The sequence below is a fragment of the Lutra lutra genome, chromosome 4 (genome assembly GCF_902655055.1).
Source record: "Lutra lutra chromosome 4, mLutLut1.2, whole genome shotgun sequence".
Classification (NCBI taxonomy): Eukaryota; Metazoa; Chordata; class Mammalia; order Carnivora; family Mustelidae; genus Lutra; species Lutra lutra.
Genome location: NC_062281.1, coordinates 187,882,166 through 187,954,254, shown reverse-complemented (window position 1 = coordinate 187,954,254; position 72,089 = coordinate 187,882,166).

The window sequence follows — 72,089 nt, the reverse complement described above, 5'->3', positions numbered from 1 at the left end:
TTCTTATGAAGGTTGAATGCAGGAAGATGTATGTGAGACATTTTATAGTCACAAATGATATAAAATTTAAGATTGTATAATAATAAAGAAGAATTATAGAAGCCGGTCTCTTCCCACTCATGAGAGGTAGCCCCGGGAAGCAGAAAAAGCATGCTTACCCAAGTCAGACGGACTCGGGCGTGGGTCCCAGCTCTACGGCCTGGTGGCTGTGTGACCCACGGCAAATGGCTCACCCTGTCTGGACTTCTGTTTCCCTCCCCTGCAAGCTGGAGGAAGGACACCTCCCTTCTAGGACGTGTAAGGACGAAATGAGATGAGGCATCCAGTGCCGGGCACCTCGTAGACCCCCCAGAAGTACTTCCTGTTCAGCTACTAATGCAGAGACCCACGTGCTTTACTGAATTTCCTCCTGCTAGGCAAAAGTCACAGGTTCTAGGGGCCACTTTCCCACTGGGCAGAAGGCTCTGACGGGAGACTTTCCTAATCAGGGCTGGTCCTGAATGCACAATGGTGACTGTCCTGCAGGCCAGGGCAGAAAAAGCTGAACACAGCGTGAAAGGTGGTGGGTTGGCACAGGGGAGGAGAAAGGAGACTCCCACCAGAGGCTCCTGGGATTATCTCTGCAAAGGAATGCAGCAGGAGCTGCATTTGTGCGTGCGTGTGTGTGTGTGTGTGTGTGTGTGTGTGTGTGTGTGTGTGTGGTGGGGGGTGAGGGCCTGAGGGGGAAAGAGAGGGAGGGAGAGGGACATTGGTTGCCAGTATTTATAACGCTTTCTGAAATCTGAGAAACCAAGAGAGCAAGTTCACAAAAACTGGGAGATGGGAATGATTAACCCTGGAGAGGTGGGCAGAGCTGGACAAACAGGAACAACGGGCACCGACGATAATGTGCCCAGAGAGGCTTGTAGATGTGGGGGCTAAAGATAGTACAGTATTTTTTTTTTTTTTTAGATTTATTTATTTATTTATTTGACAGAGAGAGATCACAAGTAGACGGAGAGGCAGGCAGAGAGAGAGAGAGAGGGAAGCAGGCTTCTTGCTAAGCAGAGAGCCCGATGTGGGACTCGATCCCAGGACCCTGAGATCATGACCTGAGCCGAAGGCAGCGGCCCAACCCACCGAGCCACCCAGGCGCCCCAGTACAGTATTTTCTATTCGATCTTACTCATTTTATTATTTCATTTCGTTTCATTTTATCATATCATCTTATCTTCATCTGTTTATCTATTTTCTTATTTTGGCACACATTGGGAAAATAGAACAAAACGCTTCTGCTGGTTTCAGCAGGTCTCAGGCCACTGTCGCATCTCCAGTGACCTCACCCCTACCATTTGTGGGGCCCAAGGGCGATCCAGCTAGGCAACTGTTCAGTGCTGTGGGTTTCACCCTGCCTCGTGCATACACCTACATACCGACCTGGAGAGCCAAGTTCCGGTGCAGGATTTTGGAATCCTGTAAGGTCTGCATCGGCCAGTGGCTAAGCAGGGAATCCTGGCTTCTGGGCCCCAGCCCCCCAGCCCTCAGGCCTCTGCCCCCTTGCCCTGGCTCTGTTCTGCTCCCCCAGAAGCGTCCAGCACAGCATGTGGACATCCTAACCTACAGTGATGTGACCCTCTCCTGGGGCTGAACCGCCGAAGAGCCTTCTCCAGCCTTGGGAAGAAGTGTGGGGTCATCTGGAAAGCACTCTGTTGTACCAGGTCCTTGAGAGTCTGGACAGCTGGGGGCTGGGGACTCTGGGAGGGCACGTCCCCATAGCCCTGTGGACTCATGGCCTTCTGGGGAGGGAGGGCTCAGCTGGGGGAAGACCAGAGCAGGGCCCTCTACAGGGTGCAGTCCAGGGTGGGGCCCCTTTCTCCGAGGCCTAAAGCAGAACTGGAGGCTTTTAGGCATTAATGAGATGTCCAAGAGAACCCCAGCTGTATCTCCTCCCAGCAGTGGACCGAGACGTGGGGACTCGAGCTCCAGGCCAGCATCTGCTGGGACCTCTCTCCACGTCTTTGGACAACCTGCTTTTCTTTGAGTCTCCGTTTTCTCACTGATGAAGTGAAGGTTTCGAGCTAGGTTATCTGTGATCTGCTTTCCCACCCCCTGAAAAGAAACACATTTGCTCTCGTTAGCATGGACCATGATACACTTTGATTTTGTGCCTAAGTTAGGAGAGGAAGTAATTTTAAATTTGCTATCTTATTTCTTGAGATACTTGAGAACAGTTTCCTCCTGTTTTTTTGTGAGGAAAAAGTCGGGGTGGCAGGGGGAATGCCAAGAATGAAATATTTGGCTCCTTTTGCTAATTACTTGTACTAAGTGGTCCTGTCATGGGGGAATTTGAATATAAATCCGTCCCCTTTTTGGTCTAACGTTTAGCCATGTGAATAACAAAAGTCCTCAACCGCCATCAGAGTTCATTTAAATGTTAATTTTAATTTTTATTTACCACTTGGCCTCCCAGCTGAAATACACCTAAGTTAAAGCAAGTGGAACCCGGGTTCTTTCTGTAGCAGCTGGCGGAGCTCACTCTTGCTAATGGTTGTTTCCTGTGATTTATTTCTCCTGTGTATCACCTTTGTTGCCAGAGAAGAGAAAATGAATTTCTTTAGAAGTAGTATTAATCTGTCTCTGCACACATCAAGGTACAGAAAACAGAACGCCAGCAGCACTCGTTGAGAATTTCGAAGCAGTTACAGATAAGGGCCGGGAGTGGAACAGGAAGATGATAGAAGGAATTTTGCACTTAAAAAAATAAAAACTGACTTGGATAAACCTTTAAAAACAAACAAAAGAGCCCCAAAGCTTTTGGACACAGAGACGCTCAAAACAAAAACGGAATGTTCCTTTCCAGATGGTGGTTTTGCTCTTTCCCAGGGAGCAATCCTGTTGGAAGGTAACCTCGCCAAGACAGGTCCACACCAGGGAGTCTCAGCCGCGGTGAAACCGCCATCTGGGCTGACTGGTTCTTTGCCAAGGGGCTGCCTTGGCCGTCGTAGGATGCGTAACATGCCCCTGGCCTCCACACACGAGATATCAGTGGTTTCCTGTAATGGGTTGGGTTGTGCCCTCTCAAATGCATACATGAAAATCCTAACCCCTGGTGATGTAGGAAGATTTTAAGGTTTGAAGCCAACAGCCAAGAAGGAATTCTTGAGATGTCTTGGGTGCAAAAAGGTGGTTTTATTAAAACATGAGGACAGGACCCCTGGGCAGAAAGAAGAGCACTGGGGTCCTGAGGAGTGGCCCACTACATACTCTCAAGTTGGGAGGGGGTTAGGGATAGCGGGAGTCCCTAAGGAATTTTGGAAGCAAGGTTTCCAGGATCCTGAGGGGGCTAGCTGTTGTTGGGAAAAGGTCATTTATTACTGTCTGTAAACCCTCGGTCGTGAGACCCTTTGGATGTGTCTCGGTGGGTCAGATGCTTGGGGGATGATTACCAACATGTGTCTTGTGGGGTAGAGATAAAGGAATTCTCCAAAGGAATTTTTATAGGTTAAAGTAGACTTACAGGATCCTGGGGGTTGGGCTAAGATGGCCTTTTGCCCTTAGCAAAGTACTAACATCGGGGCAGCGGAGTTTCCTAGAGGAAAGTCACTCTGCCTGTTTCAAGGACTTGTCGGTGGGCTGGAGGTAGTAAGGAAATTTAACAGTTTTGCTTTTGCCTCTCTTTACCACATCACAAATACCTCCGAATATGACCTTACTTAGAAATAGGTTTGTGGCAGATGTGATTATGTACAATGAGGTCATCAGGGAGGGCCCCAATCCAGCCTAATGGGTGTCCTTATAAAAAGAGGAGATTTGGACCCAGACAAGCTCACAGGGAGAAACGTCCCATCCACAAAATGAAGGCAGAGGTGGGGGGATGCCTTAGAGTGAAGAAACACCAAAGATGCCCAGCAAAGCCCCTGAAGCTGGAAGACAGCTGTGGAACAGATGCTCCCTCCCAGCCCTCAGAAGGAATCGCCTTGGTGGCACCTTGATCTTGGACTTCCTGTCCCAGAACAAGCGACAGTACATTTCTGTGGCTTAAGCTACCCTGCTTGTGGTGCCTCGTTACACAGCCCTAGCAAACCAATACACACGGCCCTGGTTGGCATCAGCTCAAGATGTGTCCACAGGGTGCCAAATGTCTCCTGGCGGCAAATTGCCCTTGCTTGGGAAACCCTGGGGTAAGAACAATGGCCATGCCAGAACTGAGTAGTTGTGACAGAACCAATGTGGCCCCTAGACCCCCAAATATTTCCCATCTGTTCCTTTAGACCCCCAAATATTTCCCATCTGGTCCTTTAAAGAGAGAGTTGGCTGACCTTCACTTGGTGCTCACGGTCCTACAGCGTCCCTGTGGATTTGCCGTGGTGTCTGGAGGCACACGGCACTCAGCCTCAGCCTGGGGCTGCAGAATTGGTCCATGAGCCATAGAGGGTGGGAGTGGGGCACGGTGAGGATGCTGCTGTGGGGAGAAGGTTACCGGTAAGCCCTGGACGTGACTGGCTGCCCTGGCGTCACAGCCAGGGTCCCCACTTCTGTCCAGGTGTCCCCACTTCTCAGCTCTTACTTTACCTCCTGCTTTTCATGCTGCCATTCCGCTCCCTTACCCAGGGTGGACTTTGTTTGTTAGATTAGTTGCTTCCTCGTGTTCCAATTTGTGTTTGTTGGAAAGGTTCTGTTTCCCCAAGGTCAGGCTTTGTGTCCCCACGTGGACTTGGTTCTGTACAGTCTCATGGTCCCAGGGGCTTTGCCAGCTTGCTACCATGACCGTCCATAGTGAGCTGAAATGCTGATGGTGGGAACCCCCTTCCTAAAAATGCCTTCTGCAAGAAATGCCCGTGTGCCGTTCCCATCGCGAGTCATGAGAGAGGTTTTAGAGAGACCTGTGGCTTTGGGTAGGCAAAGAAGTCACCTTCGGTGCAGGTGCTGTGAAAAGATGCACATGTGAACTGAAAAGATCTTTTTTCGGTATCATTTCCTGTCTCTGTCTCTCTCTCTCTCTCTGGCCCTTAGCCCCCCTGGTTATAGTAGCAGCAATGTAGAACTATCCATCATTCCATGGGGGTTGGCTTGCTTTTAGGACATCGGTCAATCTTGTATTGCTTCCTTTAGGCTCTGATGTGATCCTGAAAACTTGGGGGGAAAAACCCAGAAAAGATGATATAGACAATTGTTTGGGGTTGAGTTGTGTCTCACCGCCCCTCCCCCCAAAAAGACGTGTTGAAGTTCTCAACTCCAGTACCTGGGGGAAGTAGAATTTTTCTGGAAGCACTCACAGCTCAGATGAAGTCATTAGGCCATACCCTGATCCTTACAAGGACTGGTGTCCTTGTAAGAAAAGGAAAAGAGACACAGACAGACACACAGAGCACAGACCATATGAAGATGGAGGCAGAGGCAGGAGTGATGAGTCAACAGGCCCAGGAACACCCAGGGTTGCTGTCGTCAGCTGCTAGCTCACTCCTAGGCATGGAACAGATTCGCCCTCTGAGTCCCTAAGAGGCAACCAGCCCCACAGAAATTTTGATTTTGGACTTTGAGCCCCTAGAGCTGTGAGAGAATAAATTTCCATTGTTTTAAGTCACCCTGTTGTGGTACTTTGTTACGGCAGTCCTAAAAAATGAATATGACAATTATTACAGAAACTGTATTTTTGCATCTTAAACTGTTCGACGCGGCTTAGCAGTACAGTGGCTCTGAGATCGGGACACACGGCCCTCAATTAGCAGCTCTTAGGTACGCTTGTGGCTCCTGCCGGTTTTTCTCACTAGCAGCAGACACGATTTGTGATGTCATTTTATTTGTTTAAAAGAATTACTTATTTAAGAGACAGAGCGCAGGAGCAGGGGGAGGGACAGAGCGGGAGGAAGAGGGAGAACTTCAAGCCAACTCCTCACTGAGTGTAGAGCCAGATGCAGGGCTCGATCTCAGGACGCTGAGATCATCACCTGAGCTGAAACCAAGAGTCGGCCGCTCAACCGACTGAGCCACGGGGGCACTCCTGCCATTTGTAACTTTGTATGTGTCTCGACAATCATTTGATAGTCTGCTTCCCCCACTGGAAGTGGGCTCCATCCACGACAAATGGGTATTCCATAAGTACTTGTTAAAAGACCTTGGGCAAGTCATTTGTAATTTTTGAAGCGCAGTGTTTCTATTTGGAAAAGAGAAATGTGAGTGGTACGTACTTCATGGGTCATTGTGAGCATGAAATGAGGGCTTGTTAGTGCGGCAGGGTTCAGAATGTGTTGTAAACGCTGGTATGAATATTTTTTATTTGACTCCTTTCCTGGATTCTTCTGTGGAAGCCTCAGTGACAGGGAGAGCTTTGCGCCCATGTACCTGCTCTGGATCTTGGCTCAGCACACAGCTAGCTTGTATTACCTGTTTGGACAACCCTAGGTAACGATTTGTCATTTAGAGCTACAGTTGAAGCTTGACCCCACCCCCCCGCCAGAGGAGTTTCCATGGTTTCTGAGACCTCATCACTAAACAGCCCTGAAGATACAGAAAGAACCTTCCTTAAAATTGCCATTAAGGCCATACTTGTCACCCTGGGAAAAGCTAATGGACAGAAACATATTGATGTGTTAACAGTTTGAGACCTTTCCCCTAAGAAAACCTTTTAGCTAGTGAGGGTTCATTCACCTTAATTAAAAATTATCCAATGGATACATCTCTCTATCACTCTGTGGGCATGCATTGAGGTTTTGGGTTTGTTTGTTTTTTTTTTAAGGACATTAAATTAAAAAACTTGTCCTCTTTCAAATAAATCCTTTGTTTGCTTTATTAAGCAGAAAGCCTGCTGACTATTAGTTGTCAATTAAATGTAGGTGTTAATTAAAATGGCCGTGTCCAAGCATTCCTAAGGATCAGTCTCCCATTTGGGGACCTACTGTGGAAGATGGCCCTGAATCATAATACATTGTTCACGACATGACCACTTGGTACCTCTCTGGGACACAAGAAAGAACACTTAAGATTGAGTTTGAGACGTAAATATTGCACAGCATTTTTTTTCCCCTAAATGATAAGATATATCCTTTAGGATGCTTTAAATTCGGGGTACAGGTCAAATCCTGTTCTCTGTTTTTGTATGATTCATGAGCCAAGAACAGTTTTACATTTTTAAATGGTTGAAAATAATGAAAAGAACAACTCTGTTTCATGCCATGTGGAATTTACACGCAATGTAAATTTTACTGTTCCCGAATAAAGTTTTATTGGTACCCAGCCACAACCATTCATTTATTTATCATCTATGGCCCACCCTGATTTAAATGATCTCTGGGACACTGAAGCTCAACTTGAGGTCACTTGCACACTCTGTCCCTTCACTGAGTGTCTCTCTGATAGGGCTGCCTGGGCACCAAACCTTCCATGGTATGGTTAGCCCTTGGCACGGTAAAGCAGTGTTATCAAGGAGGCAAACTCCTCTGTCTTCTCCTAAACGAGGGAGCTGTGGTCTTGCGAGAGTGAGCTTGAGACACTGAGCTGATACTCCAGGTGTGCCGAGAATCAACTTTTACCTTTCAGAGATGGGCTTTCATACTCTCTTCAATGGTGTCCTGGGGAGGAGAACACCAGCATCATCCCGTGGTGGTGCAGGAGCGGGGAGCGAGCATCAGGAGGTGCCGGCTGTGGGGAGAGGAGAGCGAACACCCCTCCTTGTTGTCTTATGAGAAGGGCCGGGTCTGGGTTAGATTTCCCGGGCTGCCTTCTTACACTGCTGTCCTGAGACCTAAGCCAACCCCTGACTGCGTTCTGCAGGGAGAATCCATGGTGTGAGTCTTCTAGGCATGTGCTAGGGGAGGGCTGCCCAGGGGGGATGTCAAAGGAGGAATGACATATGCTAGAGAGGGCTGCCCAGGGGTGATGGTGAAACTGCAGCTGGGGCCATAGTCACTGAATCTGAGGGCCAACTCCAACTCTGGGGAGGCAGGCAATGCATGTCTTTGCCAAACCTCCATACATCTCAGTTCACTCATCCTAAGTGTCCTGCGTCTCCTTCTTGGGCTTCCGTTGCCAGCTTGCAGTCTCCCTGCCACCCGTCCAGACATGGGAGGTCCAGGCTAATAACCCTCACCCTCCGCAGCCTCCTGCCACTCCAAAGCTGGCCAGACCCCTGTAGCTTAGTCTCTGTTCTTTTGTGCATGTAGCGTCTTCTCATGTCAATCCGACGTGACCGTGTGACGACAAATAACACCGATGGGTGGGATAGAAGACACTTTACGATAAAACAAGGGCGGAAAGCAATATATTTTAGCAATTAAGTGAGTGTGCTCTGGTCAAGTCCCGTAGTCAAGTCCTAGCTCTGTTACTTGGAGGCTGTACTTTGACAAGTTCGCTGATCTGTCTGAACTTCTGTTGCCTCTTCTTAAAAATGGGACGAGGAACAGCATTGGATAGAATAGCTTCGAGGTGGAAGGGATTTGTGTCGCTTCCTGGCACAGAGCCTGGCTCAGAGTAGTGGTCTGGAGGGGGAGCAGGTAATGGTGCCCGTGTACTCTCAGAAAACACAGCTTTTCTATCCATTCGTCCTGGAGCATGGCGCATCGGAGCAACGTAGGAAGGTTATTGGGGCCATCTCGGCCCTTCCCTGGGAGTATGTGCCCGTGCAAACACATGGATCGCTTGTTAGCTTCAAAGACCTTCCCATGAGCCCAGTGGGATTGAAATGGCAGGTGTCCCTTAGACCGCTGACTCACGGCACCGCTGGGGGCTGATCTTGGCCCCGATGTTTTCAACGGTTCCTGTTTTTTCTCTGTCTTCGTGAGATCATGCAGGTTTTGCACACTGTCGTCCACTCACTCAGTATGTGTTAAGCATTCATTGGGTGTTGGCCATCGTATTACGGTGGTCCAGTGGGAAGCAGACAGACGCTAATCAGATAACCAACGTTTTTTTTTTTTTTTAAGATTTTATTTATTTGACAGAGATCACAAGTAGGCAGAGAGGCAGGCAGAGAGAGAGAGAGAGGAGGAAGCAGGCTCCCTGCCGAGCAGAGAGCCTGATGCGGGACTCGATCCCAGGACCCTGAGATCATGACCTGAGCCGAAGGCAGAGGCTCAACCCACTGGGCCACCCAGGCGCCCCGATAACCAGCGTTTTTAAAGACCCACCTGGCTGCAGTGAGAAGGGATGGAAGGCAGTTGTGGAGGCAGGAGTACCCTGAGGAGGCTAACGCAGCCACCTCAAGGACAAGATGATGGTGAATCAGACAGGAGCTGTGTGGCAGGATAGACCAAAGTGGGTGTGTCAGGGAATGCTCAGAAGGAAACATCCAGAAGACCAGGTCACGGGGTGGGTGTGGAAATGGAGTTGGTCAGGAAGGACCCTCTGGTTTCTAGCTTATGCCCTTTGGGTGGGGGTTGGGGAAGAACTCCAGAAGAAGACCAGGTTGTGGGCAGAAGATAAGAGGGTAGTGTGGACATCCAGGTGGGGTACCAGTTAGATATTAGATATTCAGGGGCGCCTGGGTGGCTCAGTTGGTTAAGTGTCTGCTTTTGGCTCAGGTCATGAGCCCAGGGCCCTGGGATAGAGTCCCGCGTCATACTCTTTGCTCAGTGGGGAGCCTGCTTCTTCCTCTGCCTGCTGCTTCCCCTATTTGTGCCCCCCACCCCTGACAAATAAATAAATAAATCTTTAAAAAAATGTTAAGATATTTGGCACATTCAGTCTGACCATATATGATGAAAAAACGCCTCCCTAAATCTCCTGGCTCCCTGTGTGCTCATGTGCATGGGTTACACTCAGCCCTGGAATGAATCCTGCACTCGGTCCTGCATGAATCCTGCAGCAAAAGCAACCTTGACCTGCTCCATGGCAGCACCGGGTGAAGGGACTGTCTCTCGGGGAGCAAGGAAATTTGATCCCTATGAGAAAAGAGAGGTTTTCTGGGACCTCTGAGTTGATCTTTGGGTTCCTTCATTTAACAATTTCCAGGACCCCAATGACACAGTTCTTCAGTTCTTCCCTCGCGCCAGAGGTCACTCTCAGTGCTCTGGAGTTTGGCTTGTGTTAGAACAAAGCCATTCATCTCTGGGAATCACAGCGAAGGTATTTTGCTCTCACTGTAATTAGGTAATTCTTAGCAAATGGGACTGTGGTTTTGTTTTTTCTTTTATTTTTTGTTTTTGGGGTTTTGGGGGGACATTTTCTTTCTTTCTTTTTATTAACATATAATGTATTATTTGCTTCAGGGTTAGGGTTAGGGTACAAGTCTGTGAATCATCAGGCTTACACATTTCACAGCACTCACCATAGCACACACCCTCCGCAATGTCCATCACCCAGCCACCCATCCCTCCTCCCCCATCCCCCAGCAACCCTCAGTTTATTTCCTGAGATTAAGAGTCTCTTATGCTTTGTCTCCCTCCTGATTCCATCTTGCTTCATTTTTTCCTCTCCCTATCCCCCATGACCCCCTGCCCTGTCTCTCAAATTCCTCATATCAGAGGGATCATATGATAATTGTTTTTCTCTGATTGACTTATTTTGCTTAGCATAATACCCTCTAGTTCCATCCACATCATTGCAAATGGCAAGATTTCATTTCTTTTGATGGCTGCAGAGTATTCCGTTGTATAGATATACCACATCTTCTTTATCCATTTATCTGTTGATGGATATCTAGGTTCTTTCCATGGTTTGGCTATTGTGGACATTGCTGCTATAAACATTCGGGTGCACACTACATTTCGGATCACTGCATTTGTATCTTCGGGGTAAATACCCAGTAGTGCAATTGCTGGGTCATAGGGTAGCTCTATTTTCAGCTTTTGAGGAACCTCCATGCTGTTTTCCGGAATGGCTGCACCAGCTTGCATTCCCACCAACAGTGTAGGAGGGTTCCCCTTTCTCTGCATCCTCACCAGCATCTGTCATTTCCTGACTTATTAATTTTAGCCATTCTGACTGGTGTGAGGTGGTATCTCATTGTGGTTTTGATTTGTATTTCCCTGATGCCGACTGATGTGGAGCACTTTTTCATGTGTCTGTTGGCCATCTGGATGTCTTCTTTGCAGAAATGTCTGTTCCTGTCCTCTGCCCATTTCTTGATTGGATTATTTGTTCTTTGGGTGTTGAGTTTGATTAAGTTCTTTATAGATTTTGGATACTAGCCCTTTATCTGGTATGTCATTTGCAAATATCTTCTCCCATTCTGTCAGTTGTCTTTTGGTTTTGTTGGCTGTTTCCTTTGCTGTACAAAAGCTTTTGATCTTGATGAAGTCCCAATAGTTCATTTTTGCCCTTGCTTCCCTTGCTTTTGGTGATGTTTCTAGGATGAAGTTGCTGAGGCTGAGGTCGAAGAGGTTGCTGCCTGTGTTCTCCTCAAGGATTTTGATGGATTTCTGTCTCACATTGAGGTCTTTCATCCATTTTGAGTCTTTTTGTGTGTGGTGTAAGGAAATGGTCCAATTATATTCTTCTACGTGTGGCTGTCCAGTTTTCCCAACACCATTTGTTGAAGAGATTGTCTTTTTTCCATTGGACATTCTTTCCTGCTTTGTAGATTAGTTGACAATAGAGGACAATCGTTTTTTTAAAAGCATATTTTTTAAAGCATATTTTTGTCCTTTTTATTGAAGTACAATTAACATACCATAAATCAAATTCCACATACAATATAATGACCAGTATTTCTAGTCTGGGCACCACCACACTTGTGATCTAGAACATTCCATCACCCCAAAGAATTTTCTCATGCTCCTTTATAGTCAGTCGGTCTTACTACTCCTGATCACTGACAACTCTTGACCTGTTTTCTGTCACTATAGTTTGGCCTGTTCTAGAATTTTATGTAATTGAAATCACTCTGGATATAAACTTTTATGTCTGGCTTCTTTCACTCAGTGCAATGACCATGTTATTTGTACTGGTAGCCTGTTCCTTGCTGAGGAACATTCCGTTGCACGGTTATGTAATGATTCACAACTGATGGACGTCCAAGTTCTTTCCCATTTTAGGCAATGATGAGTTAAGCCACTATGGACATCCATATATAAGACTTTATGTGGAATTTCATTTCCCTTCGTGAGTACATGGGGTGGGATTAGTGGCTCATAGGGTAAGTGTGTGTGTGACTTTATTTTTATTTATTTTTTAATAAAGATTTTATTTATTTGACAGAGAGAGACAGTGAGAGAGGGAACACATGGAGGGGAAGTGGGAGAGGGAGAAGAAATTTTCCTGTTGAGCAGGGAGTCCAATGTGGGGCTCAATCCCAGGACCCTGGATCATGACTGAGCCAAAGACAGATGCTTAACAGGTGAGCCACCCAGGTGCCCCGTGTGTGTGTGACTTTATAAGAAACTATGAAACTGTGTTCCAGGTGGCTGTAATAATTTGCATTCTCCCTCAGCTTCGTAGAGGGATTTCAGTTTTTCCATATCCTCTTTAATACTCTTAAATTATGGCCATTCCATAGAGTGTGAAGTGATTTCTCAGAGTGGTTTTAATTTCTATTTTCCTAATGGCTATTGACATCGAGACTATTTTTCTATTCTTGTTTGCTATCTTACATATCCTTTGGTGAAGGGTCCGTTCAAATCTTTTGACCATTTAAAATTTTTATTTGTAACTCCATGTAATTGAATTTTTAGAGGTCTTCATTTATTTGGATACAAATCCTTTATGAAATAAGTTTTACAGGGGCACCTGGGTGGCTCAGTGGGTTAAATCCTCTGCCTTCAGCTCAGGTCATGGTCCCAGGGTCCTGGGATCGAGCCCCACGTCAGGCTCTCTGCTCAGCAGGGAGCTTGCTTCCCACCCCCCATGCCCCGCCTGCCTCTCTACCTACTTGTGATCTCTGTCTGTCAAATAAATAAATAAAATCTTAAAAAAAAAAAGAAATAAGTTTTACAGATATTTTCTCCCAGTCTGTGACTTGCCTTTTCACTTTCTTACCAGTATGTGTGTGTGTGTATATATATGTATGTATGTGAATATATATATATATATATATATATGTATATATATATATATATATATTTAAGTTTTTTAGGTTATGTTATGGTTCAGAATATGGTCTATCTTGATAAATATTCTGTGCATACTTCAAAGAATTTGTATCCTGCTGTTGTTGGGTGTAGTGATGTATAAATGCCATTTCAATTAAGTTGGTTGAGACTGTTCACGTCTTTCATCCTTATTGATTATCTGTATGCATTTTGTATCAGTTCTTGAAAGAAATATGTTGGAATCTTTAACTATAACTTTGGATTTGTCTGTTTCTTCTTTTAGTTCTACCATTTCTGGCTCTATCTACTTTGAGTTCTATTATTAGGTCCATACCATCTAGTATCTTTTTGTCCTTATGATGAATTGGCCTCTTTATCATTATGAAATGTCATTCTTTATCCCTGGTAATATTCCTTGTTCTGAGATTCACTTGGAGATTAATATCACCATTCCAGCTTTCTTTTGATTAGTGATTTTATTCTATATCATTGTCTATCCCTTTACTTTTCATTTTTCTGTCTTTATAGCTAAAATGTGATTTTAGCTGTTATAATATAGTTGGGTCTTCCTATTTTAGCCAGTCTAACAATCTCTGTCTTTTAATTGTGGTGTTTAAAACACGTTAATTTAATGTAAGAATTGATATGATTGTATTTAAATATACCATCCCTCTAGTCAAATCTGGTCTTCATTCATTGTATATTCTTTTCCTAATTTCTTTTAGATTGAATATTTCTTTATTGTTCCACTTTATCTTCGCTTTAATTTATTAGCTGTTCATTATTGTCCTATAATGTATAAAAATAATGTATTTTAAAAAGCATAAACATTGTTACTCCAGGGTTTTCAATATTTATCTTCAACTTATCACAGTATCCTGTCAAGTAATATTATGGCATAAGAATTTTGCAACAATATACTCGTATACAACAATATATTTCTTCCCATATATGACTTGTGCTATTTTTATCATTCATTTTACTTTACGTATGGTCTAAATTTCACAACACATTATTGTTACTTATGCCTTAAATAATTTTCTTTTTAAAAGATTTATAAAAGTGAGAAAATGCTTTCTATAGTTACCTCCATATTTGCTGTTTCTGATGCTCATTATCTTTATGTAGATCCAAATTTCCATATAGTCTTATTTTCTTTCTGGCTGAAGAATTTTCTAAATATTTCTCATTATTCTGTTATACTGGTGATAAATCTCTCAGCATTCTTTTCTTTCTTTCTTTCTTTCTTTCTTTTTTTTTTTTAAAGGCTTTCCCACCATTATTTTATAAAGATATTTTGGTTTTCTCTGGAATTCTTGGCTTAGAGGTATCTTTCTTTGTTTTAAAGATACCACTACATTGTCTTCTAGCTGGCATAGTTTATGATAAGAATTTTATTTTATTATTATCTTTGGTCCTCTATACATGTGTCTTTTTTCTCTGGCTGGTTTTACATTTTGTCTTTATCTCTAATTTTGTGTAATTTTGATATGTGCATTGTTGTATTGTTCTTGTCTTTTTTGGGGTTTGTTGAGATACTTGGATTTGTGGATTTAGAGTTTCCATCAGAATTGGACAAAGTGGCCATTATTTCTTTAAATATCTACCCAATCCTTCCTTTTCTGGGACTCCAATTGCATGCGTGATAGGCCACTAGATACTGTCTGATAACTCACGGAGGCACTGTCCACTGTTTTGTCCGTGTCTTTGCTTCTTTTCAGAGAGTTCCTCTTGCTATATCTTCAAGTTCACCAATCTTTTCTTTTGTGGTGTCTATTCTGCTTTTAGTACTCTGAGGTATATTTTTCATCTCTGATACTATATGTCTTATTTCTAAAAGTTTCATCTTTTTTGATAGCTTACATTTCTTTCTCATGTTTTCGTCTGCCTTTTTGGAAATATGGAATATATTTATAGTACGAATTTTAGTATCCTGTTTATTCCATTATCTCGGTCATTTTTGCTTCTGTTTAGATTAAGTTTTCTTCTGTTGTGGGTTGTTGTTTCCCCATTTCTTTTTAGTCCTCATGATTTATTATTGGATTCTGGGGTTGTCAATACCACATTATCGACTGCTAAGGTATTCTATTGTATTCTCTATTGCGGTTCTTTCATTCCCGTTGGGTATTGTCTTGGAACACATTCAAGTTACTGAAATCAGTTTGATTCTTTTGAGATTGGCTTTTAGCCCAAATTGTAGTTGATCCAGAGCAACCTTTAATTGAAGGCCAATTTGCCTCTACTGTTGAGGCAATACCTAGTCAAGAATTCTGTCTAATGCCCCATGTTTCCACACTGGCTGATGGAAACATGCATTCTTCTCAGCTCCATATAGACACAATGGTTTGTCTTATCTACTCTTACTATGCTTGTTCTGCCCTGTCTTCAAGTAGTTTCCACCCAAATGCACGCAGATCAATATTCAGCCAAAGAGTTGAGGGAAACCTCTACATAGTTTTAGAGTTCTCTGCTCATAGAGGTCCCTCCTCTTTGGTATTTTGTCAAGCAAATCCCAGGCAACTCGACCTTCCCAAGGAGGACCACTCCGTTTCTTCAACTCGGTAGGACCATGAGGCTCTTTTGGTTCCCTCTCACTGGACTGTGGTCTGGAAACTCTCTCCAGGAAGTAAGCTAATGAAATTGTAGGGCCCACCTTGTTTCTTTGTCTTCTTTTGAGGGTAATTTTCCTGCACTGCTTTTTGTCCAATGTCTGAAAATCATTAATATACATTCATTTATATATATATATATATATTTTTTTTTTTCCCAGTTTTTAGTCATCAGAGAGGAAGATCAATTTTGCTGTGGGTACTCCATCATAGCTTGGAGTAGAAGGCATGCCTATTACTTTATTTGCATGTATCTATATAGCTATAGGTAAAAGACATCAATTATATGTCCTGCGATAACGTTTAAAAAATGTCAAAACATTTTGTTAATGTCAACATTTTGTTAATGTCAGACTCACAGCTATTTTTCTATTTCAGCAGTTTTTTAACTTTTGGGGGGTTATGGATTCATTAAAGAATCTGTGGACCCTCCCTCTGAAAAATGCATGTGGTCACAAGTACACATTAGCATGCAAATTGAAAAATACAAAAATAATCCCTGATTCTCCCCTATGGAACTTGAAGGACTATCTAGGTTTGGTGAGAACTCTTACTCTAATTAATGTTGCTTTGTTTGTTACTTTGGTGATCAAAAAAATTATAATTTCTTCCCTGCCTTACCTTGTAGAGTTATTATGAAAGATCACACTGGCAATGTCAAAATACTTTACAAGAATTATAGAAACGTACTATATTTTTTGGTGATGATTATTGTTACTATGGTTACCATCATTATCATTTATAATAAAGGCCCTTAGGTGTTTTTTTAAAAATTGTAGTAGTTAATTCTTGGGCCTCCTGGGTAGCTCAGTGGGTTAGGCCTCTGCCTTCGGCTCGGGTCATGATCTCACGGTCCTGGGATTGAGCCCTGCATTGCGCTCTTTGCTCAGCAGGGAGCCTGCTTCTTCCTCTCTCTCTGCCTGCTTCTCTGCCTACTAGTGATCTCTCCTCTCTCTGTCAAATAAAATTAAAAAAAAATTTTTTTTAATTGTAGTAGTTAATTCTTATAATAGTTTAATTTTCCTAAGCTTTATAGTAAGCACACATACACACACATAAATGTACACATACACATATGCAAGAACACATATTTAAGATTTTTAATAGTATAACCATCTATTTACAGTGAAAACCTGGTTCTTTTTTTTCCTATTTTTTAAAAATTTAAATTCAATTAACCAAGGTATAGTATATCATTGGTTTTGATAGAGTATTCAATGATTCATCAGTTCAGTATAGCACCCAGTGCTCATCACACCCTGTGGTGGTTCTCGTTTTTGTCCTCTGTTTTCTTCCTTCAACTTTGTATCTCCTGGTTGAGCAGTTGTCCAACACATTTGTACAATTTTTGCATTGATTTACAAATAAGTGTTGTGTATTGTACTTTGTAAAACTCATTTTTCTGTGCTATTAAAATCAATGAAGATGCAATTTATGGGATAATCTTTTTCAGGTTATCTCTCTGAACTAGGCACGTTTTGTTATTCAATGTTGGCCCTGTGTGTTCTTTGATATGCAAGAACTTGCCTGCATTTCAGCCTGGCCCCTGCTTCCTTCCTTCCCTTCTCACCCTCTGTTAGCAGGATGGAAGCCATGATGGCATCTGTCCCCCAGCAGTGTGCCACATGCCTCTCCATGTGCCATCCCCCCTGACCTACTTCTCCGTCCTCTCCCTTGCCATTTGTTTCTGTGTCCCCATCCCATTCAGAATTCTCCTCTGGTGACTAAATCCCTCCCACCTTTCAGACGCATTTCAGGGGACACCTTCTTTAGGAAAGCTTCATGGCCAGATGGACTCATGGCATCTCCCCATTTCAGAGGTCCTGAACTGAGAACTTCTGTATTGGCCCATTCCAGTTCTAATGCCAGCAGTCTGAACTCTGCTTGTGGAAGAGATTGTGAACTCTTCAAGTGCTGGCTCTGCGCTAGCTCTCTTAGAGACCCCTCCAGCAATGTGTTTGCTTTATAGGAAACACGAAATACTTGCTGAATTCAATTCGTTTGAACTAATTATTTTCCTCTCTGGCTGATATGATAGATGAAGAAATTGCCCTGACCTCTCTTCCTGAAACCTTTGAATAATAGCCTAGGAAAAATCCAGAGACAATTGGGATATCTGTAAACACTGATGGTGAGAATGGAAATTGGTTCAGCTGTTTCCTAGGGCAATTTAGCAGGTTCTATTAAGATTGTAAATAGTCATTCTAGCAATTCCTCACCAGGGTGCCTGCCCTGGGGATATGCATTCAGGTGAGTCAAAAATTCAAGGACAAGAATTTTCTCTGATGTATTGTTTGTGGTTGCAAAAAAAGGTGGGGGTTGGGGGGGGGCAACAACTCAATGTCCATTAATATGTAAATGTTTAATTTAACTACTGGATACCCAATATTGTAGACTACTTTTCAGCAGTTTAAAAAACTTGAGTAGATCCTTGTAGACTGACATTGTAGTAACAACATTTAGTTGTTATAGTAATAGTAACAACTATAGTAACTATATTACTATAGTAACAACAATAGTAATAACATTTCCAAAACATACTGTTAGTTTTTAAAAACATTTAGAAATAATATGACTAGTCTATACTATTTATCATTTAAAAGCAAATCCCACAAAATCTAGACATTCCTCTGTATTTGTATTTATGGAATCTTTATATTTCCTTCTAGTAGAACTGAATGTCACATGGGAATGAGGTTCTAGAGAGGTCTGGGAACAAGGTGACAATTGGAGGGCAGGCAAAATTTATGTCTAAAATCCCCAGAGGAAGAGCCACTCTGGGGTCAGACGGTTCATCTTTACTAAGTCAAATGTAGCTTAGCATTGTTTCCCGTTGTGCTGGAGCAGATTACTGTTTCTCTAGGTGATTTCTTCCAAACTGAGGATGGCAGCTTGCATCTGGGGGGCCACACTCTTCCAGCAAAAATAAATAGGCTCACGCCATGACTGGCCCTCCGAAGCTGAGACCAAACAGAGCGTCCCAGCAGGCGCATCTAAACATTTCGGTCAGGACAGTTGATGGGCATTTAGCATCCCTACCTCACCGCCTTATTATCCCCATTCCCTTCATTGCACAGTGAAATATTCTTCCTGGTACTTCTGAATGCCTCCCTAGGGGGCAGGACTCCCCCTGCCTGAGAACCACTGGAGTAAGAGTCACGTCTCCCAGCCCATCCTTACTCTTGTCCTGGCACAAGTTCCTTATATGTCATGGCCCCTGAGTGGAGTCACCTGCTCTGTATAGGGAGGATCTCTAAAAGTTACTTTTCTTGTTCTTTCTGAGCCTGCATAGTTGAATTCTTACAAGCTGTATACTCCCAAGGGTGCTCTCCTACGGTTCCAGCTATCAATTGCTTTATAACAAAGCATCTAAAACATTGTGGCCTATGAAAACCCCATTTTGCTATGCTCACAGGGTCTATGGACCAAGATTCTGAGCAGTGATTGCTTCTGCTTCACAGTATGTGGGACTTCAGGTCAGAAGACTTGCAAGGGTCTGGTGGACTCTGCCTTGGGGCTGGAATCATCCAGAAGTGTCTTCATTCACATAGTGGGCTCCTAGGCTTTGAGAATAACTCACAGGCTGGTTTTGGTGGGCTGGGGCCCATCTGAAGGGGCTGGAATTCATGCACATGGCCTTGCAGGGAAAGGAAAGCTCTTTTCTCTCTACCCTCCTGGGTTCATCAGCCGGGGGCCCTGCAGATTCAACCTACAAAACACGGGTTAGCAAGAGAAAAACTAACAGTTTATGAATACGTGCGGTGAGCATACACGTGGGAGAAGCTCAGTGATGAGTAACTCAAAGGGGCAGTTAGATGGAGCTTAGGGCTTCTATAATAGCATCCTAACGGATGATAGTAAATTTGTATGGCAGTGACAAGATGAAGGATAAGGAAGGTTCTAGGCTTTCAGGGGTGGCCATCTAGGGGGAGGTAAATATGTGTGGGAAAACGAGTACAAGAGAAGGCCTGGTGTAGTAGCACTAGCCTTGTCTCTGGGCATCAAGAGCCTGAGCCTGTTTTTGTAGATGGAGGGGAAGGCAGAGAGCTTTTGTGTGCAGGCCTGTCTTCCATTTCTCATTTGTCTTCAAAGTGGTGTATTTGGGGCTGGCATATTCTGATCTCCTATAGCTTCTTCCTGTGGCTTTGGGTTCCTCACAACATGGCCGCCTTATCTACTTACAGGGCAGCTTCAGGGCTCAGAGGGGGAGTGTCCCAGCTAACAAGCAAAGCCTCACGGTCCCCCGCTCCCTAGCTTTGAAAGTTACACCGTGTGAATTACGCAGGCTTCTTCATCTCCGCAGCTCCAAGTCTGTCCAGGACACGGACTCCACCTCTTCATGGCAGGACTGTTGATATTGATAGCCATGTTTGAAACTACCAAACTCAGTGTTCGTAGAAGAACATTCCGAGAGCATGTGCATCAGTCCATTAAGGCGAACCTATAAAATCATCTTGAGGACTCAACGCTCTAGCCCACTGGCAGTTCCCTATGAGTTAGTCTAATGATAGTAGCGGTCATCCCTCGTGGAGAAGATCGGGGTGGGGAGGCAGTACTTCCGGACAAACTTGACTTTGTCTGTTGTTCGAGTGTCCTTCATAATGATTATAAATCCGTATGTTACTCATATTAATTTTTAAAGGGATGATGTTTGACCTTCATCATAGAAACAGTCTTAAGTGGACTAGGAGACTTCGATGTGCTATCAGTGACGTAAATGTAAGAATTATTCTGGATCCACAAACAAATGTCCGAAAGCACTGCCTCGTTAATTTGATGCAACAGCTGATTGTCGAGTGCCTCCTGGGGTGCGGCGGCATGCCCGGTTCTCCGGAGGGTACGCCCACGGTTAGGAAGGGGTGCCAAGCGTCACTTGCTTGGAAGGGACAATAACAAGACAAGTGGTCAGAGGAGCTGTTGTGTATTGAGCACTGCTACCTGTGGGCACTATTTGCGTTCTGGCCATTTCTCAGAACAGCCCTCAGGATGTGGGAGAAGGCACGTGAGCTCTAGCTGACTCGGGAAGACTTTGGGAAGGAGGGAGGAATCAAGCTGAAACCTGTGAGCTGAGGTTCTCAGACTCTGAAGGTCATCCCCGTCGCCTGAAGGGTTTGTTCAGAACCTGGGTGCACCCCCAGGCTTCCCTCAGACCATGAAATGGAAACAGGTGCATCCATGTTTGTAATAGGACATCTGGTGCGGACAAACTTAAACTTACCTCTACCGTAGACGCTCACCTGGAGGTTTTGGAGACACTGATTCCTAGGCTTCTATCACAGAGGTTCACATTCAGTTGTCGAGGCAGGAATTTGTATCTTTACTAAGTTTTAGGTGACACTTAGGATCAGGCAAACTGTCACTGCAGAAGATAGAATTTGACCTTTAGAGATGAAGGAGTAGAGAGTTCCTGTTGGGCGACAACTTTTGGGAAGGTGAGAGTAGGGAACCGTAGATGGGCTTGAGTCTGCAGTGAGTACTGTGGAACATAGACTGGAAAAAGACACTGGAGAGGGGAGCGCAGTTAGGCTACTTTGTTTGTCAAGGGGAGAAGTAACACTGGCCTCAGGCACCTTCTAGCCCAGGGCAGATATCACTGAGTGAAAAGACCATTAAGGGCTGCCCCCTGCCTTTTCTGTGTAGCCTGCTGCCGGAAAGGTTCGTGTGATGGCTGGCACTGTGGCAGCCATTCGGGACCCTAGCATGAACTCGAAAATAACAATGTATAGTAGGATGATGAAGGTAAGAGACAGAAGGGAAATTTGATTTCTCTGATTCAAAGGATTTCTACTTACCTGAAGAACACTGATAGCGTGCAGACAGTGACTGAGGCAGGACAACAGCTCCCATGACAGAAGAGTGTGTGTGTGTGTGTGTGTATGTGTGTGTGTTTGAGCTGACCCAGAGGGAACTTTTTCCAGTGAAGATCTAATTTGTTCTCTATTTTGTCAGTTGAAACGGGATCATGGAGGGCCTCAGTGCCTCTCCTATTCAGTCTCTTGGCTTAAATCGGGCCCTCAGATGAGTCTATGTTGGCCAGCGGTCTATGTTAATATCCAGACAATTTCGGTAAGCCATTTGAAGCCATCAGTACATTCAGGCAGAGAAGTTAAATCCGTTCCTCAGATGAGTGACTTCTTGGACATAGAAGTCCTGTCTTTGGAAGAGTAGCCCGGCATGGCCCAGCGTCACGGTGACAGGAGAAGCACCGGTAACAGAAGGACCGGCCACTGGCATTTCTGGAATGTGCCAGCACACTTAATCCTCACCACAGTTTCAGAGGTTGGATTTTTTTCTTATTCTCATTTTACAGAAGAGGGAAGGGAGGCCCAGTGGTGTTCACAAGGCCACAATGGCCTCGCAGCCAGCATGGACCCTGAGCGAGCCACCACCCCCACCGGGCCATGCCTGCCTGCCCAAGGGCAGCCTCTTCTGACTGGACAGCATCGATAGGACAGCATCGCAGTGCCCATGGCAGCGGGTGCAGCCGGTCCTGCGGCCTGGTGGGTGAGGAGATGGTGCAGGGTGTGGCTGGCATCTGTTCCAGACCACTCCTTCCAAACAAAATAGGCCTTTTGATTCCGTGTTCCAGTTAAGTAAGTGATTAAGTGGGTTTTATTTTGCCAGTGGTTAATGAGAGTTGAATTAACCTGCTCGGTTATCTTGTGTTCCTTTGATGCGGGGCCTCCCTTTGCAAAAGAAGGCAGACAGCAGCATTACGTAAATGACCGCTGAGAATGGGTTGCTGTGGGCAACCGGGGAGCTCAAGGAACTGACTCTATCCTCCGAGTGTTTCTGCCTCTGGCTTCCCTTCCAGATGCCCTCCAGCATCCGCTTCCCAGAACTATTACCCTTTATTTCTCCTTTACCTGATTTTCTCCTTCATGCTTGCTCTAGGGTGGGGCTTTGGCCTCCCCTCTAGGGAGACTAGGCCTTTAAGTTCCTACAAAAATCTCGTGCATCCTGGACACTGCTAAGCTTCCCTGGGGCTCCTACCTGCCTCATTACACAAGGCTTTTCCTTGATTTTACTTCGATTTACTGTCTCATGTATATACCTTCTGCTCTCTGGGGAATGGAGGGGTTGCTGTGGAGAGGGAATGGAGGGGGTGCTATGGGGGGGAATGGAGAGGGGTGCCGTCGGGGGGCAGGGTTTATAAAGTTCTGTGTGCTGGGTAGCCATGCTACACACAAAGCCGTGTTTCGCAGAGCCAGGGAGAAATCACATCTGCACATTCGCCCATCATGTAGGGTGTTTACCATCTTCTCTTAAACTGGGGTTCAGGGTTTGGGGCCTGGGCTCAGGCTTGGGGAAGAGAGGAGGCCTCATCCTTAGTTGGGATCTGATTGGGCAACTGTCTCATGCCAGCGTTGCCCAGAAAGTGACACGAAGTGTGCCACGTGATGAACACAAGGAAAGTCAGGGCCCTCCGTTGGGCAGCAGGAGCTTTGCGCTCAGGCTGGCCCTTGTATATTAGATTCTGAAACGCCTGTGTAAGGACAGCACTAGGAGCAGAATCAAAATGTAAAGAGCCAAGGAGTGATCCCCCCTCCCTCCCTCCCTCCCTTCCCAATGAATATTCTTTGGGGATGGCTATAAAGCAATGGAGAGATAACCAGGACATGGAAACCACATCTGTAGTCCCCATCATAACAGTAGGGATTACCCCCGCTCCTGACCCTACCGTTTCACCAGTTCAAACAACCCGCCCCCGCTCGCCCCAGGATCCCGTGCTGTTTTCCTTAGACCCCACTCACACCTTCATAACAGCCCTTCCCCGAAGGGTCTTTAGATACCCCCCCTAGTGGCCATCTGAGTCCGTCCAGGAACCTGAGTCAGTATGTGGTAGAACTGGGATTAGAATCCTCAGCCCCACTCCAGAGATAGGGTCACATGGTGGCCCCAAGAGGACCCTAGGTGTGACAGCTTGCCAGTACCCCTGTACATGGGACTCATGTACAGATGTCCTCAAAGCTCTGATTTATTACAGCAAAAGAGCCCAAAGTAACATCGGCACAGAAGGAAGGTGTTTGGTGCACACCTGGGGAAACTGGGCTCGAGCTTCCGAGACGACCCCTCTCCGCGTGGTCAGGCAGCGTGTGCTTAATCCCCTGGCAAGGAGTTGTGATACACGTATGCGATGTTGTCAACCAGGAAAACTCAGAGACTCAGTACCTGGGAGTTTTTACTGGGGGTTGTTCGTGTAGGCACACGCTCTACCTGGCACGTACCCGGATTCCAGACTCCCAGACGGAAAGCAGGTGTTCAGCCTAAGCCATATTATTTATGCAAAGAGTTGAAGCACAGAGTACCACTCTTATTTAGAAAATACTGGAAATTTAGGAAATGCCCAGTGGTAAGCGCCCGGATGCCAGCCAAAGGCCAACTTTGCAAGCAGACCCCTCGAAGAGCAGCAGTCCTCCCTGCCATGTTGACTTCTCTCTGCCCCGCGCGGACACATCTCACACCATTTAGGAAGGGTTTACTCTGTGCAAGGCACTGCATTTGGAGGAGAGCACCAGTCATCTCTTTGAGTGATAGTATGTAAACGATAGCTCGTAGTCCCCTTTCGCAAGTGAAAAGTCGGCTCGTGGTGGTACATCCAGTATGTGGTGAAGGCAGGATTAGAATCCAGGTTTCTCAGACTCCAAAGTCTATTAGAGGTTGGGGGAGGGAGGCAAGTAGGCGTTGGAGGCGGGGAGAGAATATGGATAGTACTTATTTCCAGGGGGGCGGTGTTATGGGTGATTTCTAGTTTCTTCTGTGGGCATTGGTATTGTCTGCGTTTTATCCCCAATGGACATACGTTGTTTAATCAGAAAATCTAAAAATAATCTTATGAAGCATTTTGGGTGAGTCTCCTTTAATATATAAATAGCCCCAATTATAGAGGCAGATTAAGTGTGGCGATGCAGATGAACGCCGCTAAATTACTTGAAGCCAGTTTGTTCTCTTAAGCAGGTTAAACATGTTCCTTACGATGCTGTTTACACATTGTGTTTGCTTAGCAAAACCTTTTCTCCTAGATATGGCCAAGGTAAACGTCAGCTCAGTCCCAGCTGAATTCCCCCAGAGGGCTGTACTCCTGGTTAATCGTCCCAAGTCAGACACGTGTCTCCCCGCAATCCTCCAACCCCCCAGACTGGGAAGGAAGGTACTCTATTTTTTAATAACCAAAGATAAAAAAGGATGGAACTTAATTCTTACCAGCTTTAGTGACCCAGGTCCTGGTGCTCATACAGATGGGGTATCATTTTGTGGGACTTCCAACAGATAGATCAAGGAGAGAAAAACCAGCTAGACCCAAAGCAGACTTGCAGCATCACAAAGTCTAGGGTCCCGGGGAAGCCACACTCAGCGCCTGACGTAGATTTGCCCGCTCACAAGGCCTCCCTGTGCTGATCAGAGGAATCACGGGTGTTCATTCACTTGAACTCTGACAGAGGGAGCCCAGGAGTGGCTGATCTCATCTCCTGCTCCTTGAGCATCTGTCCCCGTGTCTTTTGGTTTGCAGATCGCAGCTGGCATTCTCTTCCCAGTGGCCTCCTCTGCCCAGTGGCCTCATTGTTCCACCAGGCTGTGCTGCCTGGGTGCCACCAGCAGGCCTTTCTGGTGATGGCCCTCCGCCCAGGTGCCCTTGGGTCCTTTGCGGTGCATTCTCTGCAGCCCGTGTGGCTTCCTATGGCTTCTGATTTCATTGGCAAGAGCTATCAAAACTGAGTAACACAGACCGAGCTGCCCAAACCACACAGGTTCACCGTCTCATCATTCTGGAGCCTGGAAATCTGAGATCCGGATGTGAGGAGGGTTGGTTTCCTCCTGAGGCTTCTCTCCATGCCATGCAGATGGCCGTCTTCTCCCTGTGTCTTCTTGGGGTCTTCCTTTTGCATGTGTCTGTGTCCCAGTCTCTTCTCAGAAGGTCATCAGTCACTGTGGGTTAGGGGGCCACCCTGATGACTTCATTCTACCTCTTTAAAGACGGTGTCTGGACGGCTGGGTAGGACTTTGGAAGCCAGGGGGCGCAGTTCAGTTCCTGAGTTATCACAAATGTCTCCATTTAAGGAACACAAATGTATTACCTTACAGTCTGTAGGTCAGGAGTCAGACCCAGGTCTCACTCAGCTAAAACTCAAGTGTCAATAGCTCAGTTCTATAGGCTCTGGATGGCATCGTTCCTTTACCTTCCTCCGTCTTCAAAGTCAGCAGCTGTGGGTTTGAACCCTTCCCACATCCCATCACTCCCGCCTCTTCCAAAACCACATTCCCCTCTGATGCTTTCTCTGGCCCCTCTTCCATTTGTAAGCACCCTCGTTGATTGCATTGGGCCCACAATCCAGGGTCATCTCCCTATTGTCAGGTCTACCCATTCTCAACATTAATTCTCCTTTACCGTGTAACCTGACAGGTGCTCAGGTCCAGGGATTGGAATGTAGACATGTCTGGGGGGGCATTTTTCTGCCAAGCACACTCCCATAGCCTCTGCAGGAACACAGATAATCTCTCCACGATAATGCTCCCCAAATACAGGGAAAAATCTCTCTGCTTTGCAGGCAACCAGACAAAAATGACCTTATGAAGAGTTTGCCAGGCGTGCCTATGTAGGCACTATGTGGGGTTGTGGGGATTTTAGGAGACAGGGAGGCCCTATAAACTTGAACGAGGTGAGTTCTCTCTTGTCTCCGTGCCTGGTAGGGTATAACTCGCCAGGGCTGGGGAAGGGAGAGGAACCCCATCATGGAGCTGATATAGAATGCAGCTCAGCATCTCGGTGCCACGGGGCCCTGCTGCTCCCCCCTACTCCCAGCCGCAGGATCACGTACCTCTCTGGGGCTGGATGGGTCTGTCCTCAGCTTTCGGCTCTTCCTCCCCCGCAAACTATGTAAACAGCTTCTCTCGTTCTAAGGGGAAATGATTTGCCTTAGCTAAGCAGTTATCCACTTTGCCTCTGAAAACCTTCCTAAGGAGCGTTTTGACACACAAGTGGATATGTTGATGGAGAAGAAGAAGAAAAAAAGTTTCCTGCCATCTGGTTTAGAAAAGGTGGTAGGGAACATTTCCCTGCTCTTCTGTCCAGAACCCATCACAGTTTTCCAGGGTAGTCACCTTGGGATGGTGAATGACACACCCAGGAAATCTGCTACTTTGTGGCCATCCTAGAACTTGAACCCTAGACGTTCCAACTGAAAATGTAGTCCTATTTCCACCACGTCCCACCTATATAACAGGTGTTTTTGTTTTTGTTTTTTGCCCTGAACACTTTATATTAACCTTGTGACACTTCTATTTGGTGGGTGTTTCCAGGAATTAATACCCTTTGTCATTTTTCAGAACAGATAACTAATTTCTTTGTCCTTGAAGGAATGAGCCATTTAGTTTGTGTTAGTTGAGTGGTTTCATTTTATTCCTAATGTCTTCCACTATTTATATAATTCAGTTTTCTTTTTGCCCTCATTCCTGAAACTATTTTATTTATTTATTTATTTTTTGACAGGTGCGTGTATTTTTTGTTAAGTCCCCTTCAGTCCCTTGTGGTTTGAGTTGGAGTGTCACTAGATAACAATTAACCATTTCCCTTTTCTGCAGGGTGTGGTTTTGCTTGAACTCTTGTAGAATTGACCCTCTGTGTCTTGTGGAGATACGTTATGCTCTATTTTGCTTTTTAGCACCTACTATGTGGCAAGTTCTGCACTAATCAGGAGACACAGACCCTTGCCATCTAGGAGGGTCAGCCTGGCAGGGAGAGAAGGACGTAATTCAGTTATATGAATTAGTCCACAATTACAGACTTTAAAAGAAGCAGTCAGGAAGGAGTGGGGTCTCTTGAGTATGAATCACAGAAAGAACCAAACTGACCTGGGGGTAGAGGCTGAGAAACAGTTGGGGAAGGCTTCCATTTGGCCAAAGGTTGGAGTGTTAGCAATGTCGGGCAAAGAGAAGACATTCCATATAGAGGAATCTACCTCCTTCCATAGAAGGAGGTAGATTCCATTCTACCTCCTTCCATATGAGGTAGAAGGAGATTTGGTATATTTGTGGAACTGTTCTGTTTCTTCTGGCTGGTTCCTGATCCAGATATGACTGAGCTTTGCCCTGGGAATTCTGTGTTTCTGGGTCCTACCGATACCTTGCCTGGATATTTTGCCCTGAACCCATTGGTTGGTTGGTGGGTTGGTTTTCAAAGATTTATTTATTTGAGAGAGAGAGAGAGAGAGAGAGCGAGCACGAGTGAGTGAGCAAGCAGGGGAAGGGGCACATGGAGAGAGAAACTTAAGCAGACTCCATGTTGAGTATGGAGTCCAAGGCATTGCTCGATCCCACGACCCTGAGATCACAACCTGAGCTGAAACCAAATTGGATGCTCAACCTGCCTTGCCACCCAGGTGCCCCATCATTGTTTTTGAAGATTGGCTTCACCTGGGAACCCCTGTCCCTGGTGACCGCATAAAACACAGCCAAGGAGACTGACATCCTCTTCATTTTCCCAGCCTGGTCCACAGCCAACCAACAAGTCTCTGCCTCTTCCAATGAAGACAACCCCATAGGGTTCCATAAGATCAACTGAGTTAAGGTATCTGAACTTCTTGGAGGACTGTGAGGTGCTACAGATGCTTATTAACCTTTGCTTGTGGTGACAGAGTCCCTTCTGGAATGCCAGACAAGCCACATCTCTCACACTGAGTTTGTGAGAGATTGACATCAGGGCTGGATTTGAGGTGATAGGAAGGGTATTTTTAACTGAATAAGTGACCTCTTTCTTGACCCTTTGTCCCATCCTTGTAGCAATCTTTTGGTATAAAATCTTTACAGTTGTTTTAGGCACTAAGACACAGCCGCACAGTATTTTAGAAAAACAACAGATGAGTGGAAAATTAGGAGAAAGAAGCTTCACATTGAATTCTCCCTCCTGCCAGCAGTGAAACCAGCCCGGGCAGGAAGGACCTAGACTTTCCTCATTGGGGAATCTGAGGAGTTCCTAAGGATTCTCCAAAACTCCTAGCAAAGCCCAACCCAACTCTGACCCAGCTTCCTTTCCTTTCCAGTGTTTTCAGAGCAAACAAAGGGATGTTGTCACCGCAATCCCCAGGTGGCCCTAGAAAATGGATTCAGCAGCTGTGGTGGGTGGCAGGGGCTGAGCCAAAACTTGTTATATATTAAGAACAAATAGCCCCCAGAAAAGCGAGTCTGTGCATATGTAGCTGCTTCATGCATTTCCTCTGGAACGATCCCATCCCTTTCCTCAGCCTTACCTCCAGCCCCTTCCCCCCCTTCCCTGCCTTCAAGGGCTACGTGTTTTTTCTGCCCAGAAAAATATGCCTTTTCTGCTCCCTCCATATCCAAACCGGTGTTTTTCAGTGGGGTCAGTCTGGAGAGTAAATCGGATTTTCAGTTCATCTCTGCTAAGGTTTGATGATGATTTGTGGCCCCTTTTATTCGTGGAGAGGCATTTTCGTTGTGGTGACGTGGATTAACCCAAGTGAGTTTCCACGGGGTGGGACAGCAGAAGGTCCGGGGGCCCTATTTGAAGGCGAGTTTTTCCTGGCAGCCCTAACCTGGGAAACTTGCGACCTTGGGCGGTGCACGTGTGTTTGGCCCACACTGGCGGCATTGGTGTGTGCAGGGTAAATCCCTTTCACCAGCATTCCAAGAATCCACTCAGCCATCCCGCTGCTCATCCTTGCTTTTCTTCTTGCCCTTGTTATCTCACGCACACTCCCTGTTCTCGGAGGTACACGTGGCAGGCCGGCTTGTCATCCTTGGAGATGTCTCTCCCCAGGTTCATTTGGGGCCCAGGTGAGAGGGCTGGCATTTCCTAAAGCGAAGAGCCTTTTTCTGGTCAGTGACATCACTCCCCACTATCCTAACTCAGCCGCTGGTTAGGTGGCTGTGGCAAGGGAACGGTTAGGGAGAGCCCAACCCGCGATCTGTGGTCAGTTACTTCCCACTAGCCCAAGATTTCTGTGGCCTGCATTGTTTTCTGGCATCAAGATTCCTCCTCATTGCAGGAAAACCGAATTAAAGAAATTCCATGCCTTTACAGAGTTTGTAGTTAGGACTGGCCAGGAGCTCAGCAATTATTGAACTACCTGCCTCTCCCTCTAACAGCTTTTCTTAACTTTCCACTAGGAAAGTCATTGCCTAAAGACAGGTAGATGTGCCTAGGCATGAGCTTATTGACCAGTAAGCCAATTAGCCATAGGAAAAAAAATATCAAAGATAGTATTAAGCATTACTTATGAGTGTACTAGGGAGCTCAAGTCAAATGAAAGCCTAACTACATTTGTGGTAAGAAAGCCAATAGAATTTTGTTGCATTCTTTTTTTTTTTTTTTAATTTTTTTACAGAAGGGAGTGAAGTTTCATATATAATCTCTCCTCCTGGTTCCATAATTCCTATGTTTTATATTAAAGAATAAATAATTGGACTCTACTAATGTCTAGCTATATGACTGTCAAATTATTTTACACATTTATATCTGTTTTCTCAACTTTAGAATAAAAATTATGGTTTTTGAAGTGTTCTTTTTAAAAATGTTTTCTTGCATAAATCAAATACTATATAAATATTGGGTATTTTTATTACTACCATTATAATAAAACCTTATTCATAAAAAAAAAAAAAATGAAAGAAGAAATTCCATGCCCAGCCCTTTGCAGACCCGTGTTTACGGGAGAGGGCATGGCCGAGACAAACACATTTAGGGACCGGGGAGGCCTCAGAACTGCAGGACATTTGGTTCCAGTTCTCAGATGAGCTGCCACTTGAGGCCACATCCACCGGGAGTGGGAAATACAGGGACGAGTCTGCTTATGATGGGTTCACAGGTGGAGATCCTGTGAGATAGCGCGAGAGGAAGCCCTTTCTAAGCCAGACCGTGGCACAGACACCCATGGGCTGTGCGTGCCAGGTGGGGGCCCCGGAGAAAATGTGCCCATGGGTGGCTTGCCAAGTGGGAAAGGAACACGTCAACTCCTGGATTCTGCAAACGCAGCCGGCTCACCTGGATTCAAGAAACCCACCTGGCCTGGTTGTCACAGCCCGGCTTTATGTTCTTGAGCAAGTAGTTCCTCCTTCTGTGCCTCCGGTATACAGAGCCAGGGGCTGGGCAGGATTTCTGAGAACCTCTGTCTTCTCAGTTCCTGAATCTGTCTGTACTGGAGCACTCTCCAGCTCATCCGCATTGCAGCCGGATACTCGTGCTGAAAGACAAGGTCGCCCGAAGTTCTTCCCTGCTTCGCCCACATCCACAGTTCCCCGCTGCCCTCAGGGTGAAGCCCGGGCTTCTTCGCTGGGCATCCACGGCTCCCCAAGACCTGGCCTCTGTGGCTTTCTCTCGTGCCCCTTCCTCCTGTCGCCTGCGTTCCAACCAGCTTGGATCACGTGGCACTCCAGAAGCTTGCCACGGCCCCAGGCCTCTGTGCATGCCATTTCCCCCCCAAACTCGGGCAGCGCATGCCTTCCCCAACCGGCTCTGTATTATTGGCCCTCAGGTCTCAGGAAGGTCTGAGCCTCCTTCTCGGTACTCATCCAGAGCCTGGGGGAGTCTCATCTCCAAGGTGCCCCTAGATTTGCTACCAGCACCATTTTTACTACCGAGTAGCGTGGTCCCCTGCTTACCGCTCTGTCTCCCCACCGAATCATAGGCAACTCAAAGAATGGGACTGTGCCCTGCTTGCACGGAGCCCCTCAGTTCCTAACGGCGCTGGGCATGCGGCAGTGACAGGCACTCAGTACAAGTACCTGGGCCTTGTGCAGGCGGCCGGTGCTGCCGTCCAGAGCATGGCATTGTGCCAGCACATGTCCCTCCCGGAAGGCAGGTGGCGGCCCACATGGCAGATGCCCTCTGGTGAGCTGACCCAGGCTATTTCTAGATGACGGTCATCCCACTTTCCAAAACACCCCGCCATCTCCCAGGGGGAGGAACTGGTGTCCTTGTGTGCCCTGCCCTCTCACGTTTCCCCGGAGGGACCTTTATCTTCAGAAGGAGCTGGGGATCATGCGGACCTTCCCGTTTGCTCCTTTTCTGAAGTACAAGGCTAACCCTCCCCAGAGCACGTACGTCCCGTTTTAGATCCATTCTGGCAAGCTGATTCCCTGTTCCCATTCAGTCAATCATCTTCCGTCTTTGGCAGGGAGGAGAACACACAGCTTTGCATGTGCCAACCCCAACATATTTCTAATTCCATCGAGCGTGGCTGGATAGGTGCCGCGGACGCCGTAGGATTTTAACTTGCTCTAAAAAGTCACGTGTGTGAGCGTTTCACAGCCAGGACCTGGAGCGTGCGGCCTGCGCGCTGAAGGCATTATGGCCCCACACCTGCATCTGTGGAGCATTTCGGGGCCTTTTAAGTTAAAGACCAAAGCCCTGTCAGTCTGGAGGACAGAGGCCCCGCTGCTGAGAATCAGCACTACCGTGTAGACCGCACCGGGAAGCCGAATCCGGAGGATCCCCGAGTGAGGATTCGCAAGTGCGGCGGACTGATGGGGAGCATTAAATCAGAGCGAGGTCCTGAGACTCGGCCAGCTGTTTCTAGTCCATTCTGTGCAGGAGAGAATTCGCAGGGGGACAGAGGGACTCACGAAGGGGGTGGGCTCGTGACCTCCAGTAGTGGCAATGATCCATTTATCCATTTCAAACCCTGACGATGCTCTGGAAGCTCGCCCTTCTCTGAAGTTCCTTTGACCACAGCCAAATATAGATTCACTTCTTAAGGACTTTGATGCGTATCTGAGGGGCTCTGTGTGTGTGTGTGTGTGTGTGTGTGTGTGTGCGTGTGTGGCTCAATCTTCTTTTTCTCCTGTCCTTTGCTCGTTTTGAAGTTTCAGCAGGTGCCCGCCAGGACCCGTGACCTAACTCTTGTCATTTCTTCTCTGCTGTGATCCCAAATGTCCTTTCTGCTATGTCAGGAATGCTTTTGAGCCTTTCTCCTTTCTGATATTTTCCTTCTATGTCTTCTTGGCACGTCAGTTTGATTTCCTACCTGCACGGCCCAGCATGAACCCGATGGTAATGACTCCCATTTGCAGCCGCCTTGGAAGGGTGTGGGCCGAGCCTGGAGTGGCTACCCCACCCAGCTTCCACTCCTCCCCTCCAGGAACCTCTCCCCAGATCAGCACTCCTTCTCAAAAAGACTGAGGCAGAAAGTAGTAGCTGCACTAAAACTCGACTCGAGTTTGCCCTCTATTTTTCCGATTGCTGTGAAAATCAGTTCTGGGGATGGAGGATGTTTTCCCTCCTTGTACTTGAGCCTGTGTTAATTTTGCTCTTTTCGTGCCGTCCAATTTCGTTCTCATCAGTTCTGTTCTCAGCTGGAGCCTGGTGTTCCGCTGCACGTAGTGAACCAGCAGAGCAATAATATGTTATGATTAATAAGTGGCTTGACAGGCAGGAAAAAAAAAGGAAGTCTTATTCATGGCATCCATGGTGCTGTGCACATTTGCTCTTTTTTGAAAAAAGTATGTAGTCAGCGGGATGGTTTTTGTCTGGCTCCTTGGTGCTCAGCCCCCTGCTTCAGCTGGATATTCTGTTTCTCTTTACCTGCTAATGGCAGACCCACCCAGCTTCCGGGAGGGCTTGCTCCCTTTCTAACCCTGAGGAACGCACGGGTCTGGAGTCATGCAAGATACGCTAACGCGCACGAACGGCACACTTCAAATGCAAGTTTGTGTAACTGTGGAAGAATGTAGACTCTGATGGCATGTGGCCCATTGGCACAATAGATCTTACTGGGTCCCAGGCCTTCTCCCAAGCATGTACAGGTGTGGCAGATACAACTCCCAGCAGTGCTAGGAGCAAGAGGCTCTTAGGATCTGAGTAATTTTTTAAGGAGAGAGAGAGAGGGAGAGAGAGAGAGAGAGAGCACAGGGAGGGGGGGGAGAGGGAGAGAGAGACTCCTAAGCAGACTCCCCACTGAGTGTGGAGCCTGATGAGGGGCTCCATCCCGCAACCCCAAGATCATGACCCAAGCTGAAACCAAGAGTCGGATCCTCAACCGAGGGAGCCCACCATGTGCCCCTGCTCTGAATAATTTTTTCTTTTGTTGGCCTGTATTGTATGTTCATCCATTTCTCTTAGTGGGTTTTATTTGCGTGACATAGAATGATATTTTTCTAGGTGTCCGGAATTGTTTTTCCCTTGAAACCGTAGGTTCCTAATATGCTGTCTTTAACATGGGAGCCAGGAGCCATGTGGGCTACTGAGCCCGTGACTGTGGCTACTCCAGCTGTGCTGTATGTATCAAATACACCTTGGTTTTCAGTGACTCGAGATGGAAAAAAAGACTGTGTAATACCTTATCAGTGTCTTTCTGTATCAACTACATGTCAAAATTACAATGATAATATTTTGGATATGTTGGTTTAATACATGATTAAAATGCATTTCACTGCTTTTCTTTTCCTTTCCTTTTGTAGTGAGGCTACCAGGAACTGTCCATTGCACACACGGCTCACACTCTGTTTCTGTGCACAGAGCTGCTTTAGAGAGCACGCAGAAGGGCGTGGGGTTAAAACGGCCTCTGCTAGTTTCTGCCTTGGTGTGAAGTGCAGCAGTTCTGCTGGGGAGGGCGAAGGCTTCATCTGATCATTGCCACAGTGATGTTCAGTGAGGCCTTCTGTGTGCCGGACATCAGTGGGGCACAGGACAGACAGCCTCTGTATCTAGGACGTGTGCATCGGGGGGGCCCCAGCTCCAGGGCAAACGTGGTGACAAGCCCGGCCCACAAAGTTGGAGGCATCTGGGTGGGGTCTGGGCCTGAAGAACATGGTTCCTTCTTCTCATTCACACAAAGGGGCAGTCTCTCTCCCAGCCGCGTCCAACAGGGACATCTTGAACAAGAGCCTCCGTGGGCATCACTGGCCCTGTTTACCCTCATAGACGAGGTAGATCAGGGGCTCCGCCTGGAGCCCCATCCCTGTTACCCCAACTCTTTACCTGGATTCTAACCTCTGGCCCGAATTCCTGAGCCTGAGACCCTCCAGGCAGAGAGCTCTGTCTTGTCCGACCTCAGACTTGTGACCTGTGGCAGGTTCTGACCTCCCGGCGTAGACCTGCCTCCACCCGGCAAACCAGCAAGGCTCCTTCTTTGTCCTCTTTTCAATAGAGAATGATCTTGGTCTTAACTGTCTTCCTGATTCCCTCTGGGGCTGGGGCTTCTTGCACGCCTCTGTGTCCCTTCGGTCACTGTCCCTTGTCATCTGTCTCAATTCCAAGATTTGATGACCCAGCTTTTAGGAGCACAGACATTGCTTGGATGAGGGTAGACCTTGTCTGCTCCTGAGCTCTGGGGGCACAGCTGCCCTGGTCGTGGGCCCTGCTGGCTCCGGGTGTCTCTGCCATCCCTTTAGCCTTGATGTTTTCTCCCTGCCTTTTCAGAGGCCTCACGTCCTCTACCACAACCTCAGCTCCCAGCTCTGGGCCTGGAAAGCAGAAGGCTCTGGATAACTGTGCCCTGAGCACCCGCGCCGCCTTGGTGGAGAGCCCAGAGCGCAGAGGCCACACCACGTGCGGGGTGGGCAGAAGGCAGACTTGCTTGTCACTCACTCACCACGACCGTGGGATTTGAAGGCCAAAGACTCTGTCCAAGTATCTGAAATTGACTTGTTTGTTTTCCCTTCTCCGGGTATTTTTTCCTTTTCCTTTTTTTTTTTTTTTTTAAGATTTTATTTATTTTGAGAGAGAGAGAGAGAGCAGGGGGAGGGGCAGAAGGAGAGAATCTCAAACAGACTCCATGCTGAGTGTGGAGCCCGACTCGGGGCTCCATCTCACAACCCTGAGATCACAGCCTGAGCTGAGACCAAGAGTCGGATGCTCAACCGACTGAGCCACCCAGGCGCCCCCAGGTATTTTTTCCTTTTGAGCCATGCTCTAGAATCTTCCATTCAACCTTTGCTTTCTGCGTCCCCTTTACAGAGAATCCCCTCCATACCCAGGGGCGTGATTTGTTTCTTTGTCTGCTGCTGGGGGTACTTCTGCATCCTTGGCTGGCGGCTTGGTCATCATTCCCATTGTCCTCAGTGAGCGGATCTGGAGGGCTCTGAGCCATCTCTGCAAGCGGGAAGCCAGGCAGCCATTCCTGCTTTGTGGTCCAACTCTTACGCCATTTATTTTTTATTTATTTTTTTTTAAAGATTTTATTTATTTATTTGACAGAGAGAGACACAGCAAGAGAGGGAACACAAACAGGGGGAGTGGGAGAGGGAGAAGCAGACTTCCCGCTGAGCAGGGAGCCCGATGCGGGGCTCGGGTCCAGGACCCTGGGATTATGACCTGAGCCGAAGGCAGACACTTAACAGCTGAGCCACCCAGGTGCCCGTCTTACACCATTTATTAAGCACCACATGTTTACTCACTGGACCTGTGCTGGCTGCTGGGTTCTGGGGGATCAATGGAAAAGAGACAAAAGGCTCCCTGAGCCCAGGGATGCTCACAAGCCTGTGCAATTCTTATGGACGGGGACACGGGGACTGTGCAGTAGGCTTGGCTGGTAGGCCCCTTGCTACATGCTGGTTCCACAGCTCCGTGAGTCCCCGACGGTGAGGATGGCGAGCCCCGTGGGTCACCTGGGCTTCGGCATTGCCCCTGCCCAGGAGTGAGCCCAGAGTGCACGCCCGAGCGAACGCTGCTTCCAGGGACCAGGGCCTGGTTAACCACGGGGTGCCCCCCCACCGGCCCCACCGTGGCTCTGATTTCCCGCTGGAGTCGTTAAAGCAAAATCCATGTCGTGATGGCTCTGAGCTTTCAGATCACTTTATTTCTTTATTTTTGGTCCCGTTTTGTTTTTTAAATAGGACACGCAGCCATGAAGGGACGTGGGATTGATCGTGGAAGGCCTTCGGCGCAGCTTTAAGGAACCGCTGTCTTGCTTTGATGGGGTCGTGGCAGGTGGTTCTCTGTGGAGTGTGTGGCCAGGGCGGAGAAGGGGCGGGTATCACCAGCCTGGGGTTCTGGCTGAGTTCTTTGCATAGGACAGTGATGGCACTGCAGGCTCCCCCCACCCCCTACCCACTCCCAGTCCCACCCCCTCAAATTTCGTATTTTAACTGTTTCTTAGAAGTGAGTGACTGTTTGTTCTGAGTACTGCCTGAGCCTTTCTATGCTCTCACAGCTTTGGGAGAAGTCGTTTCAACTCAGGGAACCATGCCCGGGACAGCTACTACCCTTTCCTGAGCGGGGTGTTAGGGTGCACGTCAGACCTATGGGCCCGCTGCCTCAACCCCCACACCGTTTCCCACCGTCCTCAGAGCAGAAGCCCTGCTCATCGCTCATTGTGTCTGGTCTCTTTCTGTGCCCAGACAGCCCAAGTTCCTTTTTGCCTCAGGCGCTTTGCACCAGCTGGTTGTCCTGCCCAGAACTCTCTTTCCTTTGTCACCCACTTATCTCTAGTCTCTTTCTTAGGTCTCTGATTAAATGTCACTTCTTCAGCTATATCTTCCCTGACCACTCTGTCTACAGAAACGACTCCCCGCTCTGAATCATTCTGTCACAGCATCCTCCGTACGTCCTTCAAGGAACTTACAGCCCTTTGTAATGATCTTGTTTATTTGTTTCCTTGTATGTTCTTGGTCTTACCCCAGTCGACCAAGGATAAGTGGGTACATTCTGCAGACCCAAAGTGGCCCCCCATTTGTTTTTTCAATAAAGTTTTATTAGAACAGAGCCTCTCTGAATCTTTTGCTATTGTCTGGGGTTGCTCTCCTGCCGCGGTGAGAGTTGAGTAGTTGCTGTGGAGGACCGTAAAGCCGGTCATGTTTGTTATCTGGCCCTTTGCAGAAGAGTTTTCTGGCCATTGCTCACGATCATGCAGTTCATGTGGACGCCTTGTTTATCCGGACTGGTCAACTGCTGCATCACCAGGACCTGGTACATCGCCTGGCACGTGGCCGGTGCCAGTAAGAATAAAGAAGAAGGAAGAAAGGGAGTGAGGAAGGAGGGAGGAAGGAAAACAAAGCAAGGCCTGTGGGTTCTCCGCACTGCTCTCCTTTCTACACATCGTCTTAGCTCGTCAACTTACAACTGCATCCATGAACCATGCGCGTGCCTTGGAGACACTGAATCATATACTCCTGGTTTTGAGATCCGGGTTCCGTCAGTGGAGCAGGTGCTATAGACAGGGTCATAGAGAGGCTTCCCGCTCCCATCATCGCAGGGTGTAGCCCAGTGTCTGAGCTGGAGAATGAGGCATCAGAACTCCTGAGTTCCTTTCTAGTCTTTGGCTTCACAGGCCGAATGGCTCCCAGTGACCCTTGCTTTTATAAGACCCTCCTCCCCTTTCATTGTGGGTATGACGCGATGTCCCTCCTGGGATTATGTGATATTATATGGCGAAGGGACGTTACCCTAGTGGGCATATGTAACACGTGAGCCTTTTTTCTTTTTTTTAAAAGATTTTATTTATTTATCTGACAGAGAGATAGAGAAAAAGTACAAGTAGGCAGAGCAGCAGGCAGAGGAAGAGGAAGAAGCAGGCTTCCTGCTGAACGGGGAGCCCAATGCGGGGCTTGATCCCAGGACTCCAAGGTCCTGACCTGAGCCAAAGGCAGATGCTCAACCCACTGAGCCACCCAGGAGCTCCTCATATGAGCCTTTTCAAAGCAGAGTTTTCTTGGCTGGTGGCAGAGAAGTCAGAGGAGTGAGAAGCATGAGAAGGACCTGACTTTCTGGTTTGAAAGTGGAAGACACCACAGGAGAAAGGACTGTCCGTGGCCTCTAGGAGCAGTAAGGGAGCAGCCGTGTCAGCCCTACAGCCACAAGGAACTGATTTGCAACAACCTACATGAGCCCAGATGCCCATTCTTGCCCGGACCCTCCTGATAACAGCCTAGCCCAGCCAACACCCCGATTTCAGCCTTAAGAGAACATGAAGAAGGACCTCATCCCCACCCACCTGACTCTGACCTACAGAAACCAGGAGATCCTAAAGGGTATGGCCTTAGGGGCAGGTTGTTACAGAGCAGCCAACAACTGACAAACCTCGGAGCCCTGAAGAATCTCCACTGGGGAAACAGCTTTGCCGCCCAGCACAAAGGCCTGAAAGTGTCCTCTTCTGGGAGCTCGCTTCGCCTTTTATCAGTTATAGGACCGTGAGCAGGTGACGGCTCTGAGCCCCATCTGTAAAGGGGGACGATAATACTAGTAATTGCCTCGGCCCAGTATGCATGCACCGTAAATGAGGGGATGCACAGAAAGCGTCCAGGGCAGTGTTGGGCCCAACCGGCCTCAGCAGAAGCTCCTCCGCTTTCCCTCTGCGCACCTTCTCCCTAAAGTCTTACTCCTGATTTTCACGTGTAGCTTTGTCTCTGGGGAGACAGTCCTTCCTTCACAGCCTCCTGTCCTCAGCACCAGGGACCCCGTGCAATTTCAGGGCTGGCTCAGTAATATCACGGCAGTGGGGCTGCTTGGTCCTCAGTCGTCTCTCCGGCATAAAAGCAACGCGATTACTGTCTTCGGGGGAGCTGGGGCTGGCGGAGAATCCAGATGTTCAGTGGCAAGTGCTCTGTCAACACTGTGACATGCAGCTAAGGCATAATGGGGAGGGAAGGCCAACACGACCCTACTTTCTTAGCTGAGCTTTTCACATTCTGTACTTACACAGAGAGTGACGCATAAAGAACATTCGCACAAAAAGACAGATGTCCAATTCACCAGGACCTCAAGGTCAGACAAACGGGGGTGACCCTTGATGCCATTTATTAAATGCTTACTTTGTACTTGGCGGTTCTCTAAGATCTTTCCACGTTTGAGTTGATTTTCCCGGCTTTACAGATGAGGGAATGGAAACTCAAGAGAGGTTAAGGCACTTCCCCTAGTTACGCAGCAAGTGAGCGAAAGGTCTGAGATGAGGACACAGGCGGTCTGGCTGCAGGGACTGAGCTTCTGACTGTGGTGCTGGGGGACCTGTCGAAGCTCTGCACTGACCAGCCCTGTGATGACCTTGGGCAGTCATTGAACCTTCCTGAGCCTGGTCTCCATCCGTCTCCCGTTCCTGTGTCGTTTGGTGAAAACCCAATTACATCATTCATGAAAAGGGCTTTGCATGGTGGAAACTCTCAGACAACAGTAGAGCAAAGAGACAATGGGGACATCTCTTGGCTGGTGACCTGTGGCCTTCTGAGTCTGAGAGGCATTGTCCTGAACCTGTTTCCAAGTTTGGGAAGAAGAGCAAATGTCAGTGGGGGCTTGGGGGGAGGACCTGAAGCTGGCAGGGAATGTCCAGGCGAAGGCACTCTTGCCTCAGAGTTCAGCGAGTCCTCTGAGGCTACCCGGTGTGGCGTGAGGAGGAAGGGCGCTGAGACAGCGCGGTCAGCCTCTCAGAAGCCCTGTGCTCCGGGCTGTGGTGGTCCGGGCAGCGCATGAACCTGGACTCATTCGGTCCCTCAGACCCAAGGCAGCGTGGTCACATGTGCGCCAGGGAGATGGCACGTGGGATGACTGCATTTGCTATGTTTCAGCTGCTTGGGCAGAGCAGGACATCCTTCTAGAGCAGATGCTGGTCCTCCCCAAGGCTGTCTTCTAACTCCAGCACGGGGTGGGAGGAATGTGGACAGGACATGGCCCCAGGGGGTTCCTGACTTAGGAAGGAGGTGGTTTCAGGATTTGATGCCACTCTCTCCTCTGTAGCCTGGAGCTCTCTGGAACCCCTCATTCTAGGAGCTGGATCATGTCCCCACACACCCACCTCCTGTCCTCCACTGTTACACTGGGGCCTTCCCTGTACTGGGCTCCTTTCCTTGTCCCTCCCCTCCCTCCTTTCCCCCTGCATTCTCCGGTTTACCATTGATAATGGTAAAGGGCTGTTAGATTTCTCCTTTCAGATACCAGGTTGTCCCTTACGTGCTAACTTTCAATACCTTCACCCCTAAAAGTGATGGCATGTCCACGTAGCTTTTAATCTAACACTTCTGAGAGCCCACTGCCCGCTAGAAAACGCCGGCCATCTCTAGCGTCGTGCCCAGTATGATTTCACGTGCGTTTAGTCTCCTGTATAGATGACGAAACTGAGAGTCAGGAAGGGTGAAGCAGTTGGCTCAGTGTTCAGAGGTGTGAGAGTTTGGAATCCAGGTGTGTTGTGGACACACCCCACGCCCTTAAGAAAGACCCTTAGCGGCTCTTTCTGTCCGGCCTCTGTAGGTGCCTGTCAGCTTAGGATGCTGTAACAAATACCACAGATGGGGATGGGGGTCTCGTAAACAACAGACATTTATTTCTCCCGGTTCTGGAGGCTGGAAGTCTAAGGTCAAGGTTCCCACTGAATCAGTTTCTGGTGAGATGGTCTTCCTGGCTGGCAGACAGCTGCCTTCCCACTCTGTCTTCAGGCAGAAGAGACCCACCTCCGATGTGTCTATCTGTCTCTCTCCCTCCTTATAAAGCCACTAATCCCATCTCGAGGCCCCACCCTTGGACCTATCTAGCCTTAATTACCTCCCAAAGGTCCCACCTCCAAACACCCACACACTGAGGGTTCAGCATTGCTGTATGAATTTGGGGGACACAATCCAGTCCTTAGCACTATTTCGTGTGGAGCAGGAGGCTCAGCGGGTCTCAGTCAGGGGTGGGGAGGTGAAGAAGGAAGATGAGCGTTTCCTTTAGAACAGCTTCACCCAACTGAATCTCAACTCCACTACTGTAACCTTGAGTGTAAGTCACAGTGACCTTGGCCAACCACTTAGCTTCTCTGATCTTTCATTTCTTCCTCCAACATGGTGAGCACGCCCGCGTTAGCTAATTAGCCGCATTGTGGGAAGGTCCAGCCCGGACCCCTTGGCCAGATGGATGATGAAAGTAACTGGTCATTGGTGTGTACTGTTTCCCAGTGTACCAAGAGGTTTCCCACGTGTGAGCTCGGCGTGGAATTGCGTTGCTATTCTTCTGCTGACTTTAGAAACTTACCCCAGGGTTAAGGGGGACATGAGTGGAGGGCGCATGTGGGACAGCTGTGTGATGGGGTCACAATGGCGAAACCCAGTTTGCAAGGACAGGCAGCCATGCTCTCCTCTACAGTTTTCAAAAGAATATTGAAAATGCGAGTTTTGTATTCAAAATACGCACATATTGTCAACTTACCAGGTACCAGGTCTTGTGCTAGATGCTTCTTTACACGTAAACTCTTATTTAATCCTATAGCAAGAAATGCTTCTATAGCGTGGGTTAAGGAGGCTCCATGGGTTTTCAATACAGGATGGGTCAAATCCCATCATCAAGCAGCAGCATGTTATCCCCCATTCCCCCCACTTTTCACCATTTGGGGTTTGGTAGTTATCTTAAAGTCATGAAGGTTTGAAGGCTCAGACGCCAGCATATAGGCTTCCCTTTGGCTCCTTTCTTTCTCTTTCTCAGTGAATCTCAAACTTTGGAATCCATGAAACCTGATGCATCAGACTGAATAAATAAACCCCAAGCCAGGGTACTGTATGGGCAATGTAAGCAATTTTTTGCCTTACATGCTGACTACAGATGCTGACCCTTTCTTGGAAACAAAACATCCACGAAGTTGTTGGAACAGGAGGTGATCTTAGAGTTCACCTGGCCAAACCCTCCCATCTTGTAGATGGGAAGACCCATTTGTGACCAGAGGGCACGGAAGGATCACAGTGGATTGCATCATAATTAGGAATCGAGTTGGGAATGTTTTCATCGAATTTCGTTACTTGTCTGCTGGTTAAACATCTGCCCAGGGAATTGGACTTACGACTGCTGAGGTCTTTGATAAAATGGCACAGATTGGTTTCCTGGCTTCTCTCACCAAGTTGTTGGGAAAACAGTGGGCTTCATGTTCACCAAGATCACCAGAGGTACCACGGGTGGGTAGTCTTAGAGAGTCTATCAGTGTCCAGACCCTCTGTTAAACCAGAATTCTCCATCTTTTCTCCAGACCAGCGCTGGGGAAGATTGGTCACCAATGGAAAACATTCAGCTTAGCTCTTTCAAGAATGTTCTTCTTTCCTGCAGGCTGAGTTTTTGGGGTTTCACAGTGAGAAGGAAAGGTAGCCCATGGGCTTTAGGGGAACAGGCAGACCCTTCCTTACTGGCAAGGGGGAAAGCATTTCTTCCGTGTCCCCAGACTTTTATCACATCATGAGCTCTGCTCAGAAGCTCGGGCTGACCGTCGGCTGCCATCTGGCGCTCAGGCCTCTCACTCCATGGGGGTCTGTGGGGCTGGAGGCAGAGACTGAAGCTGTCCGTGTCAGGGTCATTATATTCCCTGTGTGGACAGTTAGTTGTCAGACACCAAAGGGCTGGAGGTGGGGGCTTTGCAGCCCATGGTACGGACATGTCACCATGCTGTCTTTCACTGTACTGCACTTGGACCTAATATTAGAGCCTCTCCTGAGTCTTGATGCCAGCGCCCTTAGGGGAGGCTCTCTTCCTGTCTTCCACTTTGCTCAGCGTAGATCATCACAGACTGGCCTTCTGCTGATTAGCCAGCACCAGACAAGGGCCAGCACGATGTACGGACTAGAGGATTCACTCTGGTTAGTAAAAGTCTGGTCCAATGAGTGTCTCAGGTGCTGAGGCTCAAGGAAAACCTTCCCCTTGGGAAGACATAGGTACTCTTCAGGCCAAATCACATCATACACGTTGGTCTCACATTGTAAGACTGAGTTCTGCACTGGAGTGCTGGGGTGGCACAGTTGGTTAAGTGTCCTGACTCTTGGTTTCAGCTCAGGTCATGATCTTGGGGTCGTGAGATCAAGCCCCATGTGGGCTTTGATTGAGCAGGAGTCCGCTTGGGATTCTCCTCCCTCCGCCTCTGGTCCTCCCACTAGTGCTCTCTCCCTCTCACTCTCTCTGAAATAAATAAATAAATCTTTAAAGAAAGACCTAGTTCTGCACTAAGTGGATTATTAACCTCTTGCTGATAATACCAAGAATGGTAATTGTTAACAATTAATGAGTCCTTGTGGAGTACTGGCTCTGTCCTGAGGGCTTTATGTGTATAACCCAACTTCATTTTCCTGGTCACCCTGTTAGGGGTAGAAGTAGGAAGCCCATTTCAGAGATGAGGAAACTGAGACACAGATGGGTGGAGTAACTTGTTCACAGCCACAAAACTAGCAAGTAGAGGAGAGACAGCAGGACAGGCTCTATGCCCTTATATATGTGGTTTTCTTACAAAGGTCTGGGTTTCATCTGACCTGAAGATTAGGTTTAGTATCCGTGAATGCTTGTTCCTCATCTTTCCTCATTAGGTCCAGGGGTAATGGAAACTGTATTCTTATGCAGGAACTAAAGTAGGAGAAAGTTCAGCCCTTGGTCACAGAGCCCTGAGATGGCTGCCGAAGCTAAGATGGCTGTACTTATGCTAAGGCTAAACCTGAGGTGCGATGGCCTTGATTTTTCTCGGCCTCCACAGTGGCATGCTAGCAAAAAGCCTCTTAACTCTTCTGCTAGACCACAATCTGTAAAGATGTCTGAGTGAGAGCCACGGCAGCCTTCTTGCCACCATGAGGCACAAGGTGGCAGGGGATGACACCCGACTCAAAGAAAGCAGAGCCACGAGATGGAGAGCGAGAGACCCTCAGGTCAAGCTGTGCCTATCATGGAAAATAGAGTTTGCTCATCTATGTTAGTTCATCAAACGATCTTAAATGATGTGGTCTGTTATAATGAACATGATTTTATTAGCCTACCCATGGCAGGCCTTTAAAACAATTCATTAGGGAAAGGTGTACAAAATTCCCCTGAGAAAGCTTTTTCTTGGTCAGCTAACTGATCAATAGGGTGAATGAACCCCATATTCCAGTTTAGCACAAACACACCTGGGTTGCAAGGGGTGGTAGTTTCATAGCAATTACTTCAAAAGAGAAGGGGGAGTGGTCCATTTTACAGGATAAAAATCAGGCATGGAAAGACTACATCAGGAAATGGGGTAATCAGGATTCAAAAGTAGGTGATCAAGATCAAGATCAAGAATCCAAGCTTTTACTCACTATGCCTAATATAAATACTTAAAAAAAAATCCAAGAATATTTGTTGAGGAGCTACCATGGATCCATCATGGAACACGTCAGCAAATAAGACCCACAAACACCCCTGCCTTGTGGTATAAGCGCTCAAGTTTATGTGTATGGCGAGGATGGAGAGAAAGCAAACAAGAGAAATAGTAAGGAATGTTTTTTTTTCTGTGAAAAAAGAAAAACAAACAAGCTAAGGGGAATCAGGGCAGGAGAGTTCCAGGTTTTCGTAGAGCGGTCGGAGTGGGCCTCTTTGGGAAGGTGAGGTGAGAGAGGGAAGGGAGTTAACCAGGGGGCTACCTGAGCACAGAACATTCTGGATGAAGAAAAGAGCCAATGCAAAGGCCCAGAGGCAGGAGTTTGCCTGGCAGGCTTGAGGAACAGCAGGGAGGCTAGTGAGTTTGGAACTGAGTGTGCAGAGTACAGTAAAAGATGAGGACAGGGCAGTGATTGGAAATCTCTGAAAGAGTGGCTTCTGTAGGGTTTGGAGCAGAGGAGGGACAGGGTGTGGCTCTGACTGCTGTGGGACAATAGGCTGTTGGCAGGAGGTGCAGGGAGCTTAGCATGGAGCCCTTGACTCTAATCCCCATGAAAGATGGCGGCAGCTCAGTCCAGGGGGGCAGGACCAGAGGCGGTGACAGGTGGTCGGGTTCTGAATGTGTTTTGATGGAAGAGAGGAAGGAGTTTGTAATTCCAGGTGTGGGGCAGAAAAAAAAAAGGCATCAAAGATAATCTTAAGTTTGGGGGCAACATTTGAAGGATTCAGCTGAACACAAAGTCTTTGAACTTCATTCCTGTGGCCAAAGAGCTGTACCTCTTCTGCCTCTGCCCACTTCGTTTTCTCTTATCCAGAAGGGCCGTCTGGGATGGTACGCTGCTTCATGACAGTTCCTATACACATCCTCCCACCTCATTCCTGCCTCCATCCCGAGGCTCTCCTCCCATCGGACAGAGAAGGAAACCGAGGCTCCGGGAGACGGTGGCTCACCCAGCCCAGCTCACATGGTTGATGAACTGATATTCTCTATTCTGTTCCATTGCAATATAGGAATATTCCGTTCCCCCAACCCTGCTTTTTGGATGTCATAGCAGAAGCAGTAGTGTTCTGGTTATAAAATAGCAAATTGTGCCTACCACCTTCATTTTTGTAATCGATGTGGTCTCTAAGTTTTGAGCTCTGAGTGCCTCGAAATCCTTGAAATGGGTTGTTCTTCTGAAGCCTTCTCTATAAACACACTTCCCATAGGCTTATAACTTTCTGCAATTGTTACGCCCGAGTTTTCGCGTCTGAGAGACCACCAAGGAGCCAAGCACCGATGCAATCACGTGAGGGTTTATTTGACAAGCTTAAGCTTGGGCCCAAGTATACCCGACACAGCGGAGTAGGGACTTGGACCCCGAGCCAGACTACAGTCAGAGTTTTTAAAGGCAGAGTAGGGGTGGACTTGGCGGTGGGTGAGGACAAAGGGGGTTATGGATGATGTAAGTCTCTAAGGAATTTTGGAAGCGAGGTCTCCAGGACCTTGAGGGGCTAGCTGTTGTCTGAGGAAAAGGTTATTCATTACCAATAATAAAAATCTTCTTGTGAGACCCTTTAGATGTGTATCAGTGGGTCATATACTTGGGAATGATTTTCGACACTATCTTGGAGGTTTAGAGATAAAGTTTCCTAAAGGAATTGTTAAAGTAGACTTACAAGATTCTGGTCCGACTTGTCCGGGTAGGGGGTCGGTCAGGCTAGGATTGTCCTTAGCAAAATCTCAAGGTGAGGGCAGTTAAATCCCCAGGGGAGAGCCACTCTGTCTGTTTCAAGGGCTTGTCAATAGGTGAGGAATTTTAATGATTTTCTTCTCCCTCTGTTTCCCACATCAGCTAAACTTGAGGTGGGATGGCCTTAATTTTCTCGGCCTCCACACAATATCATGCCTTAAGATCTAGAATTTTTTGTCCTTGCTTTTTTTTTTTTTAAGATTTTATTTGTTTGACAGAGAGAGAGAGATCACAAGTAGGCAGAGAGGCAGGCAGAGAGAGAGAGAGAGGGAAGCAGGCTCCCTGCTGAGCAGAGAGCCCGATGCGGGGCTCGATCCCAGGACCCTGAGATCATGACCTGAGCCAAAGGCAGAGGCTTTAACCCACTGAGCCACCCAGGCGCCCCCTTGCTTTTTTTTTTTTAAGATTTTATTTATTTATTTGGTAGACAGAGATCACAAGTAGGCAGAGAGGCAGGCAGAGAGAGAGGAGGAAGCAGGCTCCCCGCCGAGCAGAGAGCCTGATGCAGCGCTCTATCCCAGGATCCTGATACCGTGACCTGAGCCGAAGGCAGAGGCTTTAACCCACTGAGCCATCCAGGCATCCCTGTGCTTACTTTTTTTTAAATGAGCCTGTATTATGTTCTGCTTGATTGGAGTGCCCGCCTTTGTGGCTACTTGTTTGTTTTCTGGTTGTGGCTGCTGCCATCTGACATACTTGCTTTTCCCTACTTGGATTCAAATCACTGGATCTGTGATCGCTTAGAAGATCAGTGTGTCCACCCTACCGGTTTAAGAAGCAAGACTAAGCTTGATAGCAAAGCTGGGGCCTGGGTGGTAGGCAGAGAGAGTTGTGAAATCGAGAGAAGATGCAAAACTTAACTTGGGAGTACCCGCCAGTGACCAAACCAGCTATTTTCTGCAATTGCTGTCACTATCTCTATGCCACAACTTAGGCAACCAGAATTTCTTCTTGTTGGGACAACTACATAATTGGAGAATTCACTGCCATTTTCCTGCAGAGGCTAAAGCCCCACTTTCCTGCATTCTGACTCTTCTCTGAATGAATAAAATGAAACACAAAGGCGTGACCACCCCCCACCAACTCCTCCCACCCCCCCAAAGCTGCATTCATGAAGTGTTAAGGCCTTGGGTTTTAAGAAGTCAGGAAATGCAGATGTAGAGTTTTGGGTGAGAGGTTTGGTCTCTGGTGGTTGTCAGCCTTGTTAACTAACATGCACTCCCTCCAGCACTTCCTGTGACTCCCGTTTCCATCCATGGAAATTAATGCATTGTTGTAGCAAGGAGAATCACTCTGAGCCTCTGGATATTCAAATGAACTTTTAAGTGAGAATCTCCGCTGCTTGGGAGGGAAGAGGAAATGAGAAAGGCCAGGAGGGAAAAGTGAGAGAGGTCTCTTGGCTTCTCCTCCTGATGGAAGTCAACTGTTCCAGCAGAGTTGACCATTTCCTGCCTAGATCACTGCCACAGTCTGCAAGGAGGGTCCCCCTCTGTGGTCTCCTTTCCTTCCTTTGCCTGGCCATTCTGTTTCTGTAAGATACATCTTCCCAAATCACTGTTCTTGTGGTGGCCTGCCTTACTTAGAGGCCTTTAATGATACCGTAATGATGGATCCATGTTATTATATATTTGCCCAAAGGCATAGAAAATATACCCAGAGTGAGCCCTGATGTCAGCTATGGACTCCGGGTGACTGGGGTGTGTCAGTGTGGGCTCATCAGCTGTACCAAGTCAACTACTCTAGTGGGAGATGTTGGTAATGGGGAGGCTGTGCGGGAGTGGGTGCAGGGGGGATGTGGGAAATCTCCAGACCTTCCTCTCAATTTTGCTGTGAACCTACAACTACTCTGAAAAACTAAAGTCTAAGAAAACAAAACAAAACAAAAAACCCAAACAACAACAACAACAAATCCCAGCCTCCAGTGACCCCATATTATTTATGGATCAGATACATACTCTTGATCCCAGTGGTGAAGGGCAGTGTGTCATTAGTCTCTACCTCAACCCGTCCCTGCTGCCACCCACTCCTGGGGGCTCCACTCCACCACCCCCAAGGTGATGTAGGCTTTTTCTTTCATTTCTCCAGGACCACACTTCTGTGGCTGCCCTGTTGGAAGACCTCTCCCCCAATACAAACCATCCCCACCCATCCAGACTCAGGCCAAGGTCATGGTTTGCCTCTTCTATGATGACTTCTTCAGCACTTACCATGACTGAATGTTTGTGTCCCTCCAAAATACATATGTTAAGCCCCTAATCCCCAATGTGACAGCATATGGAGGTGGGGCCTTTGGGCAGTGATTCGGGTTAGCTGAGGTCACGAGGCTGGTGCTCCCGTGATGGGATTAGTGCACCTAGAAGTGGAGACACCTAACAGCTTGCTTCCTCTCCCTCTGCCATATGAGGATACATCAGAAGATGACGGTCTCTAAGCCAGGAAGCAGGCCCCCACCAAGAACCGAACCTGCTGGCACCTTGATCTTGGACTTCCCAGCCTCTGGGACTATGAGAAGTGAGTGTTGGCTGTTTAAGCTCCCAGTCTGCCGTGATTTATTGTAGTAGCCTGAGCGGACCTAAGACCTCCCTTACCCCTTTTCCGCATAGTGACTGCTTCCTCCAGCCTCACTCCACCTGCCACCTCATCAAATATTGTCTTATCTGTGTTCAGTCTTGTCTCCTCAATGACCATCTAGGCTTCCTGAGGTCAGGAATAATGCCTCCAACTTCATTGGTGGTATCAGGGCGCTTATCACAACAACACAGATGTGCCTTCAACTCTTGTGTTGACTTCAGCTCACCAGGGGGAGACGAAAAATATTCTCTTACTGTCTAAGATCTGTGGAAAAGGAGCCCTCCACAGATCCTCTGGTCCCCGAAGCCTCATCACCCCAAAAGGTAGTGCCACTTTGAAAAGTTGCAGGAAGAAGATGGCATGGAGGGGCCTCTGGGTACCAACCCCTTCTTGGGTGTTGGCTGTTCATCCGCCCTGCCAGCAAAGACATGTTTATGGAGTGTCTCCTCTGTCCTCAGCATGGAGATGTCGTTCGGATGGGGACAGTGTCCTGCTCTCCTGGAGCTCATGGTCAGTCTAGGATGTGTGTGCGTGCGTGTGTGTTAGAAGGTGGGGGCAGAGCTAGCAAATGAGAAAGGAAATCAGTGAGGTGATTTCCACGCAGACATGTGCTCTGGAGGAACTCTAATATGTAACTGTGTGGTGAGTCAGATAACAAGACGAGATCACCACAGGTGTGTAAGGTGGAGAGTCTCAGAGGAAGGGGGAATAGCAGGTTCTATCAAGCTGTGAGGCAGGGTTCTGAAGCTTAGAGCTGTTGGCATTTGGGGTTGGATCGTTCTTTGGTGCGGGGCTGCCCTGCGCACTGTATGAGTTTCAGCAGCATCTCTGGCTTCCACCCTCTCGGGGTACTAGCAGCAGGTTCTACCCTCCATGCCCCAGCCAGGTCATGACTGTAAGGTTTTATAGGCGAGATACACAGGACACCAGGCGAGATAGGTGCAAGGCAAGGTTTATTAAAGGTGCTCTCCGGAGAATTTCCGCGACTCAGGAGAGGAGAGTCCGGGAAGTCGCACCCGGGAGGGGATCGAGTGGGTCTTTTATTTGGGTTAAGACAGGGCATAGGTTCACAGCCATATAAGGTAAGGTATTTGGGGCATGGGTTTCACAACTATATATGGTAAGGTATTGGTGATTGGAGGGTGGGGGTGTCTTGATGTTTCCATTTCCTGCATAGGTATCAGTTTACTTATGGTGACGTGTCCTTGGCATATGTCCTAACGGGGGGAGAGTCATGGGTAAAGGAAGAGGGCAGCCTGGAAGATGACGGCCTGGTGGCCATTTTTATTGTTCCTCCTGCATTCCCGGAGCCGCGGACCCAACAATGACGATAAAAAATGTCCTCTGACCTTGACAAAATGTCTGGCATTAGGGAGTGTAGTGGGTTGAATGGTGACCCCCTAAGAAGATTTGTCCTTGACTTAACCACTGGGACCTGTGAATAGGACCTTTTTTGAAAAAGGGTCTTTGTAGATGTGATGACGTTAAGGATCTCGAGCTGGGGAGGCATGGGTGGTTCAGTCGGGGAAGCTCAGGTCATGATCTTGGGGTCCTGGGATCGAGCCTGCCTTGTGCTCCCTGGTCAGTGGGGAGACTCCTTCTCCCTCCACCCTAACCCCTGCTCATGCTCTCTCTTTCACTCACTTTCTTTCTTTCAAATAAATAAATAAAATCTTTAAAAAATTCTTTAAAACAAGGATCTTGAGCTGATTTCATCTTGGATTATCCAGGTGGGACTTAAAGCCAATGACAAGTAGGGTCAGAAGAAGAGAAGACAGAGAGTGGAGGACCATGTGAAGGCAAGGCAGAGACTGGGGTGATATGACCACGAGGAGGGCTGACAGCCACCAGGGGGGCTGGAGGAGACAAGGAGCACATTGTCCCCTGGAGCCTTGGGAGGAAGCAAGACCCTGCCAGCCCCTTGACTGTGGACTTGGTGGCCTCCAGAACCAGGAGAGAATCCCTTTCTGTTGTTCTGAGTCCAAAGTCTGCAGTGATTGATTAGAGCAAATCACAGGAGAGTGATACAGGGCATGATGAACACAGTTCCTCCTCCAGCCCTTCCAACAGAAAGACCTCGAGTTTGGCGCTTCATGTAACCATGGCACCCCAGAGGCTAATTCACTGATTTCATTTTAACGGGAAGAAAACAGAAGCCTCCAAGGAGGAAGTGACAACCACCTCACGTCAGCAGGAGTAGACATTCTCCTGGGCAGAGCTGGAATCTGAACCCGGGCTCCCCCTGTTCTTTCCTGACTGCTTTCTTTCCCTGTACAGAGCAGACCTGCCAGTCAACGTTGGGTCTTCCCACCACCCCAGGCCTATGTCCCTTCTCCGACCCCTGCCCCCCTACGGCCCCTGCTGGGTCTTAGTGCTGCTGGAGCGAGCTGAGCCCACCGAAATCTTACAGTCGTCCACCACCTCTTTGCCTCCAGCGACCTCTTTCCAACTTGCAAGTTTTCAATTTTTGATTATATGTTGTTCCCCGCTCTTTAAGCAAGTTGGATTTCATTGTCCAGATGCAGAACTCCTTCGCAGGGAAGGCTGCAAATAAAAAGAACAGGAACAAAGAAGGGCATTAATAAAGGGCATGCTGGATCCGAAAACAATTTTAGAGAGAGTGATGGGTCCAGGAAGCCTGTGTGTGGTTCCCGATAGCTGGGAAAACCATTACCTATAAGGGTGTTGCATCCCAGTGTGTTTCGTGTGCTATATGAAAGGAAAGGCTCACACAGCGCTGAAGCTGTGATAACACCAGGAGGCCAGGAGATTTGAGGCTATGGTGACAGGGTGCTTCTCACCCAGGGGAAATTAGCAGTGGCTGCTGTGTGTTCATCCACGTCCGTGTTCCATCGGAAGGTGCTCTGGGGTTTTCTATACCTCCCCTTCGTCCTTGATAAGAGAGAAACTGCGTTCCACTTAAGTCATGTGGAATGCTATCACTTGGCTCCCCAGCCCTGCCGTGACAAGCATACACACAGCTGTTGGAAAAATACTGTCTATTATCTGTTTATGCAGCCTGCCCACCTGACCTCAGAGTATATGTCAAGCCCGGAGGTGTGGCAGGCTTTGTGTAGGTGCTGGGGACTCACTGGCAAAAAGGACACCTGCACTCTCTATTCAGGGAGAGGTGCAGTGCAGAGGGCAGAGAGCTTTTAAAAAGCGTGTGCTGGGCTAGATACAGAAGGACCAATGTGGTGTCCCCAGCCCCGAGGAAGAGAACTGGGGACAGGAGGTGAAGGAGCCACCGTCATAGCCAGCGAGATGGTGGTGAAGGTAAAATTGGAAAGCCCCCAGGGGCCCGTGTAGGACTGGGGGTTGGAATTTGGAAGTCCAAGGGTGGGATGCACCTCCATGGGCATTGTCAAAGGCAAGCAGCTCAGCTCTCAGTCTGGGTGCTAACGGTGGGAGGGCTGGTGTCTAACTCCCTTGGGTGTGCCAGCTGCCTGGGGAGCTGCTTCCAGAACGGAGGCAGCAGGAGACTGGCTTGGCTGGCCAGTGCCTGGTCATGGGCAGAGATCAGGCGGAGTGGGGCGCTGTTGTCAGTGAGTTCGTCAGGCTCCCAGCTTTAGGACAGAAGCCTACGAAGAGGGAAGCATGCTGTATTCCTTTGCTTGGGTTGCTGTAACGGGACCCCACACTGGGGGATGCTGGGTGGTAGGTAGACTAGGCCCAGAGGACAGAAACTGATTTTCTCATAGTTCTTGAGGCTGAACATCCAAGATCAAAGTGCTAGCAGGTTGGTTTCTCCTGAGGTCTGTCTCCTTGACTTATAGGCTGCCTCCTTGTGGTTGCATCTTCCCAGACTTACGCTTCCCAGGAAGCACACATCCCCGTGTTTCTCTCTGTGTCTGGATCCCCTCTTCTCATAAGGACACCGTCAGGTTGGAGTAGGGCCACGCTCACAGCCTCATGTGAACTCAGTCACCTCTTTAAAGACCCTGTCTCCAAAAATGATCACACTCGGGGCAGGGGACAGGTGTGAAGACTTCCACATGTGGATTTTGTGGCGGCCACAGTTCAGGCCAGAGCCAGTGCCCTCTCTCTTTGTCCTTTTCCACCCCATGGAGAGTTGAGACTAGAGCCTCCAACCACCACTTCCCACCCCCACCCTGGGAGAGGGCAATGCATTACCCACAGCACGGGGAAGTGTTGATTTTCCTTTTCAGCTCAGGCGGGACACCCCCATTTGATTGTGAATTTAGTGCACGAAGCCCTCTGTGGCTGGAAATATGACACGGGAGAGCTTCGAATGGTATAGAACTTAGTTAGCCATCATCTTCTGGGGGATTCCAATGTAAGCCTACCCAAGAATCACGCTGACCCATTGGTTCCCTCATTATGTACCTGCATCTGTTGCTAAACCCCGGGATCCTAAAAGACAGGCATCTTGCTTTGTTGTCTTCTTGACCTGCTGCCCAGAACCCAGCCTGGCACGTAGTAGGGACACGCACCGCACATTATCTCTGCAATTTAAATCTGTTGAAGTGGTGTTCAGAGTGGGGGTCTCTGATCTTTAACTAGAGGCCAGGCAATAGAGAAACTGGATCAACTTTTGGCCTTTGGGTCCCCGTATTACACTCTCCTGCCCCCTGACCCTGTCTAGTGGACACGCAGCCCGTCCCATAAATCCAGCCGGCTTGCTTGTCTTCTTACCATGTCCTGGGATTTTCCTTCAAGCATCAGACCCAGCCCTTCCCCCCATCCTCCCCAGATCCTCTACTTTCCAAGGGGAGAATTTTCAAGGGGAGCCGCCGGGGGTGACTCTTGGCTGGCTGTCCACCTGGGGAGCTGGGCTGGGTCTTCCTCCAGCTGAAATGAGGCTGGGGCCTCGGCCTCCAAGGGGAGCGTGCTGGACCTCGGGCAGCATGTCTCCTCGGGGTCCTCTGCATGACCTTACGGCAGGTGTTCCAGACCTCTCTCTGTCTCCCAGCAGTCCCTGGGAAGGGCCACCAGGTGGAGAGAGAGAGAGAGATAGAGTGAGAGAGCAGGAGGGAGCGAGAATGAATATGCACGTTTCCACCCACCCATTTGTGAGTTTACGGAAATGCCGGCTTCTGTGCAAAGGAAAACATTTCATGATTTCTGCTGCCTGGTGGATGAAACTCCTCGGATCAGAAAAATAAATTAAAAGAGAGGCAGCCCTTGTCACAATTTATGGTTGCAGATAATTGAGAGAAAGTGAGCAAATAGAGCAAGCAAACTATACATATATTAGCTCACAAGATAGAACATTATTTTTAAACAAATATGAGTCAGAAACAATATCAATTACGTTTTACGACAGTCAGTGAGTCTGCCTCTTATTTTTATTTTCTTTCTGCTGTCCATAACGGAGTTTGTGCTTTCTAAGATTAACAGCTCCTTTTCCTTTGGCCCGAAGTTTAAAGAGATACCACCTATCTCCCCATTTCCTGTCTTCCCTTCATGTAGCCCTTGAGCATTGCATTGTGGGCTCTCCTTCCAAATGTGGGGGCCGGGGACGGGGTGGGGGGGGGCTCCATCCAGCCAGTGATGGGACTTGCTCCCATCCACAATTGGCTCTAGCTGACCTTGCCCAGCAGCTCATTCTGCATGCAAGACAGGACATCCCCCTTTAAACCAAGAGCCTCTCAGTATATTTTTCACCATTAATAGGCTGATTTTTCTTTATTAAAAAAAAGTCTGGGATTAGTTATTTCCTGCTGCCTTACTCATTTGGTTAATGCATGCTAATCCTGCAAAAATAAATATTAATGGGGTGTGGGTTGCTGGAGCTGTCTTTGTGGGGGTTGGTGAACCTGGGTATCACACGTCTGAACTTCCTGCCATCAAGATGATAATTAGATTTACCCCACATGAGAGTGCATTCTTTGGAGTTGTTATTTTAGTAGAAAAGGTGTGAATCCCTCTTCTCACTGCCTCTGGGATTGACTGACTCTTCCTGGGTGACAGCGTCTTTTGCGGGATCCCTGAATTAATGCTGGGGCTGCCGATTGTCCTTCCGGCCCTGTGATACAAGCAGGTGAGAAAGTCCTTGTGTGGTTTTGGACAAAATATCTTTAAACAAGTATCAGCAGCCTGAGTGGCCAGGGGGTAGGTAGACAGCAGGAGGAAGAGTGACTCATGGATAAGATGTCAGTGGTTAATGACTGCGCAAGAACGCAGGGTGATGGGCGGTGGGTGAGGGAGGACACGATAGGAAACACCGCTGTCTGATCGCCTCCTGGCCAGAGAGCTTGGACACCGGCTCATTCATTTTTATTAGTCAATCCAATACTTTCGACTTGAAGTGGATCTTAAAATTTGTGTAGTTTTGCCTCCGCAATACCTCAGACTAATTTGACCTGGAAGGAGAACCTTCTCCAGCACATCAACATGGATGGCTGTGTTCTGTTGAAATCTCTCCAGTCATGGGCAACTTGACACTTTTTAAGGCAGGCTTTTTGCTTGTTCCATGGGCTAACGGCTTGAAACTTCTTTATGGTTTTAGTGTAGCGCCTTTTGGTTGCAAGTGGGAGAGGGGGAAAAAAGCCCCTCAAACTAATTATGCTAAAATGGGCATCTTTTGGTTCACATCACTTTTAAGACTCTGAGTGGGATGGGCTTCAGGTGCAGCTTGATCTGGGGCCTCAAGCGATGTTACCAGACATCGTCTCTATTTCCTCCCTGAAGGTATGGTTCTTAGGCTCTACCTGGGGGCCGGTGATAGATGTAGTCTTATTTTCCCCATGACAGCAGATGAGTGGTTCCTTCCTAATTTGGGGGATTTTCATTCTGTCTTTGGCCCAGATTGGAATTTCACTCCAAATTCCAACAGAATTTTCATTCTGTCTTTGGCCCAAAATATGTCTGTTCCCTCATGACTTAGTTTGGGTCCCATTGGTGGTTCTAGCCACCTTCCACCCAATCCCCCGCATTTGTTTTCTTTTCTTGTCACTCTCTGTGGAGCATAGTGGGAAAGATGGGGTCCATCACAACAAAAATGGCTGGGCACAGAGTTAACCCTGGGTAGAGACATCGTGGACATCACGTGATCAACACCTGAGGAATATTTGATTATATTCTGATTATTTGAAAATAGGGGACCTATGCATATATAACGTTCTATTAACCAGAAAATAGTTATCTCTCGCATGTTCTAGTAATGGCTAACTTCTGACTCCTATCAAATCTTTATTGCTTTATTTTACCATTTTGTAGAAGGTTCCTCAGAGGACCAGTACTGGTTTGGCCTGTCCAGTGTGCCCTTTCCCTTCTTCTGCTAACAGAATTCTGAATGACCTCTGTGGACCCGCCCTGCTTCCATGCTTGGCTGGAGCGGTAAAATGTGTGATCTCTTCCTGGCCAGGGTACTCATGCCCCTCTCTAAGGGGTTTGTTGAGTGGTGAGCCTGTGACTCTGGCCTGGCTAATTATCATAATCTCATCCACTGGCCACCAGGATGCGTTCATAGATGGGCACATAGACCCAGGGTGATTTCTTTGGAATGACTTCTGAAGTGTAGGCCTGGAGATGCTGGCAGGTGTTTGCCACCACCCGGGGCCCAAGGATGAAGATGCGAGGAGAAGCGTGAGACCCCCAGAAGCCAGCCTGGTCACATCCTTTAGGCCTGTGGGTCCTGCTGCAACTGAAAATCTAGTGTGAACTTTTCATCCCATGAAACAATACCTTTATTACTCCTGCTTCTGTTACAAAATGAATCCTAATTCATTATATTTATTATATATTATTATTATATATATTATATATAATAATTATAAATATATTATATATTATATAATACATATAATTATATATATAAATATATATTATATTCATTATATGATATATATAATATTCATATATTCATTATATTCATTATATATATTATAAGATATTTCATGGATTATATCAAATAGTGGAAAAACAAATGAATTCAAGTTAGACATTGTAGGATTGTTAGACATTGTAGGATTTAGCCTGATGTCACCTCTTTCCAGCGAGGCATGGGGACTGAGCTAACCTCTCTGCCTGGTGTTCTCCTTTTAAGATCAAACCTGGATAATATAAACTGTTAAAATACAGCAAAATGATGATACATGGGTATCATTGACTATTTTTATTAAATAACATGGTTTTAAAAAAAAAATCCTATGGTTCAAAATGATCAAATCAACAGCTCCATGAAGATATGGTCCAGAAGGAGTCTCCTCAGATGTTAGAACAACTGTAGACGTTTCTGGAACATTTCCTATCTGCCACGTCACGTGTGGGGCATTTTTAGAGGGATTATCTCACTTAATCCCAACAACCCTATCATGCACGTGCTACTGCTCTTCTCAAATCAAATAGGAAACCAGAGCTCAAAAAGGTCAGATGAGGGGTGCCTGGGCGGCTCAGTGGTTAAGCCTCTGCCTGCGGCTCAGGTCATGATCTCAGGGTCCCAGGATCAAGCCCTGCATCGGGCTCTCTGCTCAGTGGGGAACCTGCTTCTCTCTCTCCCTCTGCTCCTTCTCTCTCACTCACTCAAATAAATAAAATCTTTAAAAAAAAATCTTTAAAAAAAAAAAGGTCAAATGATCTGCCCAAGGTCATACAGCCAGGAAGCAGTAGAGTTTGCTCCTGGTCAGGCCAGCTTTAGATCAGGTGCCCTTGACCATCAGTTTAGATCATTTTCTCATCTTAGTGAAAGTTCCGTGAGTAATGGTGTTTTTTTCTAGTTGATGTGCTCAAACGCCGTGATACTAGTAGAGAAAGGTGCGAATTCCTGACTTTGTTTTCCAAGTAAGATATTAAGAGTGTGTCCCTCCTGAATGATCCGCTGTGGGCTTTCCAGCTTTCAGGCCTTTGTCTTCCTGGTGCTTTTAGAGCGGGGTGCCTTCACTTCCTTCCCATTTCTCCCTGCTCAAGTGTCATTAGCTGCACAAACAATTGTATAGCAGTAAAAAGGAAAAATAGAAAAACTACCTCTACTTCTATCCACTTCTATTTCTTAAAAAAATTTTTAAAAGATTTTATTTATTTATTTGAGAGAGTGAGAGAGAGAGAGAGAGCACAAGGAGGGGGAGATCCAGAGGGAGATAGACAAGCCAGCTCCCTGCTGAGCAGAGAGCCCCAGGGGGGCTCAAAATCCCAGGACCCCTGGGACCTTGACCTGAGCTGAAGGCAGATGTCTAAACAACTGAGCATTTTTAAAATTTTTTTGAATTTTTTTTTCTTTCTTCCTTTTTTTTTTTTTTAAGTAGACTTCCCAGTGTGGAGCCCAAGGCAGAGCTTGAACTCATGACCCTGAGATCAAGGCCTGAGCTGAGATCAGAAATCAGACACTCAACTGACTGAGCCACCCAGGCACCCCTACTTCTGTCCATTTTATAAATCTCAATTAAATACTGTCTTTTCCAAGAAATTGTCCTTGGAGTGTTTTTCCCATATGCATACATACATATGTGTATACATATGCATACACACACACACATATACACACACATACATGCACACACACACACACACACACACACACACACATACCCCTTATTAATTAGGAGCATATCTTTTTTCTTTCACTAAACCACAAAGGCAGGGCCTGTGCCTGGTTCATTTTTGCTTCCCCCACAGGACCCTAAAGGGGGCCTCACCCATATTATCTGCTCGGTAATCATTGGTTGAATTATAAGCAACATACAGTAAAATTTTATGTTCCTCTCCAAGGGACAGTGAGTAATTACACAGATGTAAAGTCAGCCAACTTAGCTGGTGTCTGGCTCTTAGTCTTGGCAAGGCTCCGGATCTTTCTTAAAAGTTGACATTCTTCCTGGCCTTGCCGTCTGACTACATGAGGCTCTCTAGAGAATAAAAGTTAACCTGCTGTCTGAAATGTTTATGAAAATGGCTAAATTTAAATGATCAAAGACTTCAGGAATCCTGGGGCCTTTGAGGTTGAAGACTGTGATACTATTTACAAGCATCTTGAACGGTAAAGATTTTTCTTCAGAAATTCTCCTCCGGAGGCATTGGAAGTTCTACTCAGAAGCCATTTTAATTTCTCACTGATGGATGGAACGAAGCAAGGTCTTATTTAAGCAGATGAGTTGGGGGCATTTGGTTTTTCCCTGTTTGCCCACCCTAACTTTTGGAGGAGACAAATGCTGCTTTTGACAAAACTGGAATTACTTCTGGAGGAGAAGGCAGGTGTGCAGCTTCAGCGTAACTTGAGGCTTGATCTGCCATCTTGAGTCAAGATGGCGGCTCGTTAAAGGATCCCCAAAGTCTCTATCTGCTGTAATTTTGTTGAAATCTGAGGAGTGGGTCGAAGAGAGAGAAGGCACTTGCTCTCAGGAAAGCTTTCCTGTCAGAAAGCCCCTCCTACAAATTTGGTTCAAGCCAGGTGGGGATTGGTGTTATTTTTTTCCGGTTCCTCAGCAATGATTCTGTCTGGCGTCTTCGCAGGATAGAAGCCTCCTGCACAGAGTGCTGCAAGCTCAGAGGGGGCAGGAAGGCGGCACGAGCTGCTGGTTCTTTTTTTTTTTTTTTTTTTTTAATATTTTATTTATTGAAGGATGCCTGGGTGGCTCAGATGGTTAACATTTTATTTATTTATTTGATGAGATTCTTGATGTAAGCCGTGAAGGCATCAGAGGGCAGAGACAGAAGAACCTGCCCTAGCAGGAAGGTCAGACCGCTGGATTGTCTGTGTCCAGGGGTGGCCGTTTGGTTTACACCAAACCCCTCTGCCCCAGGGAAAGTGGTGTGAGTAGTTGTTGGGAGCCCCAGCTCAGCTGGGTACCGTGGACATGGCATGCATCTCTCTGCCCCCACAGCCCATGACCTTGAACAAACCACTCAGCCTCTCTGAGCCCCTCAGGTGCCTTTCCTAAGGAACAATGGTGATAGCCTCCACCTCGCCAACTGGGGAACTAAATGAGATTTGTGTAAAGCTTTTTTGTTGTTGTTGTTGTTGTTTTAAGATTTTCTTTGTTTATTTGACAGAGATCGCGAGTAGTCAGAGAGGCAGGCAGAGAGAGAGGGGGAGGCAGGCTCCCTGCCGAGCAGAGAGCCCGATGCAGGGCTCGATTCCAGGACCCCAGGATCATGACCTGAGCTGAAGGCAGAGGCTTTAACCCACGGAGCCACCCAGGCGCTCCTAGATTTGTGTAAAGCTTAAACAGTGTTTAACCTAAACTATTGCAAAACATCTGAAAAAAAAATGCAAGTGCACCATTTTGTTGAGATACAGTGGATCGGCAACAAAATCCCCCTGGTCACGCAAATAGGACAGAATGCCACAGGAAGGCGTCTTATAAAGCAGAGTTCTCTGAAGCACTGCCAAGGCCTAGGTGTGCCCAGCTTTTGCGGAAGAAGCCAGCTAGTCTGCAGGGAGGGGGAAGGCAGGGGCTGGGAGTGTGGTGCTTTTCCCCAGCTGCTGCCTCCTGGCTCAGTGTCTACAAGGGTAGTTTGTTTGTAAACAGAAAGCTCCAAATTGCCACTCTTTGCCAATCCCCTGCCCAAGTGGGAAGAGCCTCTAATGAGCCAGAGCATTAGTGATGACTGCCGTGAGCTCTGCTGGGGAGTTTGATTGAGGACTAGGGCGGGGGGAGAGGAGACGGCTCGTCAGACTAAGGGGACAGGGATTGGGGTCGAGGCTGGGAGTCACTGAAGGCCACCCGAAGCCAAGGGAGAGAAAGAGCCTGCCAGCCAGGCCGCTCCCTTTGGGGCTGTGAAATTTCCTTTTAAGCTGGGGAAGGATTTCTTCTCTTTGTCTTCTGAGGCAGGAACTAACTTGCCCCTGGTTTGCCCAAGGAGTGATAAAGTCGCAGAAGCTCCTGGAAGGTTTAAGGGAAATGCTTTTATTAAAGAGAAACCCCAGCCAAAGCTCTGAGGAGCTTTTTCCAAGTCCAGCACAGCTCGGTCCTTAGGAATTTGATTGGGTGCGGTCACCAACACCAGACCAGACGGTCACGCCAGGTTCAGACCCAGAGGTTTCCCTCTTGCCTTCAAAGTGGCCAAGAGCAACACTGCTGGGATCCCAAATGAAAGTTCCCGTACGAGGCAGGAAGCTGGACAGCCTCACCGCACTGGCCCTTCCGGCATGTGATCAACCACCGCCTACATCCGGAGATGTCTGGTCGGCAGGGACCTCGCAAGGGCAGACCCCATGTCTTAATAGGTCGTAAGAACACAAGACTGCGCCAGACAGCTTAGGTTCAGAATCTCTTGTTGTCTCCCCCCAGCTGGGTGTCATCAGGCAAATTGCTCAACCTCTCTGTGGCTTGGTTTTCTCATCTACAAACTGGGGGTTATGATGACAGTCATCTTGTAGAAGTGTTGTGCGGACCACATCTGTGCAGATGTCTAAATGCTGACAAAAGTATCCGGCATCTAGTAGGCCTTCCTTCGACAAATGTGAGCCACTTTCTCTGTTATTTCTCTGGGCGCAAACCATTTCAAATGTGGCCAGGCCTGCATGTGAGGGAATTTCTTTCTCTGAGGTGCTTGGGTGTGTATCTGGGCTATCCTAGATAACTGGTACTTTACAGAAGGCAGTAACTCTTTGTGGTGCCCTATTTGTAAAATGGGGATAATACTAGTTTTGTAAGGTTATTGGAGAGAATAAATGAGACACTCTGTGTAAAATGCTTTATCCGGCCTTAAATAAGTGTTGCACTGTTGTGTGTGTGTGTGTATACATAGACCCCATGTGTTGGGTGTGTAGCTCAGGGCTAGAGCATCAATGTTAAGATACAGTTGCAAGTAATAGCCAATCTGCTGTCTTTTTTTTTTTTCTTTAAAACATTTTATTTACTTACTTGAGAGAGAGAGATAGCAAGAGAGAGCATGAGTTGGGGGGGTTGGGAGAGGGAGAAGCAGGCTCCTCACTGAGCAGGGAGCCCCACACGGTGCTTGATCTCAGGACCCTGGGATCATGACCTGAGCCGAAGGCAGATGCTTAACTGACTGAGCCACCCAGACACCCTGAAGATCTGCCATCTGAATACAGAAATGTGTTCTAGAATCTGACAGAAAGTTTCAGGGCAGTGGGAGCTTCAGGAATGCTTAGTTCTGAAGTTCCATGATACCATCAAGGACCCTGGTTCCTCCCCTTTCTTTGCCCTTTGATCTTTGCTTTCCTTAGATCGGTAGCCACATGGCTTAAGCAGGTCTGGGAGTCACACAGACATGACAAAAGATGGGATCTTTCTGTGGCTCACTCTTAGCAGTTGGAAAAATGTCCTGGAGTTATCCCTCCCTCCAGAGCAACATCGCCCTGATGTCTCACTGAGCACATGTGTGTCTCGTGCCTGTATCCAAATTCAGTTACTAGAAAAGGAAAGGGGATTCCCCGAGACCATCAGTATCTCCTGGAGCTCCCATGAGGTGTTTCCTGTGAAGGGGGATGGCGGACATCCGAGCAAGGTGGGCTTGCTGCTGGGGATGGAGGAGAGCAGATACAGGGAAGGCGACCATGTTCATCACAGAGCCTGAACTAACTTCTCAGTAGCTTCCCCCTCCCAGCCTCTCCATCCAGGACAAACTGAATCCTTTTTCAGGTTTTGAAAGGATGCTTTCATGCTCTCTCTTCTCCAGGACCCTTTACCTCCAATAGGGAATGAAGGGGCCAAGCTCCATGTTTCTTAAGCTCACAAATGCCACTAGGTTCCAGGCTGGGCATGACTCTTCCCGTGTATGGGTGTGTGTGTGTGTGTGTGTCCGTCTGAGAAACGTACAGACTGTGCCTGATTTGATGGATTTGATGGATTTGATGGATTTGATGCGTGGCCAGCACACGTCTGTGGAGTCAGAGTCGCTGTGCCTGTGGCTGCCATGACCACCCATCAGGCACACAGGAGCCCAGCTGTGTGGGGGCTCCACAAGCCCTCCTGTCACTCCCCACAGGGGCTGCCCATGGAGAGCAGGTTCTAGAAGCCCGGAGAGAGCAAGCTGATGTGAAAACCAAGCTATTTACTATTGTTACGGACTGAATGTTGGTGTCCCTCCCATATCACATGTTGAAATCCAAACCCCCAGTGTGACGGCGTTGGGAGGTGGGGCCTTTGGGAAGAGATTGTCACGAGGGTGGAGTTGTCATGAATGGAATCAGTGCCTATATAAGAAGACACGAGAGAGCCCTGCTCTCCTCCATGTGAGGATACAGCGAGGAAGTGGTTGTCTCCTTATGGCTAGGAGGTGGGCCCTCAGCAGACTGGAGATCGGCCGGCCCATTCTTCTTGGATGTCCCGTGCTCTAGAACGGTGGCAAATAAATGTTTGTTAAGCCACCCAGCTTTGGGTCATTTGACGGAGATAGCTATGGTAAAGGCTGGTATGTCACCTTTCTGGCAAAACCCAGTGGATTTTAAGTGTTTTCATCTGTTAGGGTTGGTGTGCCTGAAATCGGGGTCTTCAGTCTCCACACTAGTGTCCCTCCCGTCACCTCACATTCAGATCCTACTGGCTCTTCCAAGTCTAGATCAGACATCACCTCTTTGCCACATACTCCACTAGGGGCAAATCTGGAGGTGGTCTTTCCTTCCTCTGACATGGCAGTGCCATTACCGTCTCCCTCTTGCTGTACTTGGTGCACTCTGGTAGTTCAGTTATGGACACACTTGTGTCTTCTCTCCTCTGGACAGTTAGCTTCTGGAGAAGAGGGCAGTGGCCATGACCAAGTTACATTTGCCTCCTAGCTAGGGCTCAGCCTGGGCATGGGGATGGGGCTGCAGAGGGAAGCGTGCTGTCTGGGGAAGAGGGATTCAGGATTCCCACCTGGCATCCAGCCACGCATCGGGCTTCAGTTTTCTTTAACCATGGGATGAAAGGATTAGGTGTAATTTCCTCTAAAATTCTTTATGGCCAAGTAGGCTGCTAATAAAGTGTGAAATAACGTGGTGTGTGTGTGTGTGTGTGTGTGTGTGTGTGTGTGTGTGTTCGGTAGAGGGCAGGGTGGTCTAACTTCCTTCTTGACACGCCGTGTCAAGGGGTGTCATAGACATCCATGCGAGTTTTCTAAATGGGATTGGCTCAAGGACCAAACACAGAAGAAGGTGGGAAACCTTTCTTTTCACAAAAGAGGCAATTTCCAGGTTAGGTAGGGACTTTATAATTAAACAGGGCTGAGTTTAAATGCTGGTCCCATCAATTAAAAAGTGCGATTTCGGTCAAACTAATGTCTCTGACCCTCAGTTTCTCTGTTTGTGAAACCGGGGTGGGATGAGCATCAAATTCGATAATATATCTAAGGTACATATTATGAGGATTAATTCTAAATCAACGACATCCAGCATAGGGACTGGCACATACATAATAAAATAACATTTATTATGGATGCACATATTAGTTATTATTAATAAGAGAACACGTAAATGTTAAGCCCCCAAGAGATGTTTGTATGCTCTTCATTCCCTCCTGGTAATATGAGGTAAATGGAGGGCCCTGGTGTAAGTGCAGAGGGACCCCCCCTTTTTAACTCTCTCGTATTCTCTTTCCTCCCCTTACTGACTTTTAAAAGAAAAATAACCGAATTCTTCTTTTGAAGTTTTAGCAGATTTCCGTTGTTTATATAGCAGCTTTTTAAACTCTGCCTATGGTTCTTGCACTTAGTGCAAATCCTCTGCAGAAGTTTCGGGCTTCTTTTGAAGGTTAACTCAGTGCCCTTCGTCCTAATGACTTTTCAGGACAGACAGTCAAGCCCGTACCTGCCCAGGCGATGGGAGATTGGCTGGGAAGATGCCATCCTTCTCTGGGAGGAAAGGCGTCCTGTCTAATCCCTGGCAGGCAGCGGAGGAGAGAGGATCCTTGCAGGCTGACGCCTTCAGGATTTCTCCTGCCAAGAATGAGTGGCATATGAACGAGGCAGCGCCCAGCATTTCTGGGCAGATGCCCAAGTCCTGCTAGGATGGTCCCTATGGCCCTGGAGGAACAGTGCCAAGAATCCGTGTGGTGCCAAATAGCTCCCACCTCGGGCGTCATTCTCTTGCCAAGCTGTTTCTAGATCGTACTTCTAAACTTCTCCATAAAATTCCCAGAAAAGGAGTTGGAAAAGCTGGAAATTGCAGAGAAATGTTTGGATCTTCTCCACGATGCTGTTGAAGTGATTACCGTTGAAAAACTAAAAATCTCAGCTTAGAGAGAATGACAACAGGCCTGCCGCTCACGGTCACGTGAGCTACTTACACGGTCAGGTGCACCCGGCCACTGGCTTTCACGGGGCTGTGGGCTCAGGCTTCACTGCCTGCGAGACATGTAGATGAGAGGCTTCCCATGCCCACTTGTTGGCACCGACTGTCTCCCAGGCTCAGACGCACAGAGATTCTTAGGGAGCTGAAAGTGGCTTGCTGATGGGACAAGACATAAGAAAGGTTCATTTACCCAAAGCACCCACTGTTCCCTTTGCTCTCCTTGGTGAGGCCTGTGCTCTTAAAAGGGGAACAGATTCCGCACATCAGTCATTCCTTACGCCGCAGAAAATCGATGTTAGAGGGGAAACAGCCTGGAAGCCAATTTGGTGGCAATCACTTGGGACCCAGTGGGGTCGAATCCCTCTCTGGACGATTAGTCGTTTCAGGCCAAGGACAAACAGTGAAAATAGGAAGAAAAAGTAGTGCATTTTGGCGGCATAAGCAACTGAAGGCGATTTTTTTAAAAAGTCCGAGGGAAAAAATCTTTGTGTTGCAAGGTTACACCTACGCATGGATAATGGTGTGTTTTTGTTTGTTGTCGCTGCACGTTTCGATGTCTCGGCCATTACTGAAATTGTGGGAAATTGTTGCATGCTGTTAAATTTGAGGATGTGAGTGAAAATGTTAAGAGTTAGTGCTTGTGAGGAATGGGGATTTTTTTTTTTTTTTTGGCCTCAGTTTTTGTTCTCTTATTGATATAAAGGTTAAACTTCTGATGAGAAGTCCATGTAAGTGTATTTAACTCCTCTAGAAGCAAGATTTTTTCCTCTTCTTTCCTCCCTTCCTTATCTCCTCTTTTCCACTTTCACACGTTCTTTCCCTCCTCTGCCACTTTTTCTGCATGTGGTTTTTTGGTTTTTGTTTTTGACTTGCCTTAAAATTGGATGGAGGCAGATTTACAGGCTCTACCCAAGACCCCAGTATGTCCCCATCACAAGGAATTCGAGAAAACGTGGCCTTCGCCTGAGAGGTCTAGTTGTGTCCGCTGGAAATCTTTAAAACCTCCATTTTCAACGGCCCCATATATTCACAGTTAGAAGCATTTAAAATTCCAATAAAATGCACAGTCTAAAAGTGTCTTTGCTCTAGCTACCGGGTTGTCCCGAACCGTGAATGTAAATGGATGGAGGGCTTCTTAGCAGTGACTTTTGGAAATATGTCCCCATTATCGCACACAACCGGGCAAGTGTTTTCTTTCTAAGGGCCCGTAATGCTTTTTGCAAGATGTATAGCGCACATGCTTTTACCTGCTGTGGGGGGCGGGGGCTGCTACTCAGAGGACACGGGGGGAGGTACCAGATTTGTGTTTTTCTAGCATCCCTGCCGAGACGTATGAGTAAGGAAGCACTTCAGCTTGAAAGCCCACATTTGCTGTTAGCTCTTTAGGGAGTGGAGGAGCTCATTAAATGATATTTGTCTCAGTGCATTTTCATGGACACTATCACATGAGGCTGTTGGACTTGCTGGAGCTGGAGGACAGCCTTGTACTCATTTAAAACAATAAAATCCCTCCTACGCCCTGTAGCACCTCAATTCGACAACTACGCAAAGTACATTTTCTCAGGGTACTGAACTGTAGGTGTTGCCCCTATAATGAAGCTTTTAGAAGAGGCCACCCTGGGCTGTGTTTTCTCGCCCTCCGTTAGATGGGCCCACATTTCTTCTCAAGTGCTTGCTAGTTTTCTGGCTAAACTGCCACCATGCAGTTATGTCCCTGAAAGGAAGGACATGTCTAATTGAGGTCAGTGTGAGCCACAGTTGACAGTAATTATCTCAGAGATGGAACAGTGAGAAGGGACATCACCTAATGAGGCCAGCACACATTCCAAGGCTTAGTGTCCACTGTGGCATGACAGTGGACTGCTTCCAGAGCCATGGAACATTTCCTGGAATGATGGTTCCTAATTTGAAATATCTAGGTGAAAATAACGTTGTTGCTTGAGCTGTGATAGTTACTGATTTTGGAATTTTTAATCTAAATTTTGGTTTTATACACGTACGTGGTCTTAAGAAATTAGACAGTTCTCTTAAACTTGAGGTGAAAAATACCATCCTCCACTAATTCCTCCTCCCCTTTATAATACTGCTTCCCTAGAAAACCCTTTCAATTTTGAGCTATTTTTCAGTTATGTACCTCCATTTTTCTAATGGAATACTTTTACTGTGGCTTTGTCATTCTTTGGCTTTACATGTTGATTTTTTATCTCCTACTGTGAAAGGTGAGCGTTTAGTTCTTGCATTCTTTGTGCCCCTCCACATACATGGGCTATCCTCTCTCAATTCCTCCAATGTGATTATATCAGAATTTTCATGAAATGACTACTCAGGATTTCTGTTAATATGAGGATATACATTTTACTAACAACCAAGTCATGAGTGTACATCTCGTCTTGCACATATTTGTTTTTTGGAGTTTGTAATTGCCTTTTATTTTGCCCCTATTGTCTACATGTCTATTAACCATTCATTCCCAAACTCTCATCTTTAATTGTAAACCATCTCCAGATTTGTTCAAGCACATCAGATAAGCTCTCATTTTCAATTTCTTCTTGGCTGTAGGGCTCCTTCATCCTCCTGGTCAACCTGGACTGGTGGCTATCTAGGTTTGTTCCTTAGCTGTTGACCTGGGGTTTCCATTCATTGTCACACTAGGAATTCCTTTGGCCTTTTGCTCTCCGTTTGATCCCATATTTTCTGGAGAGCATGTCTTCATCTCACTTTAGTGGACCGCTTCTGGAACTTCATATGGGAAAGGTACCTGAGATGTACCTTTTCCTGAGAGTCTACACGTATGGACATAATATTAATGTCCTTTTTAGTTTCTCTGTTGGTTACTTTCAGTCATAATTTTATTGCTTTTTAAAAATCAATCCCAAACCATATCTCTTGTAAGATAAGGTTATTACCCCTACTCTTCCCTTCACAACTTGAACTGTCCTAACTTTTGCTTTACAATGTTCTCTTGACCTTATTTTTACTTTGCATTTTTACTTATTTTTTTCAGTTTACACCAATAACTTTCCTTTATAAACAGAAATTAACTCTGCTTAGTATATACCTTTACAGCATTGTGACAGATGGTTTACCTTGTTTACATTTCATTTTTTTCTCGCAACTCCCCTCTCCCCTTTGGAATCATGTCTTTTTAAAATTGTCTGACTTTATCTTATCCTAAGCTCTTTTTGTTCTTCTCAAAGTATCAGATTCCTTAATTCTCCTTTATTTATGGATATCTTTCTTCTGAAAACCTCTTTGTCCTGTTCTCCTGCTCTGTTCTTTCTGGGTTACCTGAATGATCCTGACCCTTTAGTACTCTCTTGGGTGTAGTCATTATTTCCTGAATTCCATGTATTTTTCTTTCTAAATTTACTCTTCATTTACTAGAGAAATCCATCAATAACTTTTTTTTTTTTAAAGATTTTATTTATTTATTTGACAGAGAGAGATCACAAGTAGACAGAGAGGCAGGCAGAGAGAAAGAGAGGGAAACAGGCTTCCTGCTGAGCAGAGAGCCCGACGCAGGACTCGATCCCAGGACCCTGAGATCATGACCTGAGCCGAAGGCAGCGGCTTAACCCACTGAGCCACCCAGGCGCCCCCCATCAATAACTTTTAAAGAAAGAGATGTTGAGGTAAATTTCCAAACTCTTGCAGGTTCAAAGACATCTTCATTTTGTCCTCAGTGTGGTTTGATAATTTGGGACTGAAATTCTAGGTTGAAATTTTGTTTTTCACGACTTGGAAATTATTGCTCTATGGTCTTCTGACATTATAGGATGCTGAGAGGGATTTAATACCCATCTTATATTCATTCTCTCTCTCTCTTTTTTTTTTTTTTTTTTGTAACCTTGAATTTTTTTTTCTTCTGGAAGATTTTAGGTAATTTTCATGATCTTCAGTCTTCTTAAATTTCAGAATTATTTGTCCAAGTGAGGGTGTTTTAGGAGGTATAGTATAACATTTGGGAATGCAGATTGTGGATCATGCCTGCCCGAGTTTAAATTCCAGTTGTCCCATTTACTGGCTTGTTCAAGTGCCTTAACCAGTTAATGCCACCATTCTCTCAGATCTAAAATGGAGATGAAAATGGTAGCTAAATCTGATATTTATTGGGAGAATTTAATAAGTCACTACATGTGAAACTTTTGAAAGTGGTGCCTGGCATATAGTAGACTTTCAATAGCCCTTAGCTATTATTAATATTATTGCCATTTATTTAATGGTCTCTTTAAATGTAAGACTTTATGGCTTTTCATTCTGTGATGTAAGCTTGTATTAAATTCTTTGATGCTTTTCTTTCTCTCTGCCTTTCCCATCATACCTGTTCTCTTCCTCTATGAGTTCTGGCATATTTTTTCTGCTGCTTATACATTTTTTTCATCTTTTCCTTGTGTTTTTGTTTTATTTTCTGGAAGATACCTTCATTAATATCTAGACCTATATTAATTTTTTCTTGGTAATAACAATTTTAATTTCCAAGTGTTTTTCTTATTCTCTGATTGTCCCATTATCTCAGTACCCCTTTTTTGTTTTATGGATGAAATGTAATCTGGAATCTCTGTTTTGCTGATATGTTATCTTTTATTCCTAAACTGTTTGTTCCCCCTAGGGCCGTGTTGTTTTGTTTTGTCTCTTTCACGTTTTGGACTGTCTCTCAGTGTCAGGAAACTCTTGGTGGTCTGTTCATGCTTAAGAATGAGGAAATGAAAAAGCAGGTGGGGACTATGTCGGGGAAAGGCTTTGCCTTATGGTAAACAGGTGGGGTCAATCATTATGCCAGAGTCCCCCAAATATCAGAATTTCTGTAGTTTTACTCTAGGCTTCCAATATCCGCATAAGCTTCCCTTATTCTCTTCAGAGAGTTCATTTCATTCTTCCGACAGAAGAACGTTCCACTTGTTTGTTTGATTGGATTTTGTTTGGGCTTTTTTTTGTTTGTTTGTTTGCTTGGATAAGGCCTAACTGCAGGGTATTCTGTAGTTGGGGGTAGAGGTGGGAGTCAACGCTTCTACACACAGCCATTGGGTTAATCTCCCTATTGCAGGTGTACCCTCATTCTGTCGGACATGATATTGCCCAGTCCCACATCTGTCCAGAGTTCCACAAGGCTAAGGGTGCCTACATTCACTCAGTTTCGTCTACCTTTCCTAACCACCATGACTTGGGTCTTCTCAGTGCTGCCCTTCCTTGGGCATCCTTCCTCACTCACCACTACATTATTCAACTTATACTGTGCAGGAATTTATTGGAGTCTCTAATTTTCTGATCACCTTTATTCATGACTGTGGATTTCCCTGCCATCATCTTAATGAACAGGGCAGGAAGATAAATAAATATTAGCCTATCCTCTTCAAATACTATGATTTTTTTAAAAGCCTCATTGAAGGGCTAGAATATAGCATGAGATGGAAATATATTGTTTTAAAATATGCACATTTTTGTGTGATGTGCATTTGAAGCAACTCAAAGGCCCAAAAGAGGAAAACGCTCTTCTCTAATGATTAAAATATTATATCCTAAAAACTCCTGGGTTAACTATTTCTCTGTGAATCCAGGAACTGATGATACCAACAGCAGTAGTAGTCATAACATTGGAACACCATATTTATATTTTTACAACACTGTATGGTTTCTCAAAGCACTTTCACATGCATTGTGTTGGCTTACAGACATCGTGTTCCCTATAAGCATTATTATCTCCACTTTCAGCTAAGGAAAATCACAGAGATGAAGGATTTGCCAAAGGTTACACAATAAGCTCTGTTGACCACTGCAGCTCTACCCTTCTCTTAATGGTTTGCATCGCATTAACTACAGTGGGTGGCTCAGCTTAACATTGATGCCAAATAACTTGTGCAACTTCATACAATCTGAAATCTTTACTTCTCAGCTTAGTATCTCAGGGACAATTCAATACTCCTCCATGGTAGAAGGTTTCCAGAAACAATGAGTTGTCTCTGTGTGAACCAAACCTACGCTTTTTCACTTGGCCTACAACAGAGAAGCAGATACCCTCTGCACTTCCAACTCCATTGTGCTACTGAAATCTATACTTTCAATCTGTGCTTTTGCATTTTCCTCTGAATTATCACCTGAGAAAAAGTTCCTATATCTTCCATGTTCGTTTGTGTGTTAATACAATAGAGCCTGTGAAAGATGGTATCAAGTACTAGGCCAGCACGAACTTATTATTGGAATCTGTGCCTGGAGAGAGATAATTCCACATTCCCATTGCTGATCCTCAAACCACTGAAATGCGACAATAGGCTTTGACCTCACTTGGAGATTACTAAGGAGATCCCTTCAAATGTTGACATGCTTATATTCTTTCTATTAATTATTGACATTGGTTGCATTTTCATTTTTAATACAATCCCTAAATAGTTGTAATCTTATTGTATAACAAACAATTCAATGTGGAAAAGTTAAAAAAAAAAAAAGATACAGATCAGAAGAAAATGAGTCACAGGTATTAACATCAGGTAAAGATAGACCCTTAACTTTTAGATAGATAGGATGAGAGAGCAAGAGAAAGACTCAATTATATCTATGTATATACTTCTATTACAAAACCATGTGGACAGGTGGTCTCCATTTTAACTATATATCGAGGTCACACTATTCACACTGTTTTGAAATACTTCCCCATGACATATAGTCATCTGTAACATCATTTACAATGGCATCACAGAATTTCATCTTCATTTATTATTTCTATTTCCTATTCTAAAGGAAAAAATACAAAGAAAGCAGTGTGGGAGATCAAGGTAAAATCATTTTGATGATTCACCAGGAGTCTCAAAAAGACACCAAGCTAGTAGTTGTGAACCATGCGTTAATTTTTTTCAGGATACAGCTACATGATTTAGTGCTCTAGAAAGGTCATCTCTTAGCTTTTTTCCCTGTTAGAGTTCTTTACCCAAAAGTAAGCGATAATGTCATGCCCTGGAAACTGAAAATGGTCAGTTTGGTATCTTCATGTCTGCCTGTCAGGAACTGGCTATACCTTCCCATATCAGTCTTCATAGCGAGTTAAATAATTAATTGAACTACCACTTATTGAGTCTGGAGCTTTTGTGCTAGACATTCTGCATATGGAGAAAACAAAACATGAGTCTT